Below are 70815 nucleotides of genomic sequence, written 5' to 3' on the forward strand. Positions count from 1 at the left end.
AGCTCTTCATCAAGCTCCTCAGGAGAAGCTGAACCGTTCATTTCCCTCGGAGATGAAAACGAAAATGACTGCTTCGGAATATTCTCTCCATTAAAGCATTAAAGCTTTGTTTTAAAAAAAAGAGTAAAAATTGTCTTATTTCCCTTATTTCCTTGTAATTATTACTCATGTAATTAACGATTGTATTTCCCTTTGTAACAATTACTTTGTTGTAATTATTTTCTGCATTTATATTATTTTTTTTTTGGTGGTCCCCTGGACACAAGTGAGAGCGCACATGTCTCTTCACCCAGTTTTTGCCTTTTCAAGGCCCCTTTTCCATGTTGCTGTCTCCACTAAAGTCTCATCTTACCAGCCACGCATGTGAAGATACAGCAAAAGTAAATAAAGCAAAAGATGCCCTCAATCATGTTGTCTTCCACGACACCTCCCTTGTTGGCTTTTTCTGATAAAGCTACAGTTTCGCTACAGTGGACGAATAAAGCTACAGTTTCGCTACAGTTGAAGCTACAGACTCGCCACAGTTCAAGCTTCAGTTGTTTTAAATTCAAAGCTATGTAACATTTAGGGGCAGAGTTTTGTTTACAAAATTTACATTCTCTCTCTCTCTCTCTCTCTCTGGGAAATCAGGATCAAGACATCAAGGAAAATTATTCCTGTCTTGTAATTTTCCCTTTCTACAAAATCTGTAAACATTTTCCATTGTAAAGCTCTCGGATCCAAGCAATCTATGTAAGCATCTCTCATTTAATCTATTTAAAGTTTCAAATGTATGTTTAAATTTCTGCAATTTTAAATTTATAAAAACTGCTACGTTCCTCTAAGGCAAAGAGACCGGATCTCTGCCCTTAGTTGTATCTTCTCTTCTCCCTCCATTCAATCAGAATACTATTTCTGGGATCCAGATCTAGTATTGTCTATGAGCCTTTAGATATTGTTGCTAGGCTTGTTTAAAGAACATTAAATTATTTTTAGTATATCGGCTGGAAAACAGAACGTGTGTGATATTGATCTGTTCTAAGTTAGATCTGGTCACAAAGGTAGATTAAGTTCTGCATCGATCTGAAAACAACGCCACGTACTAAATAAATTCTTATTTATTAATTGCAATTTAAAGTTTAAAATTTTGAATTCTGCTAAATCACATCCACACTTCGATCAGATATATATATATATATATATGGATTGTGGGGGTTTAATTTTCTTCTTTAATTTGAGTGAAGGTAGTTTTCTCCCTTTCAAAATGTGAGTGGAGTAGACGTCCCTCGAATATTAGAAAATGTAAAAATCTAAGCGGGTTTCATAAGAATTGATGTAATCTCATGTAATATGAGTTGTACTCTTGAGCAATAGTCTTATGTAATAAAAAAAAATTGTGAACTAATCTCGATTGATTAATACTATATCATCTTTATGAATGTTATGAAAGTATATGTATATATATTTTTTTATTTGGTATTAGTTCTAACCTTTTGTTGTTCAGAATATATTTTATGCAGATCTTTAAACGAACTACATCAATGCAAACTCATGTTATATTATGTGAGTGATTTTTAAGAAATTACTTAATTGATATATATTATCGAAGTAGAATCAAATATTCTTCCTATTATAAAACAATTAATTTGGAGATATTAGAAGGCTCTGTTTGATATAACTTTTCAAATAGAGTTTATTTAAATAGAGTTTGTATTAGTAGAGCTTTTACTTAAAATAAATTAGTTATTTAGTTATTAATGAGAGCTTTTATTAAAAATTATAAAATTATTTTAATAGATAAGTTAAAGTTATGTTATAGAAAGAAAAAAAGATTGTCAAATAAGTAAAGAATATTTCAAATGCTTTAAAATTTAAAAGAGTTTTTAACTTCTACTTTTAAAAGCTCAAAATTTGAGCTTTAGTAGAGGCAAAATAGCTTATCCAATCTTCAAAAACTCCAAAAAAAAATCACAAAAATTTTAATAAGAACTTATGAGATTAAATAAGCACTAATGACTATTAGTAAAGCATACCAAATAAGTATCAAGAGATATATATTTATTCCATTAAAAAGGAAAATTGTTGAAATCATTTTATGTATAACGTAGATTTAGCTATATAGAGTAGATTCACCCTATTTAAAAATTATTTAAAATGGCAAACCACATTTAGTTGAGTAGTAGGCACGTGCGGTTTACTCTACTCATATTCTAGAGGTCAAGAATTTAATCCTTCGGTGGAGGTTAATTTTCTTTTAAATATTTAGATGTAGATCTAGCCAATTTAGGCTCATATTCCAAACTGTATGATAATCGACTTTTGATCACAAACATCTAACTATTCTTAGGTGCAGGCACCATAATGTATTTTTATTGCAAACATACTCTTAAACCGTGCGGTTTAAGAAATTTTTTTTTAATAAACTATAAAGTTGTACGGTTTAAGAAAGTTAAAAACTAACCCTATAAAACTCATGGTTTAAAAGTGTGTCTACATAAAAATAAAAAGTCTATATATGAATTCAAATCTATGTGTTTGTAGAAGTTGATTTCTCAGTAGTCCATAATCCATCCATATATTTAGAATAGAGCTCACTCTCTTTTTAGAAGAAACCACTTGAGCTCAAATTTTGTTGGCCCGACTTTCTTAAAAATGAAAATATCTTAATTTTAAAGGACGAAGAAAGCACAAACCTCCAAATGATATAAGTAATATTTATATAGTAGAATTTAGAATAATAACATTTAACAACTTTTTGTATCGTCTCAATAAATAGAATGAGTGATTGAAGCTTTATATGAAAATTTAAAATGCCATCTATACAGTACAAGGGCAAATTTGATGCGACTCGATTATTGAATCACGGCCCAATTCAGGCCCATGTTTTAAAAAGTTTCTAAAATTATGTTACCCACACCAACGCCTCTATCCTCCGAATTTGGGGGGACAATACATAAACAAAGAAACCCAACGACAAACAAAGAGGGTTAATAACAGTCAATCAGTGGTGTCTTCAAATTCAAAGGCAGCAACGATGGACAGAGAAGACGGCGGAGCAGGAGGAGGGGGTAGTCCCACGGCCACGCTGCGGCCCAGGAAGGGAATGAGGTCTAGGACATGGTTGGTGGTTTTGGAATTCGGGCAGCCACCGGTTGAGGAGGTGGGAAAGCACTTGATCATGCGACGTACTGGGTTGCCGGCACGTGACCTCAGAGTGCTGGATCCTTTGCTGTCTTACCCATCTTCGATTCTGAGGCGTGAGCGCGCCGTTGTGATTAATTTGGAGCATGTCAAGGCTATTGTGACGGCCAAAGAGGTCTTTGATGCCCTATTCTACCAACCCTCTGGTTGTTCAGTTCGTTCGGGATTTGCAGCATCGCATTTCTTCTCTTCAAGCTTTGTCCACACAATGGGTGTTTCATTATATTCGTTTTATTTATTTCTGCGAAATTTTTGGTACTTTGTTTCGAGTTCTTCTTGATCATACCTTGTAACTCATAAAATTTGTTGCCGAAAAAGTCTCTTTTATCACTTGTATGCCCTTAAATTATCATTATATACCCTTAAATTCTCTTATTATCATTTGTATGCCCTTAAATTATCACATGTATCATATGAAAAGACCAGATTAGCCCTCTAACGTCATCATATTTAAATGGCAAGTAACGATTTAATGGACGACATATACATTTTGTCAACTTAGAATGAACGATAGATGCAACCTCAAAGTATTGTAGTATTTTTAATAACGGAGTAAACTAAGGGTATATAAATGATAATTTTCCTTATTCAATTACAGTACCGTTGCTACAACATCTACTACAGTACTAGGCAAAATCCCTCATGCATCCTTAGCTGTCGCCTGTTGGATATCTTATATTTAATGCAACCTGACAGTGACCAATTGTTACACTAACATTAAATATAACATTAAACGATCTAAGTTCTATTTATCGTACAAGGTGAATCCCTATTTCTAGTTCATCACTAATTTTATATCAAGCATGACCCTATTCAAATTAATTACTCAACTTGGGAAAACCAATCTAAAACTAAGTATTACCTTAACAAGATCCACTAAGTCATACATTTTTCAGGCTCTTTCTTAGCTAGTATCCCTAAATGAGTGGTTTGATGAAATAGAGAATTAAAATAAATACACAAAATGCTATATCAAACATAGAGCAACACACGTATATCTGTCAAACATCCATTAAGATCATTTATCACTTAACTACAATCAAATTTAGTTCATGATTTATGAAAGAAAAATAAATAAAAGAGTTTCAACATCAAATACATACCTAAAATGAAATAGAAAACAAGAAAATAAGAAGAATGACTCATTTTCTAATTGATCTATGCGATTTTTCCTCTGTGACATCCTTCAATCTCTCTCTTGAATCATGTTTTCTTGTTGTTTCTTTTCAGTTTTTCTCCTTGGTTGACGAATCTCTCTTTTTCTTTACTTGTGTACTCCTTTTATAACAGAAAATTAGGGCAACCAGAAGTCTAGGGCATGTATCTTCCAGATTTGGAAACTCCAGATTGCTTTAGCAACACTGCTACAACATCTGCACTGTTCCAGACTTTTTTCAATTTTTCTGTAACCAAGTTCTTCCCTTATTTTTGCAAGCCTATTGCAGCAGCATTCCTTCTTTGAAATTTGAGCTTCTAGTCACTTACAATTATGCATACGATCTAAGTACACACAAATTATTCTAAATCGAACAAAATTTATTAAAATAAACTAAAATGGATGTTCATGTAAAATATAATTAAAATGCAATAACATGTTATTTACTGTTTAAGTATTACTGATTCAAGTCTAAAAGTGTCATGATAACTCTTATTTCATAGAGTTATCAACCACCGACTAGAGAGAAGTTAATCGTCTCAGTATGTAGGAAAGAATAATTAAAACGCCAAAACATGCTCACGCTTTCAGTTTGTTGTCAGAAGATCTTGCAACTCTAGAGGCACTAATTACATTTGCTTCTTGAAAATATTTGAACGTTCATTAGAAGCCCATCAGTTTGTTAAATGTTAATAAATTTTATGATGGCTTGATAGCATTTATTAAACATGTAATTAATAATTATTTCATTTCATTTACAGTGAAAATGCTCTTTATTTGTTCTCTTACTACTAATGAGTTACTTGATTTTTTAGAAGCTTATAGACTAGAGCTAGATCCCAAGACTCTTTTGTTGGATTGGTTGGCTGATAATGGTAGCTGTAGTAGTAAAAACCAAAAATTAGATTTAAGTCTCTGTTTGTAAATATTTTCTATTGCAGTGTTCATGTGATGTTTCTAAACTCTACTTCATTCCTTCAAGGCATTGAGGACAATATCTCGTTCTGGTTTGTGGAAGGAATAGTTAACAATTATGGAATACTGGTAGTTGTCTTGTCATACATTTAGATGGCCGAATATGGAGTTTAAATACTTTAGAAACACATCGTTCCAATCTTAGAACTTAGTTAAAAAAATTTTAAAAAAAAGTAAAAAATAAAAAATAAAAATTAAGGCATTTTGTGTGATATTTTGAGATTAGATGACATGACAAGTTCTAAATTTTAGTATTTGTATTATCTTTAGTCTTGAATTAAGTTACACCATTTTTACCACTTTGCATATTGATGTTGCTGACAAGTGTGATAAGAAATTTGATGAGTGAAATTGATTGAGTTACTTGAAAGAATTTACATGTCATAATAAGTTCCAAATGAGATTTTAAGTCCATTATTTTTCTTGTAGAGCAACTCTTGTTCATATTTTAGCAATTTACTATTTTATACATTATCTCTATCTTTTTCTTTTGAGTCAACAAAATAAAAAAAATTGCGTATTGCTATTTCTAAAAGTCCATTGAACTAGTACATATGAGAGACTATTTAAAGCTCTATAAATGACAAAAAGGTCATCTTTGATCTGTTTGAGCCTTTTTAGCCATCCTTACTGATAACTCTATGAAATGAAAGTTATCATGACACTTTTAAACTTAAATCATGATTACTTAGAGTGCAAATGACATGTTTTTAGTGCATTTTAGTAATGTTTTGCATAAACATCCTTTTTAGCTTACTTTTAATAAGTTTTGTTTGATTTAGAATAAATTGTGTACTTAGATCATAAACATGATTGTAGGGAACCAAAATTTCAAATTCCAAGGAAGGATTGCGGCTATATCAGGCTTGTGAAGATAGGGAAAGAATATGATTAGAGAACAATTGAAGCAAGTATGGAACAATGCAAATGTTGAAGTCAATGTTGTAGTAATGATGCTGTAGCAATCCTGGAGTAACGACAGAGCATATTTCGCATTAGATACATAGAAGATTGCAATATGAGGTTTCCTAATTTGGAAGAGGAGCACCCTAGACTTCCGTTTACCCTATTCGATGTATAAAGGAGCATACACGCAAAGAAAAAGAGAGAGTCGTCATTAAGAAATAAAGAGAGAACAAATGAGAGATCAGGTGAGAAGATGTGATGACAAAGATCAGAAGAACATTAGTGGATTCTCCAAATCTTATTCTTTTTTGTTTTATCGGGTAATAAAGAATTTTTTGATAGCTGAAATTATTTTGCTTTCTATTTTGTCGCAAATTATGAACTAAATTTATTTGTGGTTGAGTGATAAACAATCTTGATGGTTAATTGACTGACATTTTGTGTTGCCGCATGTTTGCTATAGTATGTTGTTTTGATAATACTTATTTCAATTCACTATTTCGGCTGACCACCTATTTAGTGGTACTATCTAAGGAAGAGCCTCGAAAAGGCCTGTCTTAGTAGAACATATCAGAGCAATAGTTGGTCTCAAATTGGGTTTCTTGAGTTGAGTTTATTTTGATTCGAAAAGGGTCATGCTTAATCTAAAACTAGTGATGAACTAGGTATAGGGATTCACCTTGTAAGGTAATTAGAATATAAAACGTGTAATGCTATATCTAATGTTAGCCTAACAATTGGTCACTGTTAAGTTACATTTACATATAAAACATATAACGTGCGATAGCTGAGAATACATAACGATTCTGCCCAGTGTTGTAGCAACTGAACCAAATATTAGAAAAATAGTCAAAATCATTAAATGTATTTAATCACTCAACTACTCTATTCCCCTTGGTTACATTTTTATATTAGCCATGATATTTACTTTACTACATTTTTCTTATTGCCTTTTTATTTTAATTAGATCATTCGTTTAATAATTTTTTTAGTTCAAATTTAAAATAAAAATTGCAGTGATAAAATTATTGTAGCAATTCTCAATACAACAATCCCTGTGGAAACGATATTGAAGACTTATCATTATATTACTTGTTGTGTACACTTGCACATTGACACCAATAGCATTAGAAAACAACCAACAAGGTTTTGGTGCCGTTGCCAAGGATTGGTACTTATTGTGATTTGTAAATTCAATTTTAGTTGGTGCAAAATTTTAATTTTCTTTTTTGTTTACTATGTTTGTGGAAGTGCTCTGGCAATCCTTGCATGTGCAAATACAAACCTGTTGAATTTTAATTTGATCTAGATATTGAAAGAACTGTAAGGAGATTGAGGAAAAAGAATAGGAATTCAAAGGCTGTTGTAGCAATGGACGATTTGCAAGATGTGGGTAATTTGAACCCTCACGGAGAAATACAACCTGTTAATGGCCAAGAAGTGTTAGCCTAAAGGGCTATACATAATGTAATTTTGATTATGACAAACATATGTCTTAAGTGATTTGATAAATATTGTACTTCACATTTTTGCTAGTTCTTGAAGGATAATATTTATGCAAGTGAGTCAAGTGAAATCAAGCTCAAGACACTCAACGAAAAATTGCGCGATCAAGAAAAAAGTTTAGCTCAACGGAGTCATTATTGCGACAAATTCTTATAAAGCCGGTATGATTTAATATATGCATGGTTTAGCATTTGAGAAGCTCAAGATTTTGTTTGATAAATCATCATTATGAAACCGAAGGTTTTGCAATTATAAGCCAAGTATCTCAAGAAATTAGATGTTTTTCAAAATGTTGACTAAAATGAAAAAGTTTTGCAATCTTTAATAAGTATAGTTTTGAGTTCTGGATTTGAACTTATTTGAAAACATTTGAAATGTTTAGGTCGTACTATAATTTATAAAAGTTAGAGGACCTGAGTGTAAATATTATAAATGGATAGAGAGTTAGCGGCTGATTGCCTGAGGACTAGCGGCTAGCCGCCTGAGGAAAATTTTATATTTTTAAATTTTGGACTAAATTGAAAAGTTTTTTAGAACTTTAAAATTTTATAAATATTTTGTTAAATTTTGAAATGAACTTCTTTGAAAAATATTATTATATTTTGAGTCATATCATAATTTCATAAAGTTTTAGGAATAACGATTATTATTTAGAAATTCTGAAATTAGACCTGTTTGTAAAATTTTATGACTTTTGGGCCTTAGTACAATTATAGAAAGTTTTGGACAACATGAAATTGTATAAATATTGTTACTATAGCAAAATTCAAATTTTAACGATAACTTTCACTGTACTGTAGCGAGGAGCCGGCTAGTTAAACGGCTACCCGCTTGCTGGAATTTGCTTATAACAATTAGTTTTTAAGCTAAATCTATATAAAATCAAATCCAACTTCAATTTTAAGACTTTTGCAAGTATAAACAAGTGTAAAAAATATATTTTAAGCTTCAAATTCACAAATCATCATAGATTAAATCTTGATTGAGTTATCATTTGTATATCTATTCTAAAAGAGAGTTTTAGTTTTAATTTTTGTTTTCTTATCAAATTTGTAAGTGCATAAGTGTGGGAAACACTTGAGTGAAGAGATTGGAGGATAATCTCTTGTTGTAAAGGTTTATTGACACATTGGAAGTCAATTATAAACATTTTAATCCTTAGGAGGCTTGGATAATGAAATTCTCGAGCTTGGTAGGCTTGGAGGCATAGACGTAGGCAGGGATTGTCGAACCACATAAAAATCATTATATTTGCTCTCTCTTCCCTTACTCTTTTAATTATTGTGCTTTATTAAATTTATTATTTTTTTATTTATTAAGGCAATAGATTGAATTATTGTGTGGTTTGTTTAGTTTAAGTTTTAAAATCCCAATTCAGCCCCCCTTAGATTGCATAACTAGTATTTCAAGAATGTTAGAAAACAACAATATCCACATGGCAGATAACAGAGACAAAGCCATTAGAGACTATCCCGTGTTGACCCCTCATGTTATATAACATGGGATAGTTAGACCTGAAGTACAAGCTGCCAATTTTGAACTGAAACCAATGTTGCTTCAGATGCTACAAATAGTGGGACAATTCAATGGATTGCTATAAGAAGATCCTCACCTTCACCTTAAACCGTTCTTGGAGGTGAGTGATGTTTTCAAATTTACTGGAGCATTGTAGAAAGCATTAAGGCTCAAACTTTTCCCTTTTTCTTTAAGAGATCCAACAAGGATATGGTTGAATTCTTTGCCACAAAACTCCATCACAACATGGAATGATTTGGCTGATAAATTTTTAATGAAGTATTTTCCTCTGACAAAAAGTGCAAAGTTGAGGAATGAGATCACATTCTTCCATTAACTTGAAGGTGAAAGTTTGTATGATGCATGTGAAATATTCAAGGAGCTCCTCAGGAGATGCCCTCATCATAGTATTTCTTATTTCATACAGTTGGAAACTTTCTATAATTGGTTGAACTCAAGCACTAGATTGATGGTAGATCTTCAACAAATGGGGCTTGGTTGTCTAAGTAATATAATGAGGCTTATGAAATTTTGAAGAGGATAACTAACAATAACTATCAATGGCCATCAGTAAGACAAGCTGGAGCAAGAGGAGCAGCAGGAGTACACAATGTGGATGCATTGATAGCATTATCAGCCAAAGTAACATCATTGACAAATATGGTTAAAGTAATGACCATTGCTTTAGCAGTAGTTTATCAAGTTGTTGAAGTCTCTTGTGTTTATTATGGAGAGGAGCATTTATATGATAATTGTCCTAAGAATCTAGCTTTAGTTAATTATGCGGGCAGCTTTAATAGACAAAATCAGAAGAATCCATATTTAAACACCTATAACCCTGGATGGAGACAACACCCAAATTTTTCATGGAGCAATCAGAATTAGCATGCTGCAACATTTAGTGGACAGAATAGACCTACTCCGCCACCTGGTTTTCGTCAGCAAATGTAAGGGCAAAGAAACACTAGTAATGATCAATTTAGTTCTCTAGAAACTCTAATTAAAGAGTATATTATGAAGAATGAAGTAGTGGTCTAAAGCCAAGCTGTATCTTTAAAAAACTTGGAGAATCAGATTTGAAAACTTGCCATAACATTGAGCAACAGACCTCAGAGAAGTTACCAAGCAACACGGAGGATCCAAGAGGAAAAGGAAAAGAACATTGAAAGGTGATTAATTTAAGGTCTAGAAACGATGTTCATATTCTAGTCAGAGTACTAAATAGAAGAGTGGAACCTAATTCAACTCAAGAGGAAACACAAATTGAAGAAAACTCACAATAACCCATTTTCCAGCACACTGGCGAAAGTAGCCAAGCTACAACAACTGCAGAAAAACATGACTCAGTGCTTATTGAGGAAGAAATTGTAGCACTAATAGCAACAAATCAGAATAAAGGAAGAGAAAAGTAGTCTGTACAGCCTGCTGCAGCACAATAGTTTAGGCATCCACCACTATTCCTTTAAAGATTTCAAAAGCAAAAGCAAAATAAACAGTTTAGCAAATTTTTGGAGGTATTGAAACAACTGCATTTCAGCATTCCGTTTGTGGAAGCATTGGAACAAATGCCAAATTATGTAAAGTTTTTTAAAGATATATTGGCAAGAAAGATGAGGCTTGGAGAATTCGAAACAGTTGCTCTAACACAAAAATGCAACCATATGTTGTAGAAAAATCCCTCAGAAATTAAAAGATCTTGGAAGTTTTACAATTTCATGTTCCATTGGAAATAGATACAGTGGTAAGACAATTTGTGATTTGGGAGCAAATATTAATATTATGCAACTATCAGTATACAACCAATTACGAATGAGAGAAGTCACACCAACCACAGTGACGTTGTAACTTGCTGATAGATCTCATGCTTATCTTGAAGGCAAGATTAATGATGTGCTGCTTAAGGTGGATAAATTCATTTTTGTAGTCGATTTTATAGTGCTAGACTTTGAAGCAGACAAAGAAGTACTAATTATTCTAGGCAGACCTTTAGTAGCTGGTAGTGTCGTTAAGGTGCACCAAATTTAAAACCTTACCACTAATATAAATAATTAGTACAGAGCGAGTAAGGATCGATCCCACAGAGACTATGCTAGTTATATTTATTATTAACTCCAAAGCAAGATTTAAAATAAAATAATAGTAGTAATAATAATAGTAATAATAATATAAATTAATCTAACTAAAGAAAATGCCAATTATAAATAAAAATGGGGTTTATGAATTTTTAACTAAATAGTAAGAAATAAAGAAATTAAAACTATGAACAAGAATTTAATAAAAACTCTAATTAAAGGAGAAAGAAATAATAATGATGAAAACTTTGGTTAAATGATCATTCGCCACCACTAAACATGCACATAATATATCAATTCTATCATCAATTTATATTAAAACTATCAACCGTAGACAACAATAAGCTCTGTTAGTCTCAATCTTTCCTTAGTGTCTTGTTAGGCAAAACAAGCTCTTCACCTAATCTCTAACCATTAAATAATTTAAAACAAGCTCTTTAAATTTAAGATAATGGAAGCATTAAACAAAGAAAGATATTAGGTTGATCTAGGCAATAAACACACAAGCTCGGATTATTTAACCTAGGTTATGTTCTCCAATTGAAATCACTGATTCCAACCTGCTACTAATGATTAAAATATCAAGATAATTACGGATCAAGAATTTTAATCTAGCAACAAAATTTATTCAAGTCCTATCTAATTGGCCACTCAAATAAAACAAGAATAAACCATTAACATTAATTATAGAAGAACATAAACAATCTCAATTAAATAAATTGAGTGATAGAATTTAAATTTAATTGTATAACATGTTTAAGGTTTTGAATTCACCCTCAACCAAATAAAAATCTAGCCTAACATAATTGAATTGGGAATAAGAGAATTGATAAAACCAGTCATGGAGATTAATTCAAGCGGCTGCCTTTTTCTTCAATTCATTTTCGGTTTCTCCCTTGCTTTTCCTTCTTCCGACTGCTAGTTCCTCAAATCCTCTTGGCTGCCGAATATCTCCAGTGTTGCTTCCACTTGACCCTATTTATAATGCTTCAATTGTGGCTTTTTAAATCCTTGCCTGGAAAGAATTAATTTTCAAAGCCCAAAACCGCCACTTTCATGCTTTAATTAATAAGCCAATAATGATTTCCTAAAGCCAAAAGGCTTTATTCTCTTTCCTTTCACGTGGCTACTTTTGGTTTGCAATCTTTGTTTTCCAATTTTGCTTTCATGTGATGGCTTGGCTTGTTAATTGGCTTGGCTTCCTTTTTTACTTTCATTTTCTAATTTTAGCTCCATGTGCAACATTAATTTTGCTTGGCCCATACAAGCTTTAATTAAATTTATTTTCTAATTCCTTCCAATTCTTAATCTCTTGTGCACTTTTGTCTCTAAATCTTCAATTAAATTTCTTTCCTGAATGCTCCGATTTAATTTCTCTTTAATTCCAGAATATACCTAAAATAACAAAATAAATAAAACTAAGATAAAAATTAACACAATAAAATATAATTTACTAAATTAAAAATTAACTAAAATAACTAGAATATTTAAGACCAAAACAAGAAAAAGATAGAGAAATTAATAGCAAAATATATGGAAAATATGCACTTATCAGTAGCCATGGGAAAGACTTTAATTCATGTAAAAAAAAAAGGGAACTGACTATGGGGGTTAATGATCAACAAGTTGCCTTTAACGTTTTGGAAGAAATGAAGAGTCCTGATAAGGTTAAAGACTATCATTTTGTCATGCTGTAGAGTTACTGTCATAGACAGCTTGAGCAGATGCTGTAGCAATGAAAAAATCAAAGTTGTCACATTTGAAGAACTTGAAGATGAAGATGCTGAAGCAGCGCATATAGCATGGTTAGGAGAAAAGCAACCTGTGAGGACAGACAGACATTTTGAGTCTCTTGCTCTATCAAATAGGGAAGTAAAACCTATTGTACTGTCTATTGAATTAACTCTTGTTGTAAAATTAAAACTTTTACCTTCACATCTAAAATATGTTTATCTTAGTGACAATAACACTCTACCTGTAATCATTTCATCTTCTTTGAATGCAGAGCAAAAAAAAAAAAAAACTTGGTGGAAGTGTTGGAGAGATACAAAAAGGCAGTTAGACGGACCATGGTAGATATCAAAGGAATCAGCCCCTCCATATGTATAGACAAAATATTGCTAGAGGATTGCTATAGCCATTTGGTAGAGCAGCAAAACAGATTAAATCTGATTATGAAGGAAGTCATGAAGAAACAGATTATCAAATGGCTTGATGCTGGGATCATCTACCCAATATCTAACAGTTCTTGGATGAGTCTAGTACAATATATTCTAAAGAAAGTTGGAGTGACAATGGTGGCAAATGAGAAGAATGAGCTCATTCCTATAAGAACAGTGATTGGATGACGAGTGTGCATGGATTATAAGAAGCTAAACAAAGCCACAAGGAATGATCACTTCCTGTTGCCTTTCATAGATCAGATGCTGGACAGACTTGTTGGAAAAAAGTACTACTGTTTCTTGGATGGGTATTCAGGTTACAATCAAATTGCTATAGCACTAGAAGATCCAGAGAAGACAATATTCACTTGTCCTTATGAAACCTTTGCTTTCAAAAGAATGCATTTTAATTTGTGCTATGCTCCAGCAACATTCCAAAAGTGTATGATGTCCATATTTTCAAACTGATGGAGAAAATGCTTGAGGTATTCATGGATGACTTCTCGATCTTTGGGGAGACTTACAATGATTGTTTGCATAATCTAGAAAATGTACTTAAAAGATGTGAAGAGACAAATTTAATGTTGAATTGGGAAAGTGTCATTTTATGGTACATGAAAGGATAGTTCTAAGCCATGGAGTCTCTAAAAAATGAATAGAAGTTGATAAATCCAAAATCGAGGTGATTGATACACTCGTACCACCTACTTCAATCAAGGGCATTATGAGTTTTTTGGGACATGCAGGATTCTATAGAAAATTCATTAAGGATTTTTGAAAAATATCAAAACCCCTATGCTAGCTGCTGGAGCATGATAGACCTTTCTATTTTGATGAGAACTGTTTAAAGGCTTTTGTTGAATTATGAAAAGCTCTTGTTACAGCACCAGTTGTTATAACACTAGATTGGAGCCTACGTTTTAAGTTGATGTGTGATGCTAACGACCATTCTGTTAGAGCAGTGTTAGGGCAAATGAAGAATATTACTAGCAGTTGTCTTTGCATTTGACAAATTTAGGGCCTATTTAGTTGGTACCAAAGTGATTGTTTACACTGATCACTCAACCATAAAATATTTGATCTCAAAGAAGCATGCCAATCTGAGGTTGAAAAGATGGATCCTCTTGCTCCAAGAGTTTGACTTGGAGATAAAAGATAATAAAAAAAAAGGACTAAGAACCAAGTAGCAGACCATCTTTCTAGGCTGGAGGTAGATTAAAGTACTCTGATCAAGCAAGAGATCACAGAGACATTGCCTGACGAGCAAATGCTAATGCTACAGCATGCATAGATGCTGCAGCAATATGAGTTACCATGGTATGCTGATTTTGCTAATTACTTGGTGAGTGGAATGTTGCCACCTAATCTAAGTTACCAGCAGAAAAAACAATTTCTCCATGATATGAGAAGTTATTAATGGGATGAACTTCATTTGTACAAGATGTGTTTAGATCATGTGATCAGGAGATGTGTGCCTAATGAAAAAATTTTGAACATACTGTAATCATGCTATGCTGCAGCATACAGAGGACATTTTGGAGGCCACAAAATAACAGCCAAGGTTTTATAATCAGGTTATTACTGGCCCTCTAATTTTAAAGATGCTTATGAGTTTGTTAAATGTTGCGACATGTGTCAAAGAACAGGGAACATTTTCTTAAAAGCATGAAATGCCATTAACCAACATTTTAGAAGTTGAGCTCTTTGATGTCTGGGGGATAGATTTTATGGGTTCATTCCCACCCTCATTTAGGAATTTATACATTTTAGTTTTTGTAGACTATGTGTCCAAATGGGTGGAAGCTATAACACTCCCAACAAATATACTAAAGCCATGGTGAGATTATTTCAGAAGAATATTTTTACAAGATTTGGAACTCTAAGAGCTATCATCAATGATGAAGGCACTCATTTTTACAACAGGACATTTGCTGCAACATTGCCTAAATATGGAATTAAGCACAAGGTTGCTACAGCATATCATCCTCAGTCTAATAGGTAGGCAGAAGTATATAACAGGGAAATAAAAAAGGATTTTAGAAAAAATGGTGGACCCTACTAAAAAAGATTGGTCTCTTAGGCTACATGATGCCTTATGGGCGGCATATGCACAACTTATAAGACACCACTTGGCATGTCTCCATACAGAATTGTATATGGAAAAGCTTGCCATTTGCAACTGGAGCTCAAGCATAAAGCATTTTGGGCGCTAAAACAACTAAACATAAACATGCACGCTGCAGCAGAACATAGGAAGTTGCACCTTTGTGAGCTTGAGGAGTTAAGACTGTTCTTTTATGAAAATGCAAGGATTTACAAAGACAAAACAAAACAATGGCATAACAAACACATCCAACAAATGGATTTAATTCCAGGTCAACAAGTCTTGCTATACAATTCTATATTAAAGCCTTTTCTAGGAAAGCTAAAATCTAGATGGTCAAGGCCTTTTAGACTTACCAATATCCACCCTCATGATGATGTGGACCTTAAAGACGAGAGAACTAGTCATGAATTTATGGTAAATGGGCAGCGGGTTAAACATTATGTTAAAGGTGATTTGCACAATTCAAGGGAGGATTTGTGCCTCATTTTAACATAAATTAATTAATTTCTTTTCTTTTCTTCTCTTCATTTTATTGCAGCATAAAAAAATATTTGGCTAAAACACTGACACACATTGTTGCAGCATTACACTTTACATGACAGTTGGATAGGGATTCTCATAAAACAATGGACTTTTTTGCAGTTGCTGCAGCACCAAATTACTTGCTGTAGCACTAAATTACTTGCTGCAGTAAGAATTCTTACCGTTACAGTGACACAACTTTAGGAAGACCTTTTTAACTGTTAGGAGTGAAAATTTTGATAGCTGGCTCAACGAATCAAGATAAGGATAAGGATGGATTACATAATCCCTAAATTCCAGAACCCGATATCCTAAATTAGGATTTGTTTTAAAATTTAAATTCAATTTCCAAATTTTATCACATTCATTAATTTTTCTCTATTTTACCCTCACCGATAAATTAGGGTTTTACTGTGCTTCTTTTCATTCACATCCAATTTTTCTGTTCTCGATCACAATTCTCCATAAACTTTGGACTCTTTTTCGCTATTTGTCTCTCTTTGTAGGTACCCCACAACTCCGTTCTACTGCTCTAGTAATGATGAGATACAATAAGACAACTTCACGTCTAAAGGATCTCTCACGCTTCTGAAATAATATCTAAGCAACCCAAGAGGGGGGGTGAATTGAGTTTCTAAAGAGTATGCAATTCTTAAACAAAACTTAATGCAAACCTGAAACGAATTCAAAGCAATAATAAATAAATCAACCAAATTATAAAAAGGTAAAGGGAGAGAGATTCAAACACAGAGATTTTTACGTGGTTCGACAAATCTTGCCTACGTCCACACCTCCAGGCACACCGAGCTTGAGGATTCCACTAGTCAAGCCTTCAAGGCTTCAAGAACACTTATAATTGACTACTTAGGTGTCAATCAACCTTTATATCCAGAGATTATCCTCAATCTCTTAACTCAAGTGTATCTCAACACTTACAATCACTCAAAACAAAGATTACAAATTTGTTTTTCTCTCACACAATATATAAGATTACAAATCAATGCTTAATGTGTGAATAAATGAATAAGAATGAATTTTTAAGTTCAATGAATATTATATTCTCGATTATAAGCTCAATGATAACATTGTGATCAACCCTTATTTGAATTTGATTGAGCTTATTGATAGTTGGAGATGAAAAATAGTCATTATTGACTTTCTGCCCGAAATCGGATCGTCGTTAACCGATAACGGTTAACCGTTTTGACTAGTACAAGTAACTGTTGAGCTGAATTTCAAATAAACGGTTGACCGTTTGTTACTATCGGTTTGCCGTTAAATTCCAGACGACTGCAAAACAAATTTCTGCTAAACGATTGAATGTTAACATGAAATGGCATTTTGGAAATTATCGGTTAGCCATTTGAAGTTAACGGTTCGCTGTTCAATTTCAGTAACCTACAAAACTCATTTCCCTTAGCTGTTTTTTCTAACCGGTTCAAACTTAAGGATTTATTCATCTCTAGAAATTATCGGTGAACCATTGCAAAGTTAACGGTTCACTGTTTACTTCCAAAATCACAATTTTAACCAAAATTCACCGGGAATGATTTCCCGATTAAAGTTAACGATTATCCAGATTTCATGAACACATTTAGAAAGATTATACAGCTTTTGAGAAATTGTTTATTAATGAAAACTACTACATTTTAATAAAAAACAATTAAAGTTAGTTATCATCAAAATCAATATTAATGAACATATACATATTAACATTCTCCCCCTTTTTTATGATGACAAACTTCAATATTTTACTTCCACTAAATGTATGCTCCCCTTAAATGTATTGCCAATTACATTTTTAATCAAAAACAAATTTTAGCCAATATAAAATTTTTCAAAAACATATCATTCATAACATTTTATTTAAAATTTATCAAGATTCAAAATAAAAGTCATATCATATTTATCTTCCCCTTCATCATAAAAAAAAAATAGAAAAGAATAATTTGAACAAGAAAAAAAATTTTGGCAGTCTTCCGGACCAATCAGTTTAGTCTCCTTATACACTACATCTCAAAGAGGCATGTGGAAGTGCCGCGGTATCTTAGAGATGATACTGCCATAACGGAGCAAGCGGTGGTTAACTGCAGGGGTGCTCAGCATGTGTCGCAAAATGACATAGCCAAGTTTAATAGGTCGACTATCCAATAACCCAATATCCAACCTCGTGACCTCATTTGAATAACCTTTCCTAGGAGTGATAATGTGTTGTAAAATAATGTGAACAATTCGAACTTGTAGAGGCAATAATTGCAATCGAAAAGTAATAGCACAAATATCATTAGTAAGATCTCGACGCCGACAAATGTTACGAACACCCTCACAATGAGTAAAGCTGTCAAATGACAAAGCTTTCCGAGATGCATAAATCCGATATCCAGCATTATGTATTCCTAGGATATTGTTTAAGTTCTCAACATCAAATTCAATAGGAACACCCCCAACATGAGTAACTATCATGTCTAATCGAGTTGCGGAAATTTCCATGTTCGAATAGAAAACACGGGCTAGATTAGGATATACTCTTTTATCAAAATCAATAGTCGACTCCCAAGGTAGTAGCATATTCCTAACACTTCTACCACAAACAATCAACTTTTTAAAGTCTTCTATATCAACCTAGTAAGAGTCAAGTACCTTTCATCCCATGAAGCGGTCTTAGAAGCGTTTGGCCAATAGGGCTGTGGGGATATGAATTCTTTCGAATTTAAAGGTTTCCCATGGAGGTATAGGAGTTCTACTAGGAGTAGCTTTTCTCTTCTGAGTCCGACGAGATGAGTCAGCCATGGATACACTGAAGGAAGTGGGAAAATTTTTAAAAAGATGAAAATGGAGAAAATGGAGCCGATTTCAGGGTTAAGAGAGAGTAGAGGAAGTGATTTGGAGTTTTAATTTGGCCAAAGAGGTCAAAAATCTGGCCAAATTTGGGGCTTGATTTGATGTTTTGAATCGGTGAAAGTGATCTAATGATGATTAGAAATGATTAAGTGATATAATGATGATTAGAAATGATTAAGTGATCTAATGATGATTAGAAATTATTCTAACAGAGTGATTTGGCAAGAAAATGCAAGAAAAATGATAGATTAGAGAGAGAGAAAGCTTTGGTTTCGCGTCTATGGAGAAAACGGTGAGAGGGTAATGAAGACAAGGAAGAAAAACCTGGGAACAGTTTATATCCTGGGAACAATTTATATCGCATGAAAATAGCGAGCCGTTTTTTATAATTGGCAAACCGTTAAATTCTAGAGAACACTTAATCAAAAACGGTAAACGGATAGTCATAAACGGTAAAGGAGTAAATTCCAGTGAGCTCTTTATTTTTAATCGGTTTACCGTTTTCAACAAACGGTTTGCTGCTAATTTACAGATATCATATCCTAGTTTCTGGATTTAAACGGTGCACCGTTTATGGAGAAACTGTTATCTATTTATTTTATATATGATTTCGCACATTTGTTTTAATTTTTAGCCAACAAATAATACAGTCCAAGATCATTTCATTGATCCAAAATGTTTTAAGGACCAGTTTAATGCATGATTCATGAACTCACATGTATTTAAACAATCAATTCTTATAAGCATGCAAAAGTTAATAATTCAAACACATCACTTATATATCATGCTCGAACACTTCATTGATATCAACAATCATCAATCAATCAATTTTAATAGACTCAATAACATGGGTAGAAATGCTAATGCAAAAATTTCATCATCCCAAGTTTATGCCAAATTTTTGAAAATTGATCTTCACAAAGAGGTTTTGTAAAAATATCGGCAAGTTGTTTTTTCGTAGAGATAAACTCTAATGCAATATCTCCCTTTTGAACATGATCTCTCAAGAAATGATGTCTAATCTTTATATGCTTAGTTCTAGAGTGCTGAATGTGATTTTTTTTAAAGATTTATAGCATTAGTATTATCAATCTTGATAGGAATTTGTTCAAGATTAATGTCATAGTCTCTAAGTGTTTGTTTCATCCAAAGAGCTTGTGCACAACAACTCTCTGCGGCAATATATTCAGTCTCAGTGGTTAAGAGTGCAACCGAATTTTGTTTCTTACTAAACCATGAAACAAGTGAATGACTTAGTAAATGGAAAGCTCCACTAATACTTTTCTTATCAACTTTGTAACCGGCAAAATCCACATCCGAATAACAAGTCAAATCTATATGAGTTCCTTTAGGATACCAAAGGCCAAGGTCTATGGTTCTACTCAAATAACGGAAAATTCTTTTTACAACAAACAAATGAGATTCCTTAGGACATGATTGAAATCTTGCACACAAACATACACTAAACATGATATCGGGTCTACTTGCGGTTAAGTAAAGTAAAGAGCCAATCATACCTCGATACATTTTAAAATCAACTTATTTGCCTTTTCCATCTTTGTCAAGCTTGGTTATTGTGCTCATTGGAGTGCTTTTGATATTTAATTCATCAATGCCAAATCTTTTGGATATATCTTTCACATACTTGGCTTGATTTATGAAAATTTCTTCCCCATTTTGTTTTATTTGCAGCCCAAAGAAGTACTTCAACTCTCCCATCATACTCATCTCAAATTCTTTACTCATACAAGATGAAAATTCTTTACACAACAATTCATTAGTAGAAACAAAGATAATATCATCAACATAAATTTGAAGAACAAGTATATCTTGGTTCTTATGCTTAACAAAGAAAGTAATATCCGCTTTACCCATCGAAAAACCATTATTTAAAAAGTAATTCTTAAGCCTATCATACCATACTCTAGGTGCTTGGTTTAATCCATAAAATGTTTTTGACAACTTGTAAACATGATTAGGAAATTTTTCATTTTCAAAACCAAGGGGTTGTTTCACATAAACTTCCTCCATTATATAACCATTTAAGAAAGCACTCTTAACATCCATTTGAAATAAAATGAAATATTTATGACATGCAGATGCTAAGAACATCCTAATGGATTCTAATCTAGCTACGGGTGCAAACGTTTCATCAAAATCAATTCTCTTTTCTTTATTGTAAACTTGAGCTACTAATCTAGTTTTATTCCTTACAACCATACCGGATTCATCCATTTTGTTTCTAAATACCCATTTAGTGCCTATAATGGATTGATTTTCTAATTTAGGAAGTAATTCCCACACATTGCTTCTCTCAAATTGCCATAATCCAAGATTCATCATTTTCCGCACCCGCAAAGAATTTTGGTTCAATTTGCGATATAAATGCAGCATACTCACAAGTATTTCTAAAAGATAATCTAATTGTTATGCCACGTGAGGGATCTCCTAAGATTAAGTCTTTAAGATAAGAGGAAACATACCTATACTCCTTGAGGAGTGATTGAGAAGTACCTGCATTTTGCTCTGCATTTGTTTCTTCATGTTACTCCTCTTGATTTCCATATGGGGCATCCTTTTGGTTATCCTTTGATGACTCTTCTTGTAGTTCTTCATCTGCATTATTATCAATAACAACTTTCTTCGTAGATGAGCGGTTAGATTCATCAAACGTAACATGCATAGATTCTTCCACAACTAGAATTTTTTTGTTATAAACTCTATAAGTTTTTCTTGAGTTTGAATACCCAAGAAAGATGCCAACATCGAATTTTAGATCAAATTTGCCAAGATTATCCTTAGTGTTCAAAATAAAACATTTGCACCTAAAAATCTTGAAATAACCAATGTTGGATTTTCTATCTTTCCAAAGCTCATATGGAGTTTTATTGAGATGAGGTCTAATCAACACACGATTTAAAACATAACAAGCAATGTTAACAGCCTTGGCACAAAAATACTTAGGCAAAGAATTTTCATTCAACATGGTCCTAACCATTTCTTGAATTGACATATTCTTTCTCTCAACAACTCCATTTTGTTGTGGAGTTCTAGGTGATGAAAATTTATGCACAATGCCTAGATTATTGCAAAATATTTCAAATGCATAGTTTTCAAACTCTCCTCCATGATCACTCCTAATGCATGCAATGCCATACCTTTTTCTCATTTTGAATTTTCTTACAAAACACTTTAAATGCATCAAGAGCATCATTCTTATTAACTAAGAATAATACCCATGTGTATCTTGAAAAATCATCAACAATTACAAAAGGATAATACTTTCCACTCAAGTTAGCATACCTTGAAGGTCCAAATAAATCTATATGAATTAATTGAAGAGGTTTTGAAGTAGAAATATGGTTTTTACTTTTAAAAGAGGTTTTGACTTGTTTATCAATTGGCATGCTTCACAAATTCTATCTTTTTGAAAACCGATTTTTGGAAGACTTTTAACTAAATCATTTTTGGAAATCTTTGAAATTAAATTCATACTTGCATGTCCTAGTCTTCTATGCCATAACCAACCATCATCATGCAACGAGGAAAAACATTTATTAAGAGAAGATGTACAATCTATATCCATGGTATAAATATTAACACATCTATTTCCTACAAACAAAATCTTGACATCACATGAGTTCTCAATAACACATTTATTCTTATCAAAAACAACTTTATAACCCTTATCACATAATTGACTAATACTAAGAAAATTGTGTTTCAAGTTTTCAGCCAAACACACATTTTCAATAAGAGTAGAGGATACATTATAGACATTTCTGATACCAATGATTTTTTCTTTTGAATTATCTCCAAAGGATATGTTTCCACCGTTTTCGATCTTGGTAAAACGTAAAAACCAAATGTAATTCCCTGTCATGTGTCTTGAATATCCACGGTCCAAGTACCACTTATTTTTCTATTTCTTTGATCCCTGCACAAAAAGTTTCTAAGTTTTAGGTACCCAAAATTTCTTGGGTTCTTGAGTGTTAGCAATGGTTCCTTTTGGAACCCAAACACATTTCACACCATAATATACATTTCTTTTCACTGGACATCTATTTTTCATGTGACCATCTTGACTACAAAAATGACATACAACTTGATTATTAATAGAGGTACTCTTCACAAAGTAATTCTCATAATACTTTTGTTTTAAATTTGGCTTGTAACCAATACCTCCTTTATCAAACACACATTTTTGTGAATTTTTACCACAATTTCATTTAGCTCATTATTCTTCTTCTTAAGCACTTCATTCCATTTTATCAATTCATCTACATGTGATTTTTCATGCTCATATGAAGCACTTTGTTTACCTTTAAAAGAGGTAATCTTATCATGCAACATTTTATTCTCTAATTCTAATCTTTTATCTTCTCATTCAAAGAATCATTGCATTTTTTCAAGGCATCCTTTTCATTTGTAAGTTCTAGCATTTTCTTTTTAAGGCATGCATTTTTTTTACCAATTTTTATCCACTTATCATGCAATTCTTTAAAAACATCATGTAATTCATCATATATAGGAAGATCACTTACATTATCAACTTCATCCAATGATTCTTCCCCGATCGCCGTGAGAGCTATATTTATCATTTCTTGATGCTCTTCATCATCACTCATTTTCTCATCGCTATCGTCCTATGTAGCTACAATTGCTTTCTTCTAGAGCTTGTTGAGAAGGGGACATTCAGATCGTATGTGTCTAGGCTTTTTACATTCATAGCAAGTGATTGACTCATTCTTCTCTTTTTTATTCTTGAAGTTTTTGAACTTTCTCCGCTCATTAGTTTTCTTGTACAGTTTTCTGAATTTTCTAGTTAGCATAGCCATCTCCTCATCATCTAATTCGCTTTTCTCATCACTCTCATGTTTTGAAGCTTTGAGAGCAATGCTTTTCTTTTTCTCCTCATGCCCTTTTTCTGCTGCCAAATCTTCTCCATATAAGATGAGAGAGCCAATTAAATCATCAATAGGTAAAATATTCAAGTTTTGGCTTCTTCAATGGCAGTCCTCTTAGGTCTTCATTCTTTTGGAAGAGACCTAATGATTTTCTTCACTTTTTTGCTATTCGAAAAATTCTTTCCTAGGGCTCCTAGGGTGTTCAATATGTCCGTAAATCGTGTATACATAAAATACACACTTTCATTTTGTTCCATTTGGAACAATTCGTATTGACCAATGTACCTACTGATTTTTTACTCTTTAACTTGATTTGTCCCATCATAGGCAACTTCAAGTTTATTCAATATTTCTTGAGCACTCTCACAACTAGATACTCTATGAAATTCTTTCTTATTAAGAACACAAAACAGAGCATTTATTGCCTTGGAGTTTCAAGACATCTTTTTCTTTTCTAACTCACTCCATTGACTTGAAGGTTTTGGAATATCATCTCCTACTTCAATTTTGGTCATAGGCATGAATGGACCATCACAAACAACTTCCCAAATTTCATAATCTACGGCTTGCAAATAAATTCTTATCATAGTTTTCAAATATGGGTAGTCATTCCTGTCAAAGAATGGTGGTCTAATTGTAAACTGTCCTTCCCTAAAGGTTGAGTCATTTTGGGTTGCCATAAATCTTTTACTCGAGATGGTTAAGTCCTAATAAGAGCACATCGCTCTAATACCAAATGAAATAATATCTAGGAAACCCAAGAGGGGGGTGAATTGGGTTTCTAAACAATATGTAATTCTTAAACAAAACTTAATGAAAATCTTAAATGAATTCAAAGCAATAATAAATAAATCAACCAAAATATAAAAAGATAAGGGAAGAGAGATTCAAACACGGAGATTTTTACGTGGTTCGGCCAACCTTGCCTACGTCCACGCCTTCAACCACACCGAGCTTGAGGATTCCACTAGTGAAGCCTTCAAGGCTTCAAGAACACTTACAATTGACTTCTTAAGTGTCAAACAACCTTTACATTAAGAGATTATCCACAATCCCTTAACCCAAGTGTATCCCAATACTTACAATCACTCAAAACAAAGATTACAAATTTATTTTTCTCTCACACAATATATAAGATTACAAAACAATGTTTAATGTGTCAATAAATGAATAAGAATGAATTTTTAAGCTTAATGCATATTGTATTCTTGATTATAAGCTCAATGATAATGTTGTGATCAACCCTTGCTTGAATTTGAGTGAGCTTATTTATAGTTGGAGATGTAAAATAGCAATTTTTGACTTTCTGCTCAAAATCAGTTCGCCGTTAATCGTTATCGGTTAACCACTTTGACTGGTTGATAACTCTATGAACTGAGAGTTATCATGGCACTTCTAGACTTAAATAAATAATACTTAGAGAGCAAATGATGTGTTTTTATTACATTTTTGTTATATTTTGCTTAAACATTTATCTTAGTTTATTCTTCATAAATTTTATTTGATTTAGAATAAATTGTGTGCTTAAATCATATGTATAATTGTAGGTGACCGGAAGCTCAAATTTCAAGGAAGGAATGCTAATACAATGGGCTTGCAAAAGATGAAAAAGAACTTGGCTACAAAAGAATTGAAATGAATTTGGAACAGTACAGTTATTGTAGCCGTTGCTGTAGCAACCCTAGAACAACGACAGAGAAAATTTTACAGAATTTTACGATCTGTAGTTTTCTAATCTGGAAGATACGCGACATAGGCTTCTGTTTACCCTAATTTTCAACTATAAAAAGAGCACACATCATAAGGAACAAAAGGGCCGTCAATCACAATTGAAAGAAAAACAAGAAAGAAACAAAGAAGAAGATTGAAGAGAAGGACGCAAGTCTGCACCAATAACAAAATCTGCAAAATATTTGAGATTCAACTTTTCTCATTCAACTTTTGTTCTTCTTCTTTATTCTTTGGTTGAAAATATATATTTGATGGCTGAAACTTTGTCATTTGTTTTTCTTTTACAAGTTTTGAACTAAATTTGATTGTACTTGAGTGACAAATAATCTAGATTAATGAATCTTATTACATTTATTATTTTGGTTGACCTCCCATTTAATGATACCAGTTAAGAGAAACCACAAAATGACCTGTCTTAGTGGAACTTATTAGAGCAATACTTGATCTTAAGTTGAATTTCCTAGAATAAGTTTAACTTAAATCCTAAAAGGGCCACACTTGATTTGAGATTTGTGATGAATTAGATATAGGGATTCACCTTGTAGGGTAGAGAGAGTACATGCTTGTAATGTCGTATCTTGTGTTGACATAACAACTGGTCATTGTTAGATTGCATAAGGGTATGAAAAGTCCAACATGCAACAGCTGAAGATGCAAGGTAATTATGTCCAGTGCTATAGCAAATGTTGTAGCAATTGGTGTTAATTTGACAAGACAGTCACCCCATCGAGAGAGTTTGATCATTCAACTACTCCACTCCTATTGAATTCTCTTTGTGTTTGAACGTACAATTTAATTCATAATTGCATTTTACTTTATTGAGTTTTTATTCTCATTAATTAGTCAATCTTATTAATTTTATTTAGTTAAGATAGAAGAAAGTTCGCACTGTTGGGATTGTTGTAACATTTCTAGTAGCATCAGTCATTGTGGAGGCGATCATGAATACTCATCATTTTATTACTTGTTGTGTACACTTGCACATTGACACCAATAGCAATTGAGCTTAAAATATACAACACTGGTCCAAGCGACCGTTGAGCTAAATTTCAAATAAAGGTTGACCGTTACTATCGGTTTGCCGTTAATTTCCAGAGATCTGCAAAAAAACATTTCTGCTATCCGTTCTTGTTAAACAGTAGAAGGTTAGCATGAAATGACATTTTAGAAATTATCGGTTAGCCGTTTAAAGTTAACGGTTCGCCATTTAATTCCAGTAACCTGCAAAACTCATTTCCCTTAACCGCTTTTGCTAATCGATTCAAGCTTAAGAATTTATTCCCCTTTGAAAATTATCGGTTAACTGTTTCAAAGTCAATGGTTCACCGTTTACTTCCAGAATCAAAATTTTAACCAAAATTCGTAAGGAATGATTTTCCTATTGAAGTTAACGATTATCCAGATTTCATGAACACATTTAGAAAGATTATCCAACTTTTGAGAAATTATTTATTAATGAAAACTCCAACATTTTAATAAAAAAATAATTAAAGTTTGTTATCATTAAAATCAATATTAATGAACATATACATGTTAACAGCTTCCACAGTTACAAGGCCAAAGACAAATTTGAAGAATTTATCGAGCCTGGGAAGATTTTAGAGGAGAAAGGTTTTCAATTCCCTTAACAGCCATTAGGAACAATCAACATAATCCATGCTGCTGCAGCAAAGAGGGGATGGCTAGATTTTTGCAATCACTAACGACACCCTGTGCTCCCAATTGTTAAAGAACTCTACTTCAATTTGTTGTGGCAGGACCAATGCACAATATAGGTAAAGAGTGTTCAAGTCCATTTAGATCCAAGAGTAATCAATGCCTTTTATAATTAACTGTCTGATATTGATTGTGAGTATTAAAAAATGGTTGAGAATATGACTGCTGAGAGGTGGAGTGATGTGCTTAAAACCCTTACGGTAGAGGGTAGTTTATGGTTAAATGAGGAAGGAAGAGTAGTAAATAAAATTGATTTGAAACTAGTAGCCAAAGTGTGGGTAAAATTTCTGAAATCTCGGTTGATGTCCACCACACACACCACCACCGTATCTTTTTGTATGCCATTTTCAAGGGTCTCCCACTTTATGTTGGAAAACATATAGAGAAAAAAGATTAGAGAATGTACAATGAAAAAACACAAGACTGCCATTTTTTTTGTTTCCCTCACTCATCACCAGCATTGTCCAGTATCTGGGGTGAAAATATTAGCAAAAGATGAAAGAATTACGAATGAAGAGGTTCTTACTGCCCAAACTGTTGAAACAATTACTGCGGAGACTACTGTTGCAACAACACTAAAGCATGTTGTTGTCACTTAAGTAAGGAATGTCACTGACATTGAGAAAAGGCTACAAGAATTGAGTTACACCATCAATGAATGTGTACAAGTACCGAAAGAAGAAAATCAAAAATTTTAAAATTACTTTATGCACTTTGAAAACCATATGCATCAGTTTGTAGTCTATATAAAGATAAAAAACACAAACTTTTCAGACTTCTTCCTCCAGCCGTTTAACTATCCAGAATCAGCAAGGGATGCTCCAACAACCAACTCAGCAGCAAAGAGTGAAGAAGAGCCAGAATTCGAGAAAGAACCACCTTTAGTTGAGGAAGAGAAAGAAAAAGAACAAGAAGATACAGAGGAGGAACATAGTACAGAAGAAGCGTCATCAGCAGAGAAGGATGAGGCACCTCCAGTAGTGCCTTCTAAGCTTAGAAAGAAACACATCATCAAAGCTAATGATGAGGAGACAAAAGATGAACCAGATGAGAAGCCCTCAGTTGCAGTGTTTCCAAGCAAAGGCAAAGACAAGGTTCTAACTAAAGAAGAATCAGATGATAATCAAGATGATATTGACCCAGAACTTGAAGCAACTGCTACTAGGGTTACAAAATCGGCTGAAGAAAAATAGAGTTTACTGGACATTATTGCCGAAATCACATCTTAGACAACTGCTACAACAACCCCTCCAACAAGAACCACTTAGAAACCTCTCTTCAAATCTCTTAGCTGAGCTCCTAAGGTGTACAACAAACTTAAAAGGGCACAATCTTCTACAAATGCTGCAATAATGTAAGCATCAGAAGAACCAAAAACCAAGCGAACAAAGTCTCATCAGCCCATACATCTTAAAGTTATTGATACCCTAACAACCAGTCCAAGCAAAAAAAAAAAAAAAAAGAGATCAGTTTCTGCAACACGCACCTCACCAAGGAAGAGTGCCCAAGGTGGAGTCCAACAGCAGTAATTCTGCTTCACTAGTGCTGCAGCACAGCCTTCCAACAACAGGGGAGTCCCCCCAACCAGCCAGTTTACTCTATTTATTTATTTCTAAAAACTTTTCCTTCTTTTAGTTACATTGTCTTACTTAGTTTGCATGTTTTTTTTTAGTATATGCATGTTTATCATTATATGGTTTTATGTGTGTGTGAGGACACAACACCTCTCAAGTTTTTGGGGTTTTGTTATTGTGCATTGTGTTTGTAAGTCATGTGTTTGTGTGGTGTGAAACTCCGTTACCTAGTATTTTTGAATGGATTGGAAAACCTAATGAAGATAAATTGAGTGTTGTTCAGTTTTTGTGCCAAGCAGTGATAGTTTACAGATAAATGTTGAAATTATGTCCCAACACTTGAGCTTTGGTTGAGTCTCATGAGTATGCTGTAGCAAAGCTAGAAAAATAGAAAGGGTAGAAAATATCTCAAGTTTAGGGGAAATTTTTTTGTGAACTGTGCTTTTTATGAAATAAATTCTGCTCTAATGGCTTAAATTGCTGAGTAACCAAGGCTATGTATATACCCCAATGCAAACTTAAGTCTAAAGGCAACAGGAGTTATGAGCATTGATGTACATTTAAAAAAAGTCTTATGTCTAGGTTATTGAGTAGCCAAGTCTGTTCATGAGCCCCATATTCAGCCTTGAGTTAAAAGTTTCTGTAGATAAGACTATGTTACAAGTATTACTGCAGCAACTCTGATCTATGCATTGATTGAGTAATTTGGTGTCATCATTACAAAATATAGACATTCACATTAAAAAATTAATGATGCATTGAAGGGACTTTGTTTGGTAACAAAAAAAAATAAAAATAAAGAAGTTTTAAATTATTTTATTATAGCACAATTTGAGCTTATTTATTATTTTTGCTCCCCCATATGTGAAGGTACTTGTGTTCTACCTCTGAATCATATGTAATTTCTGTGCAATGTTCCAGCACCCCTGAAACTTGATCAAATTACACACACACTCTCTGGACAAGATAAAGCCTAAATCTAGAATTGACTTGCTATGGCAATTTTGCATGATTTAGAGTATGATCTAAGGGTTGAAGAATGCTTGCAAATTTGATAACAGGGCTAAGTTGTTGTTGCATGATTCTGTGATCGAATGTGTGAGTGTTGTTGTCATTACTTGAGGATAAATAATGGTTTAAGTTTGGAGGTGTGATAAATCTATTAAATGAGAGTTATCATGACACTTTTAGACTTAAATCATGATTACTTAGAGAGTAAATGACATGTTTTTTGTGCATTTTAGTAATGTTTGCATAAACATCCTTTTTAGTTTACATCAAATAAGTTTTGTTTGATTTAGAATAAATTATGTGCTTAGATAATATACATGATTGTAGGTAACCGGAAGTTCAAATTTCAAGTAAGGATTATGGCTGTAACAAACTTGTGAAGATAGGGAAAAAATATGGTTAGATAAGAATTAAAGCAAGTCTGGAACAGTGCAAATATTGAAGTCAATGTTGTAGCAATGATGCTGTAGCATTGTTGTTGTAGCAATCATAGAGCAATGACAAAGCAGATTTCGCACAAGATACTTAGAAGATTGCGATCTAGGGTTTCCTAATCTGGAAGATGTGCGCTCTAGACTTTCATTTACTCTAATTTTAAACTATAAAAGGAGCACAGACGCGAAGAAAAAAGGAGGAGAGGTCGTCATTAAAGAAAAAAAAAGAGAAACAAAACGAGGGAACCCAAAGATCAATAAGAGAATTGGTGATTGAACCAATGGATTGAAGAAGAACATCAAGTGGATCTCAACTCTTATTTCTTGTTCTTTTATTTCATCTTGTTATGATGAATTGTTTAATTGCTGAAACTATTTTGCTTTCTGTTTTGTCACAAATGATGAACTAAATTTACTTGTGGTTGAGTGATAAACAATCCTAATGGTTAATTGACTGATATTTTGTGTTGCCACATGTTTACTATAGCACGTTGTTTTGATAATATTTATTTCAATTCACTATTTCAGCTGACCACCCATTTAGTGATATTAGCTAAGGAAGAGGCTAAAAAAGGCATGTTTTAGTGAAACATATCATAACAATACTTAGTTTTAGATTGGGTTCCTGAGTTGAGTTTAACTTGATTTGAAAAGGGACATGTTTAATCTAAAACTAATGATGAACTAGGTATAGGGATTCACCTTGTAGGGTAATTAGAATCTAAAATGTGTAATGCTATATCTAATATTAGCCTAACAATTTGTCACTGTTAAGTTGCATTTAGATATAAGACATCCAACATGTGACAGCTGAGGATACATAAGGATTCTGCCCAGTGTTGTAGCAGATGCTATAGCAACTGAACTAAACATTAGAAAAATAATCAAAACCATTAAGTGCGTTTAATCACTCAATTACTTCATTCCCCTTGGTTACATTCTTATATTAGCCGTGATATTTACTTTACTGCATTTTTCTTATTGTTTTTTTATTTTAATTAGTTCATTTGTTTAATAATTTGTTTTAGTTCAAATTTAGAATAAAAATTGCATTGATAAAATTGTTGTAGCAATTCCCAATACAACAATCCCTGTGGAGACGATCTTGAATACTTATCATTATATTACTTGTTATGTATACTTGCATATTGACACTAATAGCATTAGAAAACAACCAATACTTACTGTGAAATATCCATAATTACCCCTTTGAGCCTATATATAAAAGAAAAAAAGAAAATTGTTTGTTAATTTATTATGCTATCCTACTTTAATTTGGAGTATTACCCTATATTTTATTTTTTTATCACCTATTTATGTTTGAGAAAAATATAAAGGATCTTTCTTTTTTAAAAAAAGTGGTGCACTCTAATATATATTTATTAACACCTTACAATTTCAAAAGGATTTCTATCTTTTTCTCAAACATATATTTTGTTCTTTCCATTATCCTTTCTTTGTTAGCCATTCTCTTAACTTATATTATATCTTAGTAAAAATCCTTCTTGATTTTAGAGAACTACAATCTGAAGTAAGAGTTGGTAATATAGACTAAGAGATGTGGTGATACATAAAAAAAAAAAGATTACATAAAAATAATATTGATTTGACTAGTAATTTAGTATTGAGATCATATTCTTTTCTAAGCTATGGACATTATTCCTTCATCTTGGTGAGAGTGTGTAATATGTTTTTCTATTTTTTTCTCTCAATTTATCATTCTTTGGAGTGATCGTTTTTATTAAGTCTATTTTCTTGTAGGGTGTCATTCTTACTTGTGAAATTTTAGAGTTTAGCATGTCATTCTTGAAAATAGCTTGATTAATGAAGCTTTGAAATAGATAAATTTTGAATGAGTTTACACAACTTATTTGTGTAAATGGTTGATGTGAAAGTGATATGTTTGAGGCCGGATATAATGCTTATACATTTATTTGATTGCTGTCTTTAATGTGATTAAAGAAATAAATGCAATCGCCCAAAAAACAATTCAATTTAGGTTTTGCTAGATATTATCGCTTAATTTACTAGGGATCAATAATAAGCTGGTTAGGAGAGTATTGAGTGATAGATAATGCATATTTATAAAAAGTAAAATTGTCGTTTTGCATTCTAAGTCTCACTAAACTTATCTGACTTCTACCCTATTCTGGGATATGTATGTAGACCTTACTCCTCCCTAGATCACAAATAAAATGGTGAGTTTGCATAACTCACAAGGTCCAAGGGAACATATCTCCAAATCCAATACCAATTGAGAACACGTGTCTCTGTTCAATCTGAAACTAACATGTGGATAGGTAGAAATTTTATCCAAACAAAAGGCTTTAATATTCTCACTAGTTCCTAAAAAAAAAAAGAGAGAGACTACTCTTACCTAAATAAAAAAGTATATTCTGTTCTTCTCAAAAAAAAAAAGTATATTCTGTTAGAATCATTGTAAAATTAACTAATAAAAAAATAATGATTAGGAATCTCAACATTTGAGTCATAATTTGAGTCCCAACGTTATTTATCACTTATCTATTGGATAATGGATTTCACAGATAGTAAAATTACTTAACCACCATTCAGTAGATAAATGTCGTATCAATTGGGATACCTAACATTACTCATTAAAAACTTCTAAAGTACTTCAAATGTAAAAGAAAAATAAATAATATTATCATAGAAATGTAAGCTATTAGGTTTTGTTTCATGCAACAAACAACACAACACAACAATTGCTTTAAAATGCGAAGAGCTGCAAGTAACATTGATTAGTCTACTAATATCTCGTAAAGACACCTCCCTCAGGCACGAGCTCCTGATCGGAGTTTACACCCCTAATCTCCCCAAACCCAAAAAAATAAAAATAAAGAAAAGGAATAAATTTATTTAAAAAACAAATTCTCCTCATTTAGTAGCAAAAGGTTAACAAAAATATATTAATTCGACAAAAGAAACATGAATGTTTCTCTCCTTCTCAGCGAACAAAGTGCATAAGGAAGAATTCGGCATAATACAACTGCAAAAGTACGTTAATATATAAAATAAATCAGTGATAAGGAAATACATAATGGAACTTGTTTGGATTGATTTAACATCTCCACATCAAATAAAAATACTTGCCTGAAAAATGAATATGAAAAAAGAATATGTTGATTTAGTATTGGAGAGATCAACAGTTTGGGCTCTACACCACAAAATGAATCCTAGAACACAGTGCCCTATCATCTGCAAGTAATAGAAATTCTTAGTCAGCGATAAAGATCACATTCAGGTGTTGCGGAAATGTGTGGTTGAGCAATTACTAATAATGTGATGATTGATACTTTCAGAGAAATATAAATGTGATAAATAAATGTAAAGAAAATAGGATACAATAATTTACGTGATTCGGTGTAAAGCCTACTTTCAAGGATAAAGACTGGAAGATAATTTTACTAACAAATGAGAATTTACAATAGTGGAAAAAGCTCTTCAAACCCACAACTACAATACACCCATACTAGAACACGCAAGTGGAAGCTCTCTTAAATCTCTCAAATTACTTCACTTGCAATTGCTCTTAACTCTCTCAATTGGATGATTTACAAATCAAGAATGGCCCTTCTATTTATAGGAGGCATTGCTCACCTACCACGAGTTTCAATTTGGTTTCAATTTACCAATTTGTAATAATTTGGCAATCGGTGTCAACTTTGTCATGCAATTGTAGTCAAAGTCTACATACTAGCTCAACAATTGCATGCTAGCTATCTCATGCAACGATTCAACAATTGTATGCTTGAAGCTACTTTTCAACATCAGGCACATATATACAATGCTAAAATTCTTGTAGAAATTAATAAATTTCTTACAGTGACAAGTTTGCATAGCAAGAAAGGTGAAGAAACTCCAGCTAGTGCAGCACCTCCATAAGCCAGTAACAACATACTAATAGAAATCGAAAACACCTTTAGAAAAGGAAAAACACCATTTGTTAGCCTAATATCCTTGGTGTCAAAAAAATAATATATAAAAAAGTGTTAAAACAATAATATATATAAAAGAAATGTTGAATAGAAAATGTTATATTTTCGCATGCGAAAATGATTATCTTGAGACCATTGCATACTAAAATCAGTTAATTTATTTATTGAAAGATCAAATTTTTGTTTTTTATTTTTATTTTTTTGGCGCGGGGGGGGGGGGGGGGGGGGGGGGGGGAGGGGGAGTGTTTGATATCAACATCAATGATGAAATAGAATATTAAAAATTTATGAAAGGACCTAACTACAATTTTTAGCAGGAACCAAATTGTCATTCCTTAGAAAAAAAAAAAGATTTGATAAAGAAAATATTTTACTCACTCTTTCTTTCCCTAGGATCATAGGGAGTGTTCGTATGCCAAATTCTTTGTCGCCCTCCACATCAGGTATATCCTATTGTAAATACAAAAGAAAAAAAAATGTATGTGCTGATGATGAATCCAAGATAGCTTTTTCTTCCTTTTCTTTTTTTATCTATGGTAATATATCTATTTAATTTCTGAACCTACCTTGAGAAATGCAAGTACGACGCTGAAAATTCCCATGAAAATGACTGAAAATAGTAATGGCTTCGTGAATACTAAATGTCTACCAAGCACATATTTCTGCGTACATTTGTCGATCCAATTTGTTAGTTAAGTGTGATAAATAAAATGACATAAAAGCATTAACGTGTAACTGCTATAGGTTTTTCAAAAAAAATAATTAATTAATTAAAAAGACAAAATTAGGGAGTTGTATATACCTGAAAGTGTACGAAGTAAGGCAAAACATTAATTCCGTTCAGAATGATAATGGCCACTACAGCCATTAACGGACTTGCCTTCCATCGAAGAAGGGGAAGCTGCAAGATTGAGAAGAATAATTACACTAACTTTGAAAAACGTTATATATAATATTATGCTAATTAAAGGCCAGATAGAAACCACGATGAAACTAGTCAGATAATGCAATAGCAAATTGATATTAAAACATGAAATTGAATGGCAAGGCAAAATGCTAGAGCATAGTAAGTGCTTAAATTGAATTGATTTCTCATAAACGGAAGCACATTTCAGCTTTGGATTTTTTGTAGAATAAATAGAGTACTAAACTCTAACTATTCAAAGAAGAAATCTAAAGAATAAAACACTTATGAAACACTCTTTAAATAATTATCAAACTAAGACACAAAAGGCTAATTGCCTTATTTATTTTTATTTCTTCGGATGATTAATACAAACACAAGCAGGGGGTATTTATGGCTTTACAAATGCATTTCAGGCCACACATTAAAAAAAAAAAAATACCATTGCCTTACACATGGCTTTCCATTGTCTTCCACTTATATTATTTTCACACCATGATTTCCACTCTCATTAAACAAATTCTATGCTTCACACGTTAGCACCACAATCTAACTTAGAAGCTTCTCAAGGGCTGGGCTTGGATTCATGATAATGGACTGGTGTTGTGTTATTTCAACATTTTTATTATAGTCCTCAAAAGTATCAAATATATAGAACCAATTTAGGAGCTTACAGCGATGGAATAAGCGGCTCCAACTATCCACCGTATTACAAGGGCGATAACAAGTGGTGGAGATCGAAGCATTACCCCCATGGCCAGACTCTGAAAATTGAGATCAATCAATTAAAGGTTACATATAATTTTGCAATAAATGGACATCTACATACTCTAAGAACGTACAAATCCATTTTCAAATACTAAATTGAAACGTGAAAAACAAGGAAAAAAACGGCCACCCAATCTTATTCAGTTGGATAAAAAATGTATATAGGATTTTGATAAACTAATTTTTTTTTTTTGTTTTATTGATAGAGTTTGATAAACTAATTAGGGCCAGTTTCGTTATATTATAACTTTTAAAATAATTTATGTTAATTGTATTCTAAAAATTAATCAATTGTCAATAGAATCGGTTAGATGTTTGATAAAATTCATTGTTGAAAGTACTGTGAGTTTTAAAAGTGGTCGTATATATTTGATTAATTTTATTGTTAAATTACTATAAGAATGTAAATTATTGAAATAGACATAATATAATTCTTTTATATTATTAATTTTATTTTTTATTTTGTTATCTTAATATAATTGATAATAATAATCTCTTTAAATTGAATGATTTTATTTCCTAATTAATAATGATAATTTTAGGTTTTTATAATATATGAGAGGATATATGAAATTATATTAAGTATAAAACTGATTTTCAAAATTAGATTTTAAAAAGCTACTCATATATTACTTTTAAAAATTATACCAAAAGTAATTTTAAAATTTTTTTACTAAATTTAAATACTAAAATTAGCTTTTAACTTTTCAAAATCACTTTTGAACCTTTCGAAAACAGTTCCAAATAGGTCCTTAAATTGCTAAGAGTGCTATGAGTTTTAAAACTAAATTATATTTGTTGATAAACCTTATTACTAGGGTGATTTGTATTTTGTAATGATTAAAATAGATATACTAATAAGAATGAGCAAGTAATTGTGTAAAAAGGAATGAGCAAGTAATTGTGTAAAAAGGCTTGAATATTATTTATTCAATTGTACATAATTATACACATCTACAAAGCAAATAAAAGGAAATACTCAAAGTGATCCTAAATTAAAGAAGTTAGATATATAGCAGATTGTAAGCCTTGACAGAGAGTTAATTGATGTATAATGAAGATGGTTGCTTTGAATCAGTGGTTTGATAGAGGTGGATGAGATTCCTTACTAATACATAAGACACTTTTTTTTTAATAAAATCAAATATTTAACTTACAGACTAAAAGAAAAACTTAGTTAATTGAAATCCTATATACTCTATAATCCATATAAAATTTATACGATAAAAATTTATAACATAATCAGTTAATATGAATAAAATAGAAAAAAAAATTAGTACGTTTGTATTATCAACCATTTTCACTCAAATCAAGTTCTAAGTTTGCGATAATTCAAATTAAAAGCGAATTCTTTCACGTGGAAAGAAAACATAAGAATAAAATTAATTGATATGATAATAATATGCCAGCTGCCTAATTGTTTCCTATGATGAAAAGTCAACATACCTATGATCTGATCGAAGGGGAAAAAATAATAAAATAGCATTTCAATTTAGTTAGAAATACAACAGCAAACTTTATGAAAATAGATTAGCTGACTGGCTAAATTATTTTGTTATTGGTATATGTGTTTGATAGTAATTATTGTAATATAATATATCAGGAATATGATTCATAAATTGGTATAATGATTAACCAATTATTTACTAAAAAATTAGGACACAATTATCTTTTTATTAAAGTAGCAAGGTATAATATGAACTGTAAAACTGTTAGAACTGTAAAACTGTTAATGATTATCGACTGGATTATTTCTATAAGCTACTTTTGGAGAGTAATTGTTGCTTATTTTTGAAAGCTTATGTCAAAGTAGAGAAAAAAATAAAACAAAAATGTTTCAAAAATTTTATAAATACATTTTTATGAAAAATTACGAGATAAGTTATTTTTGTCGTTTCAACTGTACAAGACCTAACTTATACTTTAAAAAACTTACTGTAGAGTTTAGAATTGCTTTTAGCATAAATATTTAATAGAGAGTTTATTGTCACATAGGTTTGTCCTTTTTCTTTTTCTTTTTTTTTTCACTGATAATTGTCACCTAAAAAAATAGTATGGTTCCACTCGTGTATAGTTTGGTTTTGACACCATATAAAAATTTATAATCTTAACTCATACTCAAAAGTTAACTAATAAGTTGATGGTTGCCCCAAACTTATGCATTTTATTAAAAATCAGTGGATGTAGAAAATATTCTTAAGATCTCACATCAAACACAGAAGAGCATCATGTAAAACACCCATATAGAAGCTTTGGTTAGCCGTTGCTTACCGTCAATGTAGATATTATAGCAATTGCAATTCCTTCTCCTATTAAAATGTCCCCGGAAGCAAGTGGGAGATTAGGCTTGTTAACCTTCGACAATGTAAAGCTGATTCGTTAAGAAAATATCCCACACAACTTAGAATGAAAATCTTCCATTCATCTCCTCAAGTTCTTAAAATATCAATTTATCTTCATTTACCATCAAAAGATGAGGGTAAGGAAGAGCATTATTAAAGTTTGAGAGGTAAATTAAGATTATCATTCTAGGTTGGATAAATTGAATTTTATCCACAAACAAAAAAAAAAAGAACAGAAATATGAAGCTTGAAAAAGGCAAAATACGGGCAGATGTTGATTGAAATACCTTGTCTATTTCAATATCTGACAATTGGTTTATGGCCGCCACAAAAATATTCATCGTTAATGTGGGCACTATCGACTGAAATATTCATAAAAAAAGAATTAATGTAATGCCAATAAACTCGACAATTGAGCTGTTAGTTTGTTGGTCACACTAAATTTACCTTCAATACTTCAATTAAAAAAGTAGGAGTTAAATCAGCAAGAGTTTCCACTGGAAGCAAAGAAGTTGATACTATCCCTATAATCTGGAAAAAAAAATGTAGAATTTATTTGTCAGTCTAAATAAACTATATGTCAATATACAGTTTTACACACACACATATATATATAGTCCCTCTTTAATGTGGGCATCCTCATTTTATTCTTACACGAATACACTCTAATTGTCAAAAACTAACTTTTTAAAACCACACAGTTTTAAAGCAACTCACAATGCTATTATTATTGTTATTATTGTTATTATTACACACACATTCTGTAAAGCAACTCACAATGCTAGTCCAAGCGTAGGGACGAGAAAGACGATGGAATGCATCTAACTTCTTGGTCAAAACATCCACAAAACTCGTTGAAACAGTACTCTCATCCTGGCATTTTGATGGATGACCATCTTTTAACGCCATGGGAACTGTTGATTTCTTCAATGGCTTATGATTTCTCTCCATCATATCCTCATTGTTTCTAATTTTATTATTGGTTAAATAGAGGGAGTTTTGTATGGAGCGTCTAATAGAATACTTGTTGCCCTCGCTTCTATTTACCAAGCCATTTATTTGTGTCGATGGCGTCTGGAATGTTTTAAAAGAACCTAAACGACCAAAAGAATATAAAATTTATCAGAAGAAATATTAATTACACATATGAATTAGCCATTCCAAAAAACGAAAAAATCATCTAAGTGTTAATTTCATTTAGACATTATTTTTTTTTTTTTGGTCTAAACCATCCGGTATCCGGTGACCACATTGGGCCCCGACTACTCCGGATTCGGAGAGAGGGCGATTCTCCTCCCAACGTAGGCGACTCCACCAAGACTCGAACTGGGGAGCAAACCCAGTCGAGGCTTGAGGGGTTCAGTTCGCTACCAACTGAACCAACTGAACCAACCAGCAGTAAATTTATTGTATTTGTCCGTTGAGGCAAGTCGCGAGAGCACTTAGGCCTTATTATTGAAGCGTAGGTCTATTTTGTACGGCTCAAATTGTGATGGCAGTAATTATGTAGAAGTACTTTTTTGAAGAAGTTTGCTTCAGTGTTTGGCAGTATTATTTTTTAAAAGGTGAGTTATTTGTACTAAAAAATATTTTGACTACTTATCTTTTAATATAATTTTATGTTATTAAATTACCCCAATATTAATTCACAATTGAGGACCATATTCAATGATTAATAAAATATATTATCAATGACTTATCTTTTACTATAACACTCATTCAGCATGATGATTTGCTTCTTTTCCTTCTTTAATGTGTAATGTGTGTGTCCGTTATGCAGTGAGATTGATAAAACTTTAAATGATCAAAGCAGTAAATTTATTGTATTTGTCCGTTGAGGCAAGTCGCGAGAGCACTTAGGCCTTATTATTGAAGCGTAGGTCTATTTTGTACGGCTCAAATTGTGATGGCAGTAATTATGATAGAAGTACTTTTTTGAAGAACTTTGCTTGGGTGTTTGGCAGTATTATTTTTTTGGGAAATTATCAGTCATATATCTTTAAATGACATCCGTATCAAACGTATGTGAACACTTTTTAAGTGTATCACTCGTATATCTTAAGTTGACAAAATACTTCTGTCGTCTACCAATCTGTTAACTTCCGTTAGAAAGTTAACATAATTGTGACAAATTGACTATTTTGCCCTTGAAATTCAAAATGAGGTAAAAAGATAAATTTACCCCAAAATTAACGTAAATTTTCAATACACAATTTTTTTTTATTTTGTTATTAACAATATATTTTTTTGATTAAAAAAAATGAATTATTAATGGTACATATTATTAACAATTATCCATAAAAAATATTCATATTATACCATAAAAAAATTATTAACAACATATTATTTACAATTATACATATTATACCATAAAAATTTTCAGTTGGAGCTTAGAGGAGTAGATCTTCAAAAATTTATGTTAAATTTTGGAGGAGTAGATTCGGTGTAAAGTAGTATTTTTTTAGCAATTATTAACAATTATCCGATAAATGGGATGACATGTCAGTTTTATCAATATATATCATATGACATGTCATTGTTTACTAGGTAAATGGGATGACATGTCATTTTTTTAAATCAAAGTTTTGTCAATCTTAAAAGACTAAATTACCTTAATGATGTCAGCGCTTGCAAACGGAAGTTAACGGATTGGTGGACGGCAGAAGTGTTTAGTCAACTTAGGGTATACGAGTGATACACTTGAAAACTATTCACACACGTTTGATACGGGTGTCATTTAAGGGTATATAGCTGATAATTTCCCTATTTTTTAAAAGGTGAGCTATTTGTACTAAAAAAATATTTTGACTACTTATCTTTTAATATAATTTTATGTTATTAAATTACCCCAATATTAATTCACAATTGAGGACCATATTCAATGACTAATAAAATATATTACTCTTTAACACTTATTCAACGTAGAATTATCTAATCATAAGCCGTATTTCCATTTTTCTATTCTTCTAAATGCTAATATTCTCAAACAACAAATTCGTTCCTAAATGGAAGAGAGAAATATTCACGGTAGATATTACATAAGATTAATATAATTGTTGAATTATGGTGAAGATGAAGCGAAAATTTTTAATACAAGAGAATTAGTTTTTTTCCGACTTGAAAGAATAAAACTTAAAGCATTCTTTAGAAATTGAAAGTCTATTTTACTTATTATTATTTTTTTAATTGCAAACTCATATTTCCGTTTTTGGTTTCCTGATGCTTCCTACATAAAGTAATTAATTGAAAGGATAAAATAATCGTTATCTTTGTCATCCTAACTACAAATAATAATCAATAGTTTTTCCATTTTTATTTTCCAATCACCATTGGCCTCTCAATCCAACCTTTTTGGTTTTTTGAATACTATTATACAGAATTGTTACTGATATTACATCAGATATTACAATTAATATTTACAAACAGACTCTACAATTGGGACCTTCTTCGTGGCATGTACTCCTCTGAAGCGCTGCCTAGATTCTTTAAACCCTCTCAAATATTTGAGGGTTGTCCACTCCACTCATTTTTCATGAGGGATAGATTGACTCCACTCAATTATTTGATAATTGAGGGAGGATTGTAAATAACCCCCATAAATGTTTTTATGGAGGCTCGAACCCTTGCAACTCAATATTGTAAGTGCAAGGGCTCTCCCCCTAGACCAAAGGCCCATTGGTGGCCTTTCAATCCAGCCTTAAAAATAAAAAATAGAAAAATTATCAGCTAGATTTCATCAAGAACTGATTGGTGATAAGGTTATTTTTATGAGTGTAGAGAATAAATTTGTGTTTGTGTGTGTGTGTGTGTGTGTATATATGTATATAAATTTTATATATAGTTTTTGTCTAGTGCGGGCGCCCTCATCATTTTTTCATACGGACACTCTTCAAAACTGTGGGGTGTATATAAATTTTTTATATAGTTTTTTCTCTAGTGCGGGCACCCTCGTTATTTTTCCATACGGACACTCTTTAAAATCGCGGGATTTAAGAGAGTTAGTTTTAAACTCTATTAAAACGCACGGTTTTATAGTTCATTCAATAACTAACTCTTTTAAACCATACGGTTTAAAAATGTGTCTGTATTAAAAAAAATTCGGATGCTTGCACCTGAGAATGATTATATATATATATGTATATATATATATATATTGATAATCCACCAAGAAGGTGCGGGGGCTTAGGCCAGACCCCTACCTGTAAATAAATCAATTAATGAAAGAAAATAAGGAGGGGGACATAAACCAAACCTCCCAAGAAAAGTAAATTATTTAGTAATCAAATAAAATCAATACAAATCTAGGTGATTAATGCCGAATGTATGGAATTCCAACAGTATCCAAATGAAGAATGCCTGATAAACTGCTTGGGAGATCACTATGATTGAAAAGTCGTTGACAAGTCTGCTAAGAACAAGCCCAATTGGCCATAAAGTCAACAACAAATGTAGCTTCTCGAAAAACATGCCTGATACTAATGGATGACCTAGAAGCCAATGCACGAACACGCCCAAGGATGTAAGTAAAATCTCATCGCACGAAACTACTTGAAATGGCCCAAGAAACTACAGTGGCTGAATTAGATTCTACCTCAAGATCAGAAAAACCAAGCTGAGCAGCAAGATCTAAACCTTCTAACAAAACCATTAATTCAGGAAAAAGAATAGATTGGTGCCCCAAAAAGGAACCAAAAGCAGCTAATATCACGCCTTGATGATCTCGCAGAACACCACCAGTAGCAGCCATACCTGGGTTTCCCTTAGAACAACCATCCACACTCAACTTCACCACCCCCGGTGGCGGTTTCATCCAAGAAACCAATTGAGGTGGTCTACAGGGAGGCATGATAATCCTCAATCTCTCCCCAATCTGAGTGTCCAAAATACCCATCAATTGAGATGTCTTGAAACCAAATGCGTCACTGACTAGCTTAATATCCAGGAGCAATAATTGTATCTGTAAAAAAAAAATAATTAAATAAAAAACTAGATAAACAAGATAAAATTAAATCCTACATACATAATCTTAGCAGTAAGAATTAATGTTTGTTGCTTTCTATCATGTTCAAGCCTCATTTTTATGTACACTTTACATCTACTCAGATGATTCTTCGAACAAGTTGTTCCAACATTAGTACTCTTGGTTGCATTACTTTTGCCACAATAATGACACTTAGCTCTTTCTACTTTGGATAGCTTTGAAAAATGTTTCCAAACAAATGAACTTAAAAGATTTTTTTTTTTTTTTTGGGCTCCCATTGACCTCTTCTTCTTCATTACTGACTTCTTCAATTTCATTACTGACCTCTTGCTCTTCATTATTAACTTATTGTACTTCATCGACATTATCTTCCATCCTACACAAACACAACAATCATAATGTCAAATTAATACCTAAACATAGCCAATATTGCAATTAAAAATCACAAAAGCAACCAGGTAGCCCGTATTAGTATATTACAAATCAAAGCAGTCACTAGATAGATGGCTTTAGATGATGTGGCAACTTCTACTACATTAATCAAGACTTGAGAATAAGTTGCCTTATAGCTTTTTTTTTTTTTATTTACATATGTTACAGAGTATGGTAATATGGTACAGATGAGGGCATCAGATTAAATGTAGTTGCTGCTCTTGCTTACGTGGAATAATTAGTTATCCAGCTCAGCAGCAAAGCTAACGAACTGAATTGCATGTATAGTAATCATAACAAACTATTAGCTACTAGATTCTTCTTTCTTCTAGTATAAATATTAAGCTTTAATCATGCTTTAATCATTTGTTGTTAATAATGAGAAATATGAACATTTTCCAGATTCTTCCTTTATCTCTTTCTTCATAATTTTCTATCATTTTCTCGTTAGTTTTCTCTTGAGCCAAACACATATTACAAACTCTTTCAACATAAGACCATTACTCAGATTATAATGCATATTACATGATATTATTATGGGTTATTATCATTTCACTACTTCAAAAATTGAAAAATATCAAATGATTATAAGAAGTATTGTCCCCTATCATTTTCCTACTATATCTTTACAAAAATATCATTTTACTACTTTTCCGTTAGTTGACCAATTAGTTGACTAACAAAATACCAATTTTACCCTTCATGATTAAAAAAAATACTTGAAACTTGTTTACAAAATCAGCTCTTCCACATTTATTTGATTATCCAAGTTTTATTTCCAATATTAGGTTATAAAAATGGAATCATTAATAAGATAAATTTATAATCCTTATATCATAATTCCAGCAAAAAGAATTACGTTGGTATCCATTTTTATAAATGGATTACAAATTTATGTTATTAATAATTCTATTTTTATATCCTAATGTTGGAAATGAAACTTGGAATAAATATGGAAGAGTTGATTTTATAAATAAGCTAAATAAGCTTCAAGTATTTTTTTTTTAATCATGAAGGATAAAATTGGTATTTTGTTAGTCAACTAACTAGTCAACTAACGGTTGTAACGGAAAATTAGTAAAATGATATTTTTGTAAAGATATAGTAGGAAAATGATAGGAGATAATACTTCTTATACTTATTTGATATTTTTCAATTTTTAAAGTAGTAAAATGATAATAACCCTATTATTATTCATATTATAACTCATATTACATGATAGTACTATTGATGTATATATGTAATCATTCTCAGTTGTGCGCACCCTCATTATTTTTAATGTAGGCACGATTTTAAATCTTGCGGTTTAAAAAAGTTAAAAACAAACTTTCTTTTCTTAAACCCTATAGTTTAAAATCGTATCTGCATGGACATAAAAAAGAATTAAATGAGGGCACTAGCATTAGAGAAGGACTATATAAATAATGACCAATTTTTAACTCGGCCATGTTACGAAAAACGTAAGTAATAGACAAATAAGGTTGGTCGTTGGATATAGAGTCAGAAATCGAACGACTGTTGGATTATTAAAAAATGAAAAATATGTGGTGGATTAGTGCCTAGAAAGGCCACTAGGCAACCGGCCTTCTTCTTCTTCTTCCTCAAAAGCCGCTGCTAATTTTGGGATTATTAACTCATTTTGATTTTTCTTGCAAGGGTTATGATTTTGGAATAATAATAATTAATTTTCCATAACGTTTGGGTTGATGAATGATGATCAATTTTCAAAAAGGTTAGTGATTATTTTAAGGTAGATGAATTAATTTTTATCAACTTTATCTTTTTGAAGTATGTTGATATTCTTGTTTAGAGTGACAATTCTTTGACAGGTTCGTGTATATAAAAATTATTTTTTTTGGATTTGTGCTGAGAATTTTGAGAAGAAATATTTATAATTGGTATTCATTTTATTTGGTTATTGTTGGATACTACTTCATAATATTACTTTTTTCAATTGTCGCCCTCCCGAATTAATTTTGAAGGTTTCCTATTTTCTTTTTGTTTCCATGGCTAGCTTGGGTATTTTTATTTTCTTTATATGAAATATCTTTCCCACAATAAGTTCAAATTAAAACCGTCTACTATCGACATAAATAGACATGTTTGTATTTACTTCATCATTAACAATAAAATATACTTGATTGGCCTATCATAGTAATATGTTGCCTATGTAAAATTTACTATAACACTCCACTTTTATTACTAAAATAAGGTGATTTATTTAAAAATATTTAGAACCTCAATACTTTTAGTATAGATATAGATTCTAAAATAAGTTTTTTTTTTTTATAAAAGTAGAATCTAAAACTTTGTTACATCAAAACTTCATTACAAAATGCAAGGATACCTTAGTATATATCTGAAAAAGGACTCTATGGTTACACAAATAAACTTATGATATTTATGTTTGGATGGAAACATAGTTGAGCCCATCATAAAACCCAACGTTTGTTATGGCCATATGCACTTCGCCTCAGTTGAGACTTGGTGTCAGTTTGCCCTACGTATCGTTACCTGCAATGTAAGGATTACATAAGCTAATGCCTAATAAGATAACACTTGATGCATGTAGTAATTATTATGCATATATATAGATGACCTTATGATCATTAAGTTTTTAAAAGAAACCTAGAAATACCAAACAACTTTATTAGGGAGATAGGCATGTTGCACTACAAGGCTAACACTTTTATTCTTTAAAACAACATGCCATTGGGCCTAATTAGTTGATCTTTTGGGAGTTATGTATCGCCATCCCCAAAAGATTACTTTTTACTTAGCTTGGAGGGCAAACCCTCTTTGGAAATTTTGCCACCTGGTAGCACAACAACCAATTTTTCAAAATTAATTTTTAAAACTTTTTCTTTATAAAGTAATCCATGAAATACATGCATTCAATGCAACTTATATCATAACATGTGAAGTTTCTAAATGTACAATAGAGCCAATACATAACACTATATAAAGACAACAATATTTAATATAGGCGGTAGTGCTGTCCATATAGAGATTAAACAAGATGGGATTATAATATAGGCAGCAAAGCCAACCATACAAGGGGTAAATAATATAAAAATATCATAATATAGGTGGCATAACCGACGATATAAGGATAAATAAAAAAATATCATAATATAGGTAGTATAACCGATCATATAAGGATAAATAAGAAAATATTATAATACAAGCGGTATATCCGATCATGTAAGAATTAAGTAAGAAAATATCTTAATATAGGCGGCATAGATGACCATTTAAAAATTAAATAATAACTAATCAAATCATAGTAGCCATCACAAGATAAAAAATTATTTAAAACTAAATTTAAGTATAAAAAAAACTGTCCCTACAATATAGTTGAAGTGTTACTTACCTTTTAACCTTGACTTCTCTAGACCTTCCTCCTTGAGGATTTCTCTACTCTTGATGTTATGACTTAGAATAGAAGAAGATTGAATTTCTAGGGTTGTATGGAAAATAAAAGGGTTAGGGGATATTTATAGGATTTCCTAAATCCAATGGATGGCTAGGATATTGCTATTGTAACTCTTGATTAATGGTCCAGGTTTATCCTTCCATAATTATCTTAGTAAATTCTAGAATTCCTAAATATCTCTACAACATCTCTTATTGCATCATCACTTATGTCATTGCTCATGTCATCATTACTCTAGAATTAAGTATTTATTATTATTATTATTATTATTATAATACTCAAGAGGACTTGTTAGTTTAAAGTTAATTCTATTATGTTCAAGTAAGAAAATTGTAGCTCACATGTACTCAACTACCTTTTTAAACTATTTTCTTTAGATACTTTCATACACTCCCATTAATAAGTCTACATAAAAAATAAAAAAAAAGTTCAATTCTTAGTACGAAATGTCTTCTCCATCTTTTATTTCCATCACTATACTATACATACTTTATTGCCAATAGATTACGTTGAAAGGTAATTGTTAATTACTAGAACTGTAGCATAATAATGATCAGCTGAACCATCTAAATTACTGTAAAAATTGCCATTCCAATGTTTCAAGATCAAAAGTGTAAGAACGAAAATTGATTTATCCTATTGACTTTTTGACATTAGGGGGTAATGGGGTACATTATATAGAAGGTCATTGGTCAAATTGATACTGAAAAACAACTCAAAAGTTTATAGTTGGCTCAATCTTATACACGTAGTCTAAGATTTATTCTCAACAAATGTGAGATTTTTCCCTAACAAGAAACGAAACGTCGACTTAGGACTTTTCACTAGAGGTTGGCGAATCGGTTTTGGTTCGGGTTGTTCAGGTTGCAACCCAATGGGGTTGGAGGATTCAACTCAACTAGGTTTGGTTCATGTTCAGATCAGTTCGGTTTGAAAATTCAGGTCTCAATGTCGGTTTGCGTTCATTTCGGGTTACAAGAGTTCGATTTTCTAAATATTTGCCAGTAACTAGCGATCTGTAATTCCAAAATCTCAAATCCCAGGCCAGATCACTGAAGAATAAAACAACTATCAACTACATCCTCAACATTTCAACAACTTCCAATTGTCTATTTTTCAATTTTCATTCTCTAAATGTCCTTGCCTTGCCATGCCCGATTGAATTCCAAAATAAAAATAGCCAATGCCATTATACAAAAAGTACATATGTTTTGCATATGATCCCAGAAAATATATTGAATTGAATTAACAATATCTCCCCTATCCTATTCATCACCAAATCACAAACACAATCTTAATGTCATTACTTTGTGCGGCTGACGACAACGAATGAAAAAGGAGGCAGCAAGCCAACGATGGCAACAGCTGGATCGAAATTGACAGTGGTGCACCTAAACGAAACTGACAGCAGCCAAGGAACGGCTAGAACTGCAACACCGATGCACACAAATGGAACTGACAGCTGCGGTGATGTTCGGCTGTGTATGTATGAGATTAAGTGCGTCTGTGCTCTGTTGTGTGTTGGGCTTGCTGTCTTGGCGTTGTGCTTGGCTGCTGCTCTGTGGAGCACGAACACAATTACACAAAGAAGAGGAATTTGGAATTTAGGATTTTTGTTTTGATTCTGCCGAATGGGTTTCTGATTTCGGTTCAGGTTCAACTAATAAGCTCATAATGTAAATTATAAAAATTGTACCAAAGATATATTTATGATTTTCCTTTTTACTTAAAAATTGTACCAAAGATATAAACAAAATAAAAATTCTATTACTATATTAAAAATTATGAAAGTTAAGGGATATTAGTGAAATATCCCCACTTGTAGATCCTCCCTATGCATGAGACGTGAGGTAAATATTAAACATGACATTTATACATAAAACATAAAACAAAAGATATGTAACAGCAAAAGTCAAATATGCAACAACGAAGCTATACCATGATGTCGATATATTCCTGCAACATTTAACTCGTACAATAACATTATATATGAAAAAGGGGGTCAAATGTAAAATCAAGAAAATAAATTGATTTTTGGATGCATTTAACATGAAGCACCAAAGTTTAAATACACAACATGAATATGAAATATGACATTTATGAAGAACTAAAATATGCAAAAAATTTAGAATTACAGTCAAATATGCAACAATGGACATCTAACACTATTATTTTATTGGGTATTATTTGACACAAAATGAGAATAATCATTTCAAACAAGAAAAATAATTATAGTAAGTAAATATTATAATTCAATAAAGAAACACTAGTATACTCACCTTTACTGTTTTCTTTTAGAAAAAAAATATTTCTTACAATTCTACAGATAAATTAATATACCAAGTTTATATTATTAGCCCAACCGATGTAGGATAATAAAGTTAGACCATAGGCATCCCTCAAATGTCCTCTTAAAATCCCTTTTCCAATTATATTTACTTTGATTCCAAAAGTGCCCTTTTAATCAATACTCACGATTCATAATAATATCCTCATTTTTAAGTACTTTGCTCATTTTCAAAAGGGAGATTGCCAATTTTCCCATACAATAATCAACATATACCATTTTCTCCCCTACTGTTTTTATAATGGCAAAAAACCTCCATAATAGCATAAGTTTACAATATTACCCTTATTTTCAACTACTCTTTTATTTATATTTATTATAAATTAAATAAATTACATGAATAGAAACTAAATAAAAATTAAGCATTAAAAACAAGAAATATACGTTTTGATATGAACAAAAAAATTAATAATAATTTTTTTTATACTTATTTATTTTGTGAAATTTTTTTATAATAAATATATAAGAAAATTATTAGTAAAATGATAAAAAAATTATTATAAGAAAACTTGAATGACAAATAAAAATTTATTATAAGATAAATAATAAAATATTTTTCCTATACTTTTTACATTTAATTTTAAAATATTACAAAATGTTTATTATAAGAAAATGTTCACAAAATAAATAATTACAAGAAAAAATTTAATTATTAATTTTTTTACTCATATCAAAACATATATTTCTTTTTTTTAATACTTAATTTTTTATTTAGTTTCTATTTATGTAATTTATTTAATTATAATATATGTAAATAAAAGAGTAGTTAAAAATAAGGATAATATTGTAAATTTATGCTGTCAGGGGAGTTTTTGGCCATTATAAAACAGAAGGGGGGTAAATAGTATATGTTAATTACTGTAGGGGGGAAAGTGGCAATCCCCTTTTCAAAATTAGTGTCCTATTTATTTTCTTTGTAGTAATCGAAAGCCTTTTTTAATTGGTAAATTTATGAATGAGAATCATCAACTTAAATATGGTTTGAAAGTAATTTCATGTATAAAATAAGTAATCTGTAAATGAAAAAGTGAAAATTAAAAAGAAATTGTTTTAGCTTGAGGCAAAAAAAGTAGATATATGATTAAATGAGGGGTCATATCTCAACTGACAAGAATAATATTAACAAATGAAACTAAGAAGAAAAAGAGAGCAAGAGAAATTAAGCTGATGATAAATCAATTTACAAAAATAAAAATTAAATAATAAGTTTGCATGGTTTAAAGAGTCTGAAAAAAGATAAAATATTGATTGGTTTATCTAGATTTAATTTATCCTTGTAATTTCAATAAAATGGGGATTCATTAGGATTATAAAAGGGTGCCAATAGTAACTTGGGATAATATTCTCAGGAGCTTACTCGAGCACGAATCTAATTCTCATACCACATAAAATCCTACAATCTTACCTCAATCTAAAAGCTAGCCTACCTCAATCTAAAAGTTAACTCAAAAGTTATGGGTTGTCTAAAGCTTATAATATTGATCGAGTAACTGTTCTCAACTAATATGGAATAAAGTACTCAACACTGCGGACATGTACAAATTTAATACTTTACTTCTAGATAATTTCATAAGATTATGTTGCTGATATTGACCTAGTTTAACAAAGATAATTTTAGAAGACTTTAGTTTATTTTGATGTTCTAGTATTGGTAAATGGTTACAAAGATGTTTAAAAAAGGCTTTAGTTTATTCAAATGTTTTAGTGTTAGTAAATAGTTATTCAATAATATATTTTAATTTTTATTATTTTCAAACAATCTTTTTTGTTTTCCCTTCTCTATCTTCCTTTTTTTGGGGGGGGTGTGGGGGGGGGTCTCAAATGAGGTGTTTATTAACAATAAAACGAAAACAAAACAAAATTGGAGAAATTTGGGGGGAGGGAGCGTATCCTAAATAATAAAATTTTATACTATTATTTTACTATTATGATTATTTTAAGTTTGGAATATATAAAATTATAAGATATTAGATAATTAGGTTGAGGAAATCCCCCATATTACTTGAGAGTCCGCACACCCTCTCCTCAAATAATTTTTAAGGAGACGGAGAAAAAAAATACAATGATATAAATATAAACAGAATATTAAGGATAAGTACAAGAGGTGGGCTACAACGTTTTTGGGCTAATTATCACTTCCCCCGATGATGAAGTACATTGCTTTCAAATTGTTGTAGTATTTTGAAAACATTGCACAGTACTTCATTATCAGGACCAAGAAATTTTCTTTAGTTTGCTGGCTCATGGCTGTTGTTCTATTGTTCTACATAAATAGCTGTCTCACTTCTATTTCATAACCATAATTCAAATCATCATCAATACCTATACGTATAATAAGAATTTGAATCTAATACTGCTGATTTTGCTTTTTTCATATATTAATAGTTATGGAGGATCCTGCTAGTGCTACAGCTTACAACCCTTTAAACTCAGTTACGTGGTACTCATTCCTAGCCTTTTTCTTGCCTGTCCTCCTCTTCTTATTACACCGTCATTTTACTCACAATAAGCTCAATTACTTGCCACCACCCGGTCCAAAGCCATGGCCCCTAATTGGAAACCTGAACCTCATGGGCCAGCTCCCTCACGTCTCCCTCCAATCTCTCTCCCAAATATACGGTCCCCTTATGCAACTCAAATTCGGTTTAGACACCGTGGTGGTAGGCTCATCAGCTCAAGTAGCAGAACTTATACTAAAAACTCATGATACTTCTTTTGCTAGTAGGCCAGCACTTCTTGCAGGGAAACACGCGAACTACAATTACTCTGTTTTGGCCACGGCACCATATGGTCCATATTGGCGCCAAGCACGTAAAATCTACATAACGGAGCTTCTTAACCCAAAACGCTTGGCAGAATTTGAGTACATGAGGGTAGAGGAAAGAAAAGCATTTCTATGTAAACTGTACAAATCTTCTTCCAATTCTTCCATGCCTATTCATTTGAGAGATCGCCTTTACATGTTGACTCTTGCCATCATGAGCCGAATGTTGTTAGGAAAAAGGTATACTGAGGAAGATGAAAACAATGTTGTAACTCCAAAAGAGTTCACGGAGATCGTAAATGAACTGTTCTTGATTTCTGGTGTTTTAGATATAGGGGATGCAATTCCATGGCTTTCTTTCTTAGATTTACAAGGAATGTTAAAAGAATGAAGGCTGTGAAGAAGAAGGCTGATAAATTTTATGAGCATGTTTTGGATGATCACGAGCACCATGCTAGGAGGAAATGGGTTAAGGAACATGGGGCTAAAGATATGGTCGACGTTCTATTGCAGCTTGCTGATGATCCTTCTCTCGAAGTTAAGCTTGAAAGAGATCACATTAAGGCATCAATCCAGGTCGTTACCTAAATTTTATATTTGTGTACGCTACCTAATTTCATCTTTGTTGATTTGATCAGCTCTAATTTGATTAGTTATTTTTGGGTTGGAACATTACTCACATAGATAAATTAAAGTGAAGAGTCTAATTTTGATTCATGATTTTTTCAAAGAAAAATCGAAATAAACAAAAATCTGAATTGTAATTTTCGGGCATAATACATATGTACATTGAAATGAAAATTAATTTCATTTATATTGATTTTAATTGTCCTACAAATTAAAAGCGAACATCATGAGCACAGCTATCCAAGTATCTCTTGCATTGAAAATCTGAATCGTATTTCTCTTTTTGTTATTTTTTATGATATTTTTAGGATCTTTTACTTGCTGGAATAGACACCTCCTCGATCATTATAGAATGGGCAATGACAGAGCTCTTGAAAAAACCAGAAGTTATCCAAAAGGCAACCAAAGAGCTAGATACAGTAATTGGAAGAAACAAATGGGTAGAAGAGAAAGACATTGCCAATCTTCCATACGTTCAAGCAATTGTTAAAGAAGTGATGCGTCTTCATCCTGCGGCAACATTGCTTGTTCCTCGACTAGCTAGAGAAAACTGCAAACTAGATGGCTATGACATTATCAAAAATTCTCGTGTGATCATTAATGTATGGGCTATAGGGAGAGATCCAACTATATGGGAGAAACCTGATGAGTTTTGTCCAGAGAGATTCATCGGAAAAGAGATTGACGTTGTAGGCCATAATTTTGAGTTATTGCCATTTGGAGCGGGGAGGAGGATGTGCGCAGGTTACGCTCTAGGGCTGAAAACGGTTCAGTCAACTTTGGCGAATCTTTTGCATGGTTTTGAATGGAAATTACCTGGTGATGTGAAGAAAGAAGATTTAGATATGGAGGAAAGATTTGGCCTCACAACGTCTAAAAAGAATCTACTTCTTGTTATTCCTAATAAACCTCGACTTCCTCTTCATCTATACTCTCTGTGATTAGGCTTCCTCTTCATTTAAATATATTGCCTGCCTAATCTTTTGCATAGTTTTTCATTTAGTTATCAAATAAAATTAACCACAGCTGGTTAAATTGATAAGTTCTTGGAATATAAAATCTAATAAGGGGATTGTCCAGGTAATTGGTCTCTAGAGCTTATAGTGGAAGTAGAGGTCAATAAATTATGTTGGGAGTATATGTCTGCTATTTAAAACGTGTTGAAGTATTTTGTAATAAATCAATTTTTCTTATTAATAAAATTGTTGAAATACTTCGTAATATCTTTAGTGCCATATCGTCATTTGAATGATGTCCATTTAATCATATATTGCTGCTGACATGGGTATCCCGATCATCAACCTTGATAGGCAAATCTTATTCTAATTTTAAAATAATTCATGAAAAAATTGATTCTATATGTTGCATTTTACATTGTTTGTACCGCTACATATTTATATTACATGATTTATCATGTAAAAGGAAGAGTGCATGACTTATACTTCCGATATAGCAATTTCATCAATCATATCATATGCCAAATCTAAGTGAACAAGTTACGCCTCCAAACCGGTGCAAGACACAAGCCTATAATCTAATATAATCTTGGCTGAGTGAATTCCAATACTCCCCCCAGAATGGATCATGGATGTTGTCATTGCCCAACTTGCCACTAAGATGATGAAACTATTTCTTTCCAAGGGATTTCATAAAAATATTAACCATTTGATGAGCAAATGAAACATGTGTTGTTTTCATCAATCTTGACTAACTTTTCTCTGGATCAAGGTGACAGTCCAATTCGAAATATTTCGTCCTTTTTTATAGAGCATTGGATTGGGAGCAATATGAAGAGTAGCTTTATTGCCACAATAGAGCTGCGTAGATTGTTGTTGGTTATAAATTCACATGTTATTAGTGTCAATGTGCAAGTGTACACAATAAGTAATAAAGTGATAAATATTCAAGATCGTCTCCACAAGGATTGATGTTATCATATTTGCTACAGCAGTCTCAACAGTGCAGATTTTGTTCTAAATTAAAATAAAATAATTAAGGAAACTAAAATACTAATTAAAATAAAAACGCAATAAATAAAATGCAACAAAGTAAATTATCACATCAAACTCAAGAATAAAACCAATGGAAATATAGAGTAGTTGAGTGAATAAACTTTCTTAATGGTCTTAACTATTTTCTAATGGTTGGCTCAGTTGCTGCAGTATATCCTACAGCACTGGGCAGAATCCTTATGTATCCTCAGCCGTTGCATGTTCGATATCTTATATTTATATGCAACCTAACAGTGATCAGTTGTTATACTAACATTAGATATAGCATTACACGCTTAGGTTCTAATTACCCTACAAGGTGAATCCCTATGTCTAGTTCATCACTAATCTTAAATCAAACATGACCCTTTTGGGACTCAAGTAAAACTCAATCCAAGAAACCCAATTTAAGATCAAGTATTGCTTTGATATGTTCCACTAAGATAAGTCATTTTGTGGCGCTTCCTTAGCCAGTATCATTAAATGGGTGATCAGCCGAAATAATGAATAAAAATAAATTCTATCAAAACAAAATGCTACAGCAAACATGCAGCAACACATATATTCAGTCAATAAACTATCAACATTGTTTCTCACTCAACTACAAATAAATTTAGTTCATGATTTGCAAAAGAAAAATAAAGAACAATGTTTCGTCCATGAAACACATCCCCATAAATAAATAGAAAACACGAAAACAAGAGAAGGATAAGAAGGATTGAGCTCCCAATTGATCTCTGCAATTTTTCCTCTTGTGCAGCCCTTAATCTCTCTCTTGAATCTTGTTTTTCTTTTGTTTCTTTGTGGTTTTTCTCCTTGGGTGACAGTCCCCTTTATTCCTTATGATGTGTGCTTCTTTTATAACTGAAAATTAGGGTAAACGAAAGCCTAGGGCGCGCATAAGTCAGATTAGGAAACTGCAGATCGCAATTCTGCAACTATCCCGTGCGGAATTTTCTCTGTCGTTATTCCAGGATTGTTACAGCAATGGTTGCTACAACATCGGTTGCAGCAACTGCACTGTTCCAGATTTGTTTCAATTCTTTTGTAGCTAAGTTCTTTTCCATCTTTTGCAAGCCTATTGCATCAGCATTCCTTCCTTGAAATTTGGGTTTCCGGACACCTACAATTATGCATATGATTTAGCACACAAATTATTCTAAATCAAACAAAATTTATTACGAATAAACTAATATGAATGTTTATGTAAAATATAATAAAAATGCAATGAAAACACATTATTTACTCTCTAAGTATTATTGATTTAAGCCTAAAAGTGACATGATAACTCTTATTTCATAGAGTTATCAATTGTAAATGTGAAAAACCAAGATCATTTAAAAGCCATTTGAGCCAAACTAATTCACAAGTAGTTGAAGCCCATGCCCTATATTTTGGATCGAGCTATAGTTAGTTGTTTTTTGCTTTTCCACAAAATAGGATATTTTTCCAAGAAAGGCACAATATCTAGTGAGAGATCCTTGAGTTGTTGCATAGCTTCCCTAATCTAAATCATAATAAGATTCAATTTCAGAAGAACTCCTAGAAGATAATAATATGCCTTCACTAGGAAAGATTTTTAAAATGTTAAAATTCTATAACTAGTATCCAAATGAGGGTTGGAGAAAATTGACTAAGTCTTTGAATTGAATACACCAAATCTAGTCTAGTAATAGGGAGATAAAAAAGGTGGCCCACTAACCTTCTACATAAGCTTGGATCTTCTAAGATATTACCGTCATTTTGATCTAGTTTTATATTTTACACCATTTGATAATTAGTTAGTTTGGCACCAATGAAGCCTGCATCATTCAGAATCTTTAAGGCAAATTTTCATTGAGATAAAAATATTCCTATACTAGATCTAGTAACTTCAATTCTCAAAAAGTATTTCAAAATTTCAAGATCTCTAATATGAAAACAATTATGCAAGAAATCCTTGGGTGCTTTTATGGCAAGGTCATTATTATAAGTGATTATAATATCATCAACATGCACCAGTACCACATAAAAGGATGACCCTATTATAGATTAAAATAATGAATAATTGCAATAAAATTATTTAAAGCTAACAAGATGAAGGCCTATAGAAAATTTTTCAAACCAATTATGAGAAGCTTGTTTGAGACCATATGAGGATTTCTGAAGTCAGCAAACGAAATGCTTCCCCAGTTATCAAAATCCCAGAAGAGGTTTCATGCAGACCTCTTTATGAAGATCTCCATGAAGAAAAGCATTATGAACGTTAAGCCGATGTAAGATATGAGGGCCAATTTTATAGCTTCAATAGCAAGAACACATTGAACAATGGTTAGCCTAGCTACAAGGGAAATATTTCATAATAGTCCAAACCTTCTTTTTGAGTAAGGCCTTTAGCTACAAGATGAGCTTTGTATCGTTCGACAGAGCCATTTGACAGATGTTTAATTTTATACATCCTTTTATAGTTAATAAGCACTTTTTCGAGAGGAAGCTATGTAAGGGCCCAACTCTTTTTCTTGTTGAGAGTTTGAATTTCAGCAACCATAACTTCTCGCCATTTGGGTGCCTCATTGCTTGAGTATAAGATATTGCCTCAACTTCAACAAAAATAGCAACTGCAAAAGCGAAATGTTTAAAAAATAATGTATTATAAAATATAAATTTATGGAGAAGATAAGCTACAACTTCAGACTTATAAATGGTTAGTAAAGGACGATAAAGTAGTAAGTTAGAGTGAGTGACCAGTGAACAATGATAATCTTGATGATATGAAGGTGATCGATAAATGCGAATACAATGACGAAGTGTACCAATGTTCAAGTCAAATGGTGGCAGCTGATTGTCTTTATGATTTCGTGGTGGCTGATTTTCTTGATCATTTGGTGGTGGCTTATTTTGATCATTTGGCAGTGGTCAATTATTGGACTCATTTGGTGTTTCATTAATGACTTCATTCGTCGGTTTAGGCAAAACAATTAAGGGTTGATTTTTTTCAAGGTGTTTCTTCTTAACAGTAAATATAGTTGCCTAAAACATGATATCACAATTAGTGAAGGTGATATGCCTTCAAGAGCATATATATGATAGCCCCTTTAAGGGCTCAAGAAGGAAACTTATGTTCCCTGTAACATAAATTTTAAGCATAACATAAGCATCTAAAGACACACAAATGGTCATACAATGGCTCAAAATTAAGAAAAAATGAGGAGTCTTATTTGAAAGTAGAGTTGTAGGCATATGGTTTATAAGATATATTGCAGTTAGGACACATTCTCCCTAAAATTTGAGAGGTAAGCAAGCTTGAAAGTGAACAAATACGCTGAAGTACAATGCCATGTCCATTAAAGAAATGAGACATAGATATAAACTCAAGTACATTATCACTATGAACTTTCTTAATGAAATGCTAAAATTGAGTTTTAGTCAGGCATAGAAATTCTTTAAATGAATTTGAGTTTCAGATTTACATCTCATCAAATAAAATCAAGTGCAATGTGAATAACCATCAACAATTATAAAGAAATAATAAGCATCAAATAAAGAAAAAAGTGAATAATCACCCTAAATGTCAATGTGAATTAAATCAAAACGTGAGCGAGTGAGCTTATATAGAGGCCACACATGACAAAATGAATCATGACTAGGAGAAATATTATTAATACTCTTAGCCAAATAAAGAAGTCAAGATGCAGATGGATGGCTCAAGTGCTAGCACCACAATCAAATGATAGATGTTGTTGAATGAGCAAAAAAATAGGAAAAGAAGTAGGATAATAGTAGTGTGAGGCTTGCTGGTGAATCAAACTCGTCAGTTCTAAATGGCAGCGTTTTAAAAGAGATGGGGGCATTTAAAAGTCACGGGGACAACACATGTGAGACTACTTATTAATCCAAGCTCAAAACGACAATCTCTTTACGTCGTTTAACCAAAGCTTTAAGTGATGCACGTGATGGCCATGTGAACCAATTTTAGTCAGTTCGTTAAATTCATTACACTACGTGTCAACGAGCTGTATGTTCTGGGCTTACTGGGTTGTTGCTCTAATAGCTATAAAACAAACTGATGTAACAATTTTGATTCCTTATCATGTGTAACCAAGTTAAGAGAGAGATCAGAGAATGAGTGAAACCAATTCTTTGTCGTCTTGTGAGTAAGCCGTGTAAAAGATCCTTCATTGTTATTCAATAAAAGCTCTCCAGAAAGCTTCTCCTGTGGATGTAGGTTGTGTCATTCTTGGTGCAACTGAACTACGTAATTGATTCTTATGTTGGTTATGATTGTTTCTATTATTTTCGATTATCTTAATTCTTGTGTTAATTTGATTCTTTCTGGATTTAATCTCCAATTTGAGCAACTCGTTAACTCTTAATCAAATATCCTGGGAAGTGGTTGTATTTTATATAGTTTCAAGCAAATTCAATCACCACACATGGTCTCAGAACTTTGTGTCTTTTGATTAGGTTCGAGTATGGCTACACCGAAGATTGATTTAGTAAAGTTCAATGGCAAGAATGATTTTATCATGTGAAAATCAAGATGGAGGCCTTGCTTATTACTTAGGGATTGAGGGATGCAATTGAACCTTTTTCCAAGAAGGAGGGTAAAGAAGTCTCATCATCCAAGACACTAGAAGAAGTAATCGAAATAGATAAGAACGCCAGAAGAATTATAATCCTTAGTCTTGGTGATTCTGTCATCAGAGAGGTGGCTAAAGAGAAGACAGTTGCTGGGTTATGGGTAAAATTAAAGAGTATCTACATGACCAAGTCACTGGCAAATCGACTCTGCATCAAGAAGAAAATGTTTACTATGAGGATGGTGGAACGCTTATCACTTGAACAACATATAGATTAATTAATTAAGGTATGTGATACGTTAGAATCTATTGATGAGGGTTTGAATGATAAAGAGAAAGCACTTTTTTAATAAGCCCTTTGCCGAAATCATATGAACACTTTGTGGATGCCTTGTTGTATGAGAGGCACACCTTGACTCTTGATGAAGTTAAGGCTGCCCTTAATACTAAAAAGTTACAATGAAAACAATATGTTATTGAGAATAGTACTGGAGAATGGTTAACAGCAAGGGGCAAATTTGATAAAAGGGATGGAAAGAAGAAGAATCAATGGAAGCAAAAGAACAAACCAAAGAGTTAGAAGTGTTTCTGGTGTCATAAAGAAGAGCATCTTAAAAAGGATTGCCCAGAGAAGAAGCACAAGTCTAAAGACTCAAATAATCATAGTGGAGATGCAGCAATAGTGTAAGAGGAATGATATGAGTCAGCAAGAGTGTGTGTAGTAGTTGACAGCAGCTAGAAAGGTAAATAGATCTGGAATTTAGGATGCACTTTTTATATGAGCCCCTTTAGGGATTACTTCATTGAATATCATGAATTTGATGGGGGTGGAGTCATGATGGGAAATAATGTCATGTGTAGGGTTATTAGTATTGGTACTGTTAAGCTTAGGTTACATAGTGGAACCTTATTGAAGATTAAACATTAGACATGTGTCTAACCTTAAAAGGAACCTAATTTTCTTGGGAATATTTGATCAAATAGGGTATAGAATTAGGCTTGAATCTAGTTATCTAAGGGTAATGAATGGCTCTATAACTGTCCTAAAGAGAAATAGGAAGAACAGTGTGTATATCCTAGATGGTGAGGTCATAACTAGTGAATCAGGTTTTTCTAGAGACATCAAATCTGATAACACCAGGTTATGGCACCTTAGGCTGGGACATATCAGTGAAAAAGGATTAAAGGAGTTAGAAAGGCGGGGTGTATTAGGTAAAGATAAGATTGGAAGTCTAGGGTTTTGTGAAGATTTTGTGTTTAGCAAATCCTCAAGAGCCAATTTTAAGAGATCCAACCAAAAGTCAGAAAATGTCTTAGACTATATACACTCAGATCTCTAGAGACCAGCTCAGTAGTTATCTTTGGAGGAGAATATATACTTTGTGTCTTTCATTGATGATTTTTCAAGAAAGGTCTGGATTTATGTTCTGAAACATAAGAATTAGGTGTTTGAAAAATTTAAAGAGTGGAAGAATCTAGTTGAAAATCAAACTGGAAATAAAGTAAAGAAGTTGAGAACAGATAATGGGTTGGAGTTCTGCAATCAACAGTTTAGGAGTTATTGTGCAAATGAAGGCATAGTAAGGTACAAGACAGTAAGATTAACACCCCAACAAAATGGGTTAGCTAAAAGGATGAATAAGACCCTTGTGGAAAAAATAAGGTACATGTTTATTCAATCTAAGTTCTCTAAGTCCTTATGGGCAAAGAAACTAATGACAACTACTTATCTTGTGAATCTTAGTCCCTCATCAGCCTTGGACTTTAAAACACCTTTTGAAATGTGGCATGGTAAACCAGCAAGTTATGAAGGGCTAAAGGCTTTCGATTGTTCAGCTTATGCTCATGTGAAACAAGGAAAACTTGCTCCAAGGGCACTGAAAGGGGTCTTTGTATGTTATCCAGAAGGGGTGAAGGGTTATAAGATCTAGTGCACAAATTTAAGTCCTCCCAAATGTATAATTAGCAGGGATGTAATCTTCAATGAAGATGAACTCTTCACAAAATTCAATCAGTTGAAGTAACTAATTCAAACTTAAAAGCCCCTGAGATGTTAGAGTTTGAGGTGGAGCAGCCTAATCATGGAAACAATGAAGAAGCTACGAGCTCTGAAGATGTTGGAGCTGATTTAGGAAATGCACAAATACCTCAGCAAACAACAGAGACTGAACTGAGTTCTCGGGAATCAGATTATTAACTCACCATAGATAGAAAGAAAAGGCAAATCAAACCAACAAAAAGATTTGGTTATGCAAACCTAATTGCATTTAATCTAGCTGCAGCACATGATATTGCTAATAAAGAGCCAGAGACCTTTAAGGAGGCTTTAAAGAGCTCATATAAAAGGGAATGGCAGGCATCAATGGATGAAAAAATTGCTTCTATATATAAAAACCAGACTTGGGAATTGGTTAAGAAGCCAGTGAACAGAAGAATGATTGGGTGCAAATGGATCTACAAGGTTAAAGAAGGTTTAACAAAGGCAGAACCAAAGAGGTTTAAAGCAAGACTTGTAGTAAAGGGGTATACTCAAAGGGAATAGGTTGATTTTAAAGAGTTATTCTCCCATGTTGTCAGACATGCATCTATAAGGGTGATCTTAGCCTTAACAACAGTTGAAGACGTGGAGCTTGATTAACTCAATGTCAAGACTGAATTCTTACATGGGAGACTCCAAGAAGAGATACTTATGTGTCAACTTGAAAGGTATGAAAACCCTAAGAAAAATGATTATGTTTGCTTGTTAAAGAAATCACTCTATGGACTGAAGCAATCCCCAAGGCAGTGGTATCTCGGGTTTGATGATTTCATGGTGTCCAATGGGTTCAGGAAGTGCAATTATGACTATTGTGTTTACTTCAAAATGGTAAATAGCAGTGTATATGTGGGTCTACTGTTATATGTAGATGACATGTTATTGACAAGTAAAGATAGATGAGTAATTGAACAATTAAAATTGTTGCTTAATTCAGAATTCGAAATGAAAAATCTAGGGCAGGCTAGAAAGATTCTAGGTGTAGAAATCAAAAGGAACATGAAGAGTGGATGCTATATCTGTCACAAGAGATTTATTTGAAGAATGTACTGACAATATATGAAATGATTGATTCCAAACCTGTCTAGACACCTTTGGCTTCCCACTTCAGACTTAATAGCTCTCAATGTCCAACAACTGATGAAGAAAAGCTTGAGATGGTATCAGTCCCCTATGCAAATGCAGTAGAGTGCCTGATGTATGCCATGGTCTTGACTAGACCAGACATTGCACATGCTATCAGTGTTGTAAGCAGGTATATAGTCTCACCTAGAATAGAGCATTGAAGGGCTATAAAGTGGGTGATGAGGTATCTAAATGGAACCTTGAAGTGGGGACTGGTGTATGGAAGAGACAGGGGAAAGAAAGATGGCTTGTGGGGTTATGTTGACTCAGATTATACTAGAGATCTAGATAGGAGAAGGTCATTGACTGGATATGTGTTTATGCTAAACGGATGTGTGGTTAATTGGAAGACTACACTACAGCATGTGGTAGCCCTCTCAACTATAGAAGCAAAATATCCAGATGCAACAAAAGCTGTAAAAAAAGCCATGTGGCTTAGAGGGTTAATATATGAGTGGGAGTAGTGTAGAGGTCAGTTTCAGTTTTCTGTAATAGTTCCAGTGCTATGCATCTTGGCAAAAATCCAACACATCATGAAAAAACAAAACATATTGACATTAAGCTATATTTCATTAGGCATAAAGTCTTAAAGGGTGATGTCAAAATGGTTAAAATCCATACTGATGAAAACCATGCAGATATACTTACTAAGGCTGTTCTTGTAGCTAAGTTTAAGCAAAGCTTAGACTTAGTTGGATTAAGTGTTGTTTGAAACTACTTAATGTTGGAGAATGAGTATGCAGAGAAGTATTGATTCAAGGTGGAGAATTGTGAGAATTGCCAGTGAATCAAACTCGTCAATTTTAAATGGCAGCATTTTAAAATAGATGGGGGCATTTAAAAGTCATAGGGACAGCACGTGTGAGACTACTTATTAATCCAAGCTCAAAACGGCAGTCTCTTTACATTGTTTAACCAAAGCTTTAAGTGATGCACGCGATGGCCATGTGAACCAATTTTAGTCAATTCGTTAAATTCGTTACACTATGTGTCAATGAGCTGTACGTTCTGAGTTTGCTACGTTGTTGCTTTGGTTGCTATAAAACAAACTGATGTAACAGCTTTAATTCCTTATCATGTGTAACAAGTTAAGAGAGAGATCAGAGAATGAGTGGAACCAATTCTCTATCATCTTGTGAGTAAGTTGTGTAAAAGATCCTTCATTGTTATTCAATAAAAGCTCTCCAAAAAGATTCTCTCATGGATATAGGTTGTGTCATTCTTGGTGCAACTGAACCACGTAATTGATTCTTATGTTGGCTGTGATTGTTTCTATTCTTTTCAATTATCTTAATTCTTGTGTTAATTTGATTCTTTCTAGATTTAATCTCCAATTTGAGCAACTCGTTAACTCTTAATCAAAGATCCAAGGAAATGGTTGTATCTTGCACAGTTTCAAGCAGATTCAATCACTACAAGTAGTAAAGACCATTGCGCTCTAGAGTAAGTGTAACTTTTCGAATACTTGATGGTTTGGGCTATCAAAAAACTACAAGCTTAATGCATCATGTATCACTAATAAAATGCATCATGTATCATTAATTTTATTAGTTTATTTTTAGTGTGCTTTGTTGTTTTTCTTTTATAAATGTGGTTTTCTAACTTGTTTCCATGTTTGTGCCATCGAAACTCCTGGATTTGGAGAAACTAGGAATTTTATATACAGCAGCTAGCTAGCTTTTCTCACGAATAGCCTAGTATATAGCGAGGTTCATTTGATTATTCACACACCTAATTTTGCATTATGACGTAATGAGAAATCAATATGCCCGTCTTTCCGTTATTAGGTTATAACTAAGGATTATACAGATACCCTTCATCCATTGGTTGCTATAGAAAGTTGGCCTTTGCTAGAAAAGCTTGACCACTCCGTAAGGTGTGACACCCCTATGATTATTTGCATAGATCTACATTGTTGGCGTAGAATCCAATTTGTGCCCTAGGGCTTTTGAAGGACATGTGTTTCTTTAAACAGATATTTTACTCCTCTCTTTGATTATACTTATAGAGACAGAGAATGACACTGCTATCCATTTAGGCAAAATTTAAAAAGATTTGTTTTTTGCCTATTTCATGTGGTTTTTACTAAGTTAATAGGCTTTCAGTTGTTTACTAGCTCTTTTTTCCCCCTTCTTTTTCTAAGGTGTTCCTAGTTTATGTAGATACCTTGTTCACCTATATACAAATCTTGTTCCTAGTTTTCTCGTTTTCCTGGAAAATAAAAATGGGCACTTGACTGCTATAACAGTTGAGATCATCGACAAGCGTTTCAGATAAAGATTGCTCATTTGCTATTTTAATGGTTGGTATTCCGAAGTGTTCATTAAGCTGCAAGCGTCTTGTTCTAAACATCATTGAAGAATAGGCGAATAAGACAGTCGTCTAAGATTCTATATCTTGAGAAAACCTCATTTTTTAATAATTCTCTAATTAATAAAGATCATTTTCCAAAAAATTAATAATATTGTCTAACCATTAGTTCATTCATTGTTAGTCCTTCCAAGAAAAAAAATAAATTCTTTTCCTTTTTAGATTCCTTAAAAAACTCAATTATTTAATGTGAGAATCTTTGACTTCTAGTATTTCTTTTAATTTCTATTAAAAGCCTTATAATCTTAAAAATCAATTGATGACAAAATTATTATATTCATTGGTTCATTTAAAAAAGAAAAAATTAGTTTTTTGAAATACAAATTCTATATCTATTATTTGCTCTCATCATATCAACTTTCTAATGAAAGTAACAAAAATATCTTCTTGATTTTTTTTTATCTTTTGTTTTTTAAAAATTTATAGAATCTTTTTATAATTGTTAAAATTCACGATTCAAAGATGGAATGACTTTTGAGTCCTTTCATTTTTTTTTTAGTATTGAAATTGTAAAATAAAAAGAGGTCTTATAAAAAAAAAATAATTCTAAGGCTCTAAATACTCTGAAATCAACACTGGATGTAGGTTGTTTTTTTCTATGGCTGGAGGAGCCCATAAGAAAATAGCTACTTATGCCCTGAAGGCTGCCACGGCTGCAATGGAAGAAGGAGCTGTACCTTAGTTTATGTTATTTAGTTGTTTATGTTATGGTTGAAGGACCTCTTTTTAAATTTAAAGTAACGTCACGCATTCTAAATTTTTTTTATCTTAAAAAATTATTCCAAATAATGTATCATTCATCTATTAGTTGGTGAGAAAATATAATTAATACATTTTGAATTTTGTAAAAAATTACAAACTACTCAATAAATAATGCATTATTTAAAATAAAATTTAGGATAAAATATTTGAGATATCTATGATTATACTAAGTTTAATACATTTGCAGGTGCTGGGATTGCGCTCCTAATCGCCTCAAAAGAGCTTGACAATTTGCAAACGACCAATTCTGCTCAAAAGATTGGTGTTAGATTGTCAGGGCGCTCTTAAGCTTTTTATCTTTATTTTTATTTTTTGCGTGAGCGCAAGTGGGTGTGGTTAATGTCAAATCAATTTGTGAAATTGAAAACTTTTATTTGATTTTCCTATACTCAAGCTTGAGTTTTATTTGAACGTTTCTAATTTTGGGCCTTTCGATATCACTTATCTTTTGGTATTTGTGGGAATAAGTTAGATTATTTTTTGCAACTTCATCTCATTTTCAGATTAACAAAAGTATAAATCCCGCATTCCCTTTGACCGCAATTGCATGTTTAGTGAAACCATGGGATAATGAGTATTTTAAAACTGAGGCTTTATGTGCCAAAAGGCCCGAAATATAAGCAGTTCATTAGCAGTATTTGGGAACTAGAAATTAAGACATTGTTCTTTATTTGTCAACATGATGCGACACCTTACTCCTAAAGGCTATAATCTTTGTTGGTTCGCTCTCCTTTTTTCTTTAAACTCTTCCCCTTTCTTTCCTCAACTGAAGAAAACTTGCAGATTTCATTTTTCTTCTTGTTGGGAATTAAGCTAATGAGATTGGCGGATTGCTTTATAGACCAGGTGAATATGTAGATAATATGAATTGTGGAGTTGTGGAGCCATTGAAATTCATAGGAAGGACACTTATAGGTGCATCGAGGTATTAGACCTCTTAAAATCTTTCCATATACGAGCGTAATTGTCATTAGCTTATTTAAAGTTGTCAACTAAGCATATATTCATTATTTCTCTGTGTAGAATGCTTTTAAAGGATTTGTGCAGTGATATATGCCAATCATTTATTGGACAATGAATTTTATAACTTGTGATCCAATATTTTAGCTTATGAAAATTAGAATGCTTGCTTAAGTCTAATACCATTGTGAAATAAGCCCAAAGAAAAGTTTAGTTGTGAACTTCTCTATCCCTAAGAATTTATAAGAACTTCAATTTTTAAGTTTTTGGTATTTTGTAAATATTTTCAACACTGAATCATTTTCCTATTTAATATATTTCTCTAATCATCTATTAAATGTGATCTCAAAACTCAAGTGATGACGATGTCGTTTGTGATTGAAAGATCAGATTGTCAAATGTCAAGTGGTGTGATAACAACCGACGTGTCATACGCAAAGAAGAGCTGCCAAACCGGCAGCTGGAAGTTGTCGTCTCATAGCAGCTTAAATACAATGTGAGAAGCACATGCGAGAAAGTGAATCCCATTTACACACGACAACAGGCCATAGTGACAAGTCCTTCGAAATTAGGGGTGCTCGCAAATCGGATTTTGCGGATTGAACATTAATCCATATCCGATCCACGATTTTATGGATTATAAATTTTCAATCCAATCTAATCCACAGATTGGTGAAACTCAATCCAAATTCAATCCATATCGGATCTACCATTTTACAGATTGATTTGTGAATTTAAAATTTTTAATTTTGCCCAATCTACGAAGTAATAAAATTAACAAATCTAATATAAAAATAATAATTTACTACCGATTAAATTCAAAATTAAATAAAATTTAAAGAAATTAATTGTTTAAATAAAGCTAGAATAGTACATTCAAAGTTTCAAAATGTAACACACCGAAAAGAAAAAATCTCATTTGTTTATATCAATACATGAAAATTAACTAAAATTATGAATTTAAATAGGTATAAAAGTTGAAACTTAAAACCTTAGATGTAACAGGAAAAAAAAATTAAGAACCTTGAAGAGCTTGAAAAGAAAGTCTGAAATTGTAAGTACCTCAAGTGGTGAAGTGAAACAGTGATGGCTTGTGCGTGCGACGGGGTAGAGGTTTGGTGTTATGTGCTAAAATGTTCTGTTAGGCTTAGGGTGTTTTGTTCTGCTTTAGAATTTTTAATGTCTACGAAGTTGTATTTGCTTATTTAATTATTGAAATATTTAATCCATATTTAATCCACCAACCACAGATTTTTAAATTTTCAATCCAATCCAATCCATCAATCCATGAATCGAATTTTTACGAATCAAATTAGATTCTAAACACCCCTAATCAAAATATAATTTCACGTTAGTTATCTCATAAATGACTCCTTATTTTAATGGACTGAACTCAAGTGACAAGCCCATCGATGCCTCCTCCAAATTTGAGGTGCGGCCCAATTCCAAAGTAATACCGAAAAAAAATGTTAAAAAAAAAGGAGGGGACCATAAATATAACCAGACCTCACAAGGATATAGTTATGACAATTATCTAGATATCCAACTACAAAAATTCGCATTTTAGTTAAAGGGACTTATTTTATATATAAAGTCATGTATCAATTTTCTTCTAGCAATCAATTTAAAAATTTCATTCAATTGAAACTACTCTACCAATTTTTATTAGTCATTTTTTTTGTTCGAGACCTAAGTTTTGTCATAATTATTATATCAAGGTCACTTGTGTTAACAAATGGACTCAAATTTTTTTTACTATCCAATTCAAAAGATAGGCTCATTGTACTCCCACATCAATTAAATTTTGACCCATTCTCTTTCACGTGCTCTAAGAGAGGAGTTAAAGAACCAAACAACCAAATGTTGTTTATCTCAATCGCTCATATATATTTGATTTACATATTTTATATTTCATGTGATATTTTTCTTAAGTTTTCATTAACATAACATAAATCAAATTGCTACTTTTTGTATGACTGAGATGTGGTAGGCTGGTTATTTATAACCATATTAAAACCAATATATCATAAACTGCTCCCTTCCATAATAATTAATGCAAGGCAACACTACATTGTTCTGTCATTGTCATAATATGTTGACAAGATAGAGCAACATATCTGTCAATATAGGTAAACGAATTCGAAAATCTGAATTAAATTTAGGGAGCCCAACGTTACGTTAATTTTAACATATATTCATATACGGTAATAATATTTATGGTGAGATTTATTATTATTATTGCATGTAACGTAAGTTACGATTAAATGTAACGTAGCACTGACCTTAAATTTAATAAAATCCTACAAAAAGTCATAAAAAGATAATAATTGAATTGATCAGACTGACTGTGCATGCAGGTACTGAATCGTGCAAGAGGAGTTGAAAGTGGGTGTTGGAAAAAGCTAAAAATAATAAGGCAATGATGAAAAAATTAGGGTAATTTTTAAAAACTTCCCCTGAGGTTTGGGCTTATTGCAAATAGATGGCGAGAATTGATTTATTTGTAAAAAACTCCATACCGTCAGTTAAGTTTAACATTGACAGTTAGTTGACCGTGCAAAGACAATATTACCCTTAATAATAGTTTATAAACGAAAATAACTAAAAAAAAACTAAAATTATTAGCTATTTTACACTTTTTAAATTATTGATATTTTCTTAAAGTTCCTATAAAAAAGTTAAAATTAAAAAATTAAAAAATCCTCTTTAAATTATTGATATTTTCTTAAAATTCCTACAAGAAAGATAAAATTAAAAATTTAAAAATGAAATAGTCATAATCTTTACCTATAATATTGTAAATTTTTAGAATTAACAAGGATAAAATTGTCAAAAAATAGGGTTTGTGCTTTTTGCACCAATAATTTTAGTTTTTTTATAGTTATTTTCGTTTACAAACTATTGTTAAGGGTAATATTGTCTTTGCATGGTCAACTAACGGTCAATGTTAAACTTAACTGACGGTAAAGAATTTTTTACAAATAAATCAATTCTCGCCATCTACTTGCAATAAGCCCAAACCTCAGGGGAGGTTTTAAAAATTACCCGAAAAAATTATCACAGTATATCAAATGCAAACTGTCTTATGCATGTCAGGGTTTCCATTTCTTTTTAAAAAAAAATAGATTGTACAATTTTGACTTTCGTCTAAGCTGTTGACTGTCAAAAGTAGATTATGTTATCATTAGATAATGACAGATCAACAAAGCAAATTTTTTTCCCCCAAATATAAATGACGATAATTTCCGTGATTTAGTGAGGTGGGTACTGGGTGGAAGTGCTATTAGTTTTCATCTCACAATTCAAAACTTCCATTTTGCACAACCTAATTTAGAAAAATCTCTTAAAAAGCGCTTTTAGTTATAAGTGTTTTATAATTACTAATATTTTTTATTTTTAATTTAACTCTCTCTCTCTCTCTCTCTCTCTCTCTCTCATACATCACTGTCTATATATGCTTGAGCTAGCTAAGCTAGGGTTCCGAATATGAGAAAAATATGTTGGAGTTGAGGGGAATGGTGGCTGGTTCAAGGCTTCAAAAGAGAGTTTCTTAAGAAATAAGAAACAATTATTAATCTCTCTCTAAAGATAGCTTTGGACCAGGCTTCCTTCCTCTCAAAATTAAACACCTATCTATTATTAAATGGCTCCTTTTCATTTTGTTAATTTTTTTGCTTCTGATTGATCTCATAGAGTATTGTGGGCAAGCAAATTTTCTTTTATTGAGTTATTGTGAGGATTAGGTTGAGAGGAATGTTGTCTGGCTCAAGGTCATGGAGGAAGAATAAATATATGAGCCCTAAATTATTCTTGGACCAGGCTTCATTCCACTAAACCAACTCCTCTTTTTTTCCTTTTTTTTGGGGGGGTTCTGTACGTCATCAAATTCTTATGTTTCTTCGTCTCCCTTTCCATGCAGTCCATGAATAATCAGAAGAAATGAGAATCTTTGAGGTAAGTTTTCTATAAATGGAGAATTATTAATTTCTCTTGCTTAATTGTGGATACACTCATTGCTTGTTTGCATTTTATAAGAAATTAACTTTTTTCAATTTTAACGATATATATTATTCTTAATACATTATGATTTTTTTTATGCGATGCATAAATTCTGTAATTAAGATCGATGCAGACTCATTCA

The 70815-nt window shown here is 32.1% G+C and overlaps 1 protein-coding gene, 1 non-coding gene and 1 pseudogene across 2 annotated transcripts; 1 reads left to right on the top strand and 2 right to left on the bottom strand.

The window, feature by feature from the left end:
• Positions 1 to 9542: 9542 nt before the first annotated feature.
• LOC112097096 lies at positions 9543 to 9649 on the bottom strand. Its single transcript, XR_002904753.1, has one exon. It is a non-coding gene; the product is annotated as a small nucleolar RNA R71 (small nucleolar RNA).
• Positions 9650 to 33280: 23631 nt separating this feature from the next.
• On the bottom strand, positions 33281 to 43176 carry LOC18037194 (coumarin 8-geranyltransferase 1b, chloroplastic). Its single transcript, XM_024181233.1, has 13 exons — positions 42834 to 43176; positions 39063 to 39379; positions 38733 to 38816; positions 38573 to 38647; positions 38215 to 38298; positions 36661 to 36668; positions 35850 to 35937; positions 35074 to 35172; positions 34838 to 34933; positions 34650 to 34721; positions 34158 to 34253; positions 33427 to 33531; positions 33281 to 33322 (listed from the first exon to the last, which is right to left on the bottom strand). The coding sequence occupies exons 1-13, from the start codon at positions 43174 to 43176 to the stop codon at positions 33281 to 33283; spliced, it is 1509 nt and encodes a 502-aa protein (XP_024037001.1).
• An 8676-nt stretch (positions 43177 to 51852) lies between these two features.
• Positions 51853 to 53813, top strand: LOC18037561 (annotated as a pseudogene).
• Positions 53814 to 70815: the final 17002 nt, after the last annotated feature.

This window comes from Citrus clementina, unplaced genomic scaffold (assembly GCF_000493195.1).
Source record: "Citrus clementina cultivar Clemenules unplaced genomic scaffold, Citrus_clementina_v1.0 scaffold_7, whole genome shotgun sequence".
Classification (NCBI taxonomy): domain Eukaryota; kingdom Viridiplantae; phylum Streptophyta; class Magnoliopsida; order Sapindales; family Rutaceae; genus Citrus; species Citrus x clementina.

Excerpts from the sequence above, each read along its gene's own strand:
- LOC18037194 (XM_024181233.1), bottom strand. The coding sequence starts at position 43,176 with ATGGGTATTTTGGACACTCAGATTGGGGAGAGATTGAGGATTATCATG. Across the intron at positions 35,173-35,849 it reads GAGCCGCTTATTCCATCGCT|CTTCCCCTTCTTCGATGGAA; the intron begins GTAAGCTCCTAA and ends TCAATCTTGCAG. Across the intron at positions 34,934-35,073 it reads CTTACTTCGTACACTTTCAG|AAATATGTGCTTGGTAGACA; the intron begins GTATATACAACT and ends AAATGTACGCAG.